Source organism: Ambystoma mexicanum, chromosome 12, assembly GCF_040938575.1.
Source record: "Ambystoma mexicanum isolate Mex_15411 chromosome 12, UKY_AmexF1_1, whole genome shotgun sequence".
NCBI lineage: Eukaryota > Metazoa > Chordata > Amphibia > Caudata > Ambystomatidae > Ambystoma > Ambystoma mexicanum.
Window position 1 is genome coordinate 614,868,038 of NC_090936.1, and position 72,089 is coordinate 614,940,126.

At 47.5% G+C, this 72,089-nt stretch overlaps 1 protein-coding gene across 1 annotated transcript; it reads right to left on the reverse strand.

Moving 5' to 3' along the window:
- Nucleotides 1–30,899: 30,899 nt before the first annotated feature.
- On the reverse strand, nt 30,900–60,464 carry GSTP1 (glutathione S-transferase pi 1). The gene is made up of 7 exons (XM_069629043.1): nt 60,209–60,464; nt 58,200–58,235; nt 56,320–56,426; nt 42,238–42,325; nt 39,718–39,821; nt 31,546–31,653; nt 30,900–31,466 (listed from the first exon to the last, which is right to left on the reverse strand). Coding segments are annotated over exons 1-7 (633 nt in total). The 5' UTR covers nt 60,210–60,464; the 3' UTR covers nt 30,900–31,277.
- Nucleotides 60,465–72,089: the final 11,625 nt, after the last annotated feature.

Sequence of the window (72,089 nt, forward strand, 5' to 3'; positions counted from 1 at the left end):
GAGCCTGCCTGCAGACCCACAAGACATGGATGGAGACCTCTGACTCCTCTGCTCTGCGCATGACAGGAACTGTTCCTGTGTGTGTGGAGCAAGGGGCCGAGGCCTGCCTGCAGAGTCCCTCAGAGTAAAGGATTTGCTCAAAAAACTTTGCAAATATATATATTTTGTAAATGTCTGTGCGTGTGTGCATGCAAGGGTGTGTGTATATGTATATTATGTAATGTATGTAAATGAGCGAGTGTATGATGTGTGGGTAGTTGGCTGGGCTTTAAGTGGGCCGCGGCCTGCCGGGGCTGGGCCCCGGGAGTCTCCGAAATTTCGTTTTGAGGCGGGGCCTTGCCGGGGCCCACTAATCTCCCCTGGCAGCCCCGGCCACTACACGAAAAGGCATTTTTTTCTACAGCCTGAAGCTCTCGCTCGTGTGCGAGCGCTTCAGGCTTCAGAAAAAATTTCCTTTCAGCCGTAATGGTGGCGCCGCACCTGCGAGGCATCCCTTTAATCAAGGGATGCACGTGGGCCAGCGCCACCATTATGGAGAAAACGTGAGGCTGCTGGAAGCAGAGGCCTTGCTTTCTAAATACTAAAGTTCCCGCGGATTCGCAGGAGTTTCAGTCTTTAAGAAAAAGGCCTCTGCTTCCAGTGGCCTCACCCTTTTAGCCTTAATGGTGACGCTGCCCCTCCCCAGCTGGCGAGGGGCAGCACCACCAATAAGGCTGAATAGGCGAGGCGCTGTCCCCTGCCAGGCCTATACAAAATAAATGCAGAGATTAGCACCCTCTCCCACACAGGGGAGAGGGTGCTAATCTGCAAAAGGCTGCCTGGCAGGGGTTCCACTAGCCCATTGAGCCGAGGCTCGTCAAGGGAGCGTGGCCTAACGGGCCAGCAGGACCCCTGCTGTTAGGCCACGCCCCCTCGATGAGCCCCGGCTCGATTTGTAGTAGAGCCACTTAAGGCACTGGTAGTTGGGTGGTTCTGACTCCTCTGCTCATGACAGGGACTATTCTGTCTGCCAGAAGCAAGGAGTCAAGGCCTGGCTGCAGAGTCCCTCTGTCGAAGGATTAGCTGAAAAAAGGTAGGAAATATTTATATTGTGTAAATGTCAGTCCGTGTGTGCATGTGTACATGTATATTATGTAATAATATATGTGAATGAGCGAGTGTTTGATGTATCAGTGGCTGGGTGTGTGTATGTGTGAGTGTATGGTGAATCGCTGCATGTGTAAAGGAGCGAGTGAATGGTGTGTGAATGTGTGTGCGCTTCTGTTCAATGCTGGAATGAGGGGCTGATTTTGGGGGTTGGCAGAGGGAGTGGACGTGTGGGGTAAATGTATATTGTAGGTAAATCTAATTCAAATCAAAGATGCAGATCAAGACACATGGCCTCATTACGACCCTGGCGGTAAGGGGTTAACGCCAGCGTTAGCTGCGCCGACCCCTTACCGCCAATTCCGAGTTCCCCTAGCGCCATGGAGGTTTTAACACCCGATTTTAGCGGGTGTTAAAATCCATGGCGCTAAGGGACCATGGAGTTAATTACGCCACCGTAATTTACGGTGGCGTAATTAACGCCTTCCCCACTCCCATTATGCCCTATGGGGCAAAAATGGGAATGGGGAAGGGTAAATGGGGATTGGGGACTTACCGCCCCACCAAGGTCGGAATGGGGCGGTAAGTCCGCCAACCACCATGGTGTAAACGTAGTTTACACCATGGTGGTAAAGTCACAGCCCAGGCGGTAACTTACCGCCTGGGTCGTAATGAGGCCCACAATGTTCAAAACAAACATGTAAACTGCGGCCTGCGCAAGCAGTTGAAAAACATATATCGAGCAAAATGTGTGATGTATGGCAGCCCCTAAAAATAAACATAGTGATCAGGCCCAAGATCAGCAATTCGAGAGACAAAGGAAGTGCTCGGCTCTTTCTGAGGTGAAAATCACCATATTGTAAAGTGACAGCGGAAGACTTCCATTTCCTGCTGCTTTTAGTTTTATTTTCCTTTACAGAAATGAGAGTCCAGATTAGCAAACCTACAGTGGTTAAATGGTGTCCCTTTGATCGGAGTGTGAAAATTAAATACAATGGTTAAACTGCCATGTGGGGTGAAAGGCTTAATAAAAGGGAACAGGGACATTTACAATTGGCAATTGGGAATGAGATCATATTCAAATGAAGCCAGGACTGAACACTGACATGTGATATTCTGTTAATGTCACCAGTCCCGCAGTAATACAAAAACAGGACTGATCTGCCTTGCCCTCTCAAGGAGTTGGAATTCGTCTGAAACGCAGCAATAAAGACAATGACAGTCTTTCGCACTAGGTCAGAGAGGCCAAATGTGCAATAAATTCTAAGAGGGTGTTTTTATGGGTTGTATCTGTGTGACCTTTAACAAAGAAATAGGATTTCAGCCGGGCCAGTGGATATCTTTTCTCCAATCTGTTATTCGATCTCTCAGACCATCCTGAAAGAAGGAAAAATTATACCTAACAAAGTGTTTATCTAGAATCTGCAAGACCTGGGAACTATTCCAATAGGGGCAGGAACGAGTGTCCTAAACACCCAGAAAACTTAAACCGTCAAAGAACCTTATGACTGCAGGCCTCTGGGTCATAAACACGATTATACATCTAGCTCTAAACTAACAGTTAAAGAACTAAAGTCACCAGATGCTCTGTAATTGACAAACCCAATTGCACATGCCATTTAATGTTTTGGAGTAAGAACAAATGTCATATGGGATTCATATTTTCAGTCATATCTGCCAAACGAAATGTCGTAGCAAGCAGCATTTTTCAAAGCGTTTAATTTAGAAATGTTTATTAGATGGACCAAAATAATTTTTTCAGGTGAATTTACATTTTGTCACATAGAAACGGCGCACGCCAGGGATATATATGTCCTAGCGTCCGCAGTGACAATCCCATTACTTTGAGATTGGAAAATAATTTGTATATCAATGTAGAAGTGAATTAAATGGAAAAATCTGTAAGCCAGTTACCTATCATGATGAAAATGGTGTTCTTTGATTTGTGCCCGTGGGAGAAATCCAGTTTGCCGATAAGTAAAGTAGTCATAAAGTGGTCATATCAATGGCCCACTTACTATTTCAGAATGTTGCAATGTTTAATGCAAGGAATCTTAAGATGACATTACATAAAATGGGAGGGAAGCTGGGCATAGAAGTTACTCCCAGTACACAGTACACTACACCCTTCAGTAATATGCCCAATGACCGACGAGGGGTATGTCTAATGTGATGTTATTTTTGTAAAACTCTCCAATCACATACATTGACCAATTCGATTGGGGAATTATGCACACATCAAATGGTGGAGATTTCGGTCTATAAAAGATTCAACACACTCTCACTAAGAGAAACGCACTTGCTCACTCACTGAATGATGGAGAGGAAGAAGAAGAATTGATAACAACAGGAAGAAGGAGGAATAGATTGCTCTCCTTTTGGACCCATTTTCATGTATTGCCAGAGCCATGCAAATGAGGCCTAGCAGGAGTTAAAGTCCCACGCGTTCTTCAGAGGGAAACACATCAGACAGGAGGTGGAGGAAGGCTGAAACCATCTTGCTGACTAATGGCCACCTGTTCCTAGACGGGGAGAATTGAACCAATCCATAAAATGGTTGCCACCTATTTGTGAGACAGCCAAAAGAATTTCATGTGTGAGTATAATATAAAGGGGAAATACTCCTGAGAAGAGTGGTGCTATAAAGGGAATTAGATTACATACTAACCTGTTATTTGTCAGTACTGAGGGGCAGGAGTATATAAATTGAGTGTGCATCCCGAGAAGTTAGGGAACGTTTCAAAAGTGTATATCCTTCTGGAAAAATAAACAATTTATAGACTATGGGCCTCATTACAAGTCTGCCGGTCCGGAAATAAGGGTGCTGGTAGCAATGTACCTACACCCTTTCCAGACCGGCAGACTACAACTATGCTTTGCAGGTGCCTCTGCACCCGGCAGGTCAGACGGCCCCAGAAAGCAGAGTTGTCACGGAGGTACCAGCACAGTTAGCAATGGTGCCGGTGCTTCTGAGTCCCCATTTCCGTAGAGTCCTATGGGACTTCATGGGAATGGGGACTAACATTTTCTGCTGTCTGACTTCCCAGGCCACCAGGACTTGTAATGTCTTGGTGGCACTAGGAAGTTAAGTGACAGAAATGGTGTTACGTGGTTGGCAGCAACCTCATAATGAGGCCTTATGTCCATGGTGTGTCTACAGTGAGATCCCTGCACTCTTTCTCTGTGCAATGATGTATAGTGTGGAAGACTTATTGGGGAGTTAAATGAACATCTCACTGTGTGTATAGCTAGAAAAATAATATAATGGAAGTAATTCTTGGGTATACATACCATCAAGCAGAATATTGTGGTTAATGCTAAGTTGTTCCAGACAAAAGTGAGAGGGAGATTATTCACTACCCATTTTTCCTTTTTTTTTTTCGCTGACCATTTAATTAAATAGAAACATCAGTGATGGGAATCTACCATAGATACATGTTGAACATACCGTTTCCTTTGTACAACCCATTTACATACATGAAGGTTCAGTATTTCGTTGCAACTGAGTTTTAGAATGCGTCTGAAATTCTTACATGCCTATTGAGTAAGGGGGTTGGCATCTATTTGCAATCAAGAGAATGTAGAGAGAATGTGATAGGTAGGGGTGTTTTAAATTCATTTGTTTTTTTTAACAAAGGAAAGTCAACAAATGAAAGTCTGATCCTGGCCCCTCATGCATTTTTAATAAATGGTGCATTCTGTGAAGGAATCGTGAAGTAAGACACAGACAACAGATTCACTTTTCTAAAATAGAGCTTTCATTTCTCAAATGTCAGGATGGAGTGAGGCCTAAATGCCCTATGCTAGTGTGGGATTTCCCTACCTAAAGAAACTTAGGATAGTCTCTGTCAGAAAGTAGAACTCAAAAGTCTGTCTGTGTCCAGAACCTTTTCTTGCCCTTATAACTAAATTTATACAATGTGTAGGGATGTCAGCAACCAAAGAAACAGTGTTCAAAGTAAAGTTCTGAGCTTCTCCAAGCTCCTGGCTTTTTTTGAGCTTCTTCTTCCTCAGGTTCAAAACAGTTCACCAAACAGATCTTGGAGCGCTCTACTCCAAGTTCAGCACAGTTCCAACCAACCTCGGGTTTCCCTTCCCCAAGTTCAACACAGTTCCAAACAACCTAGGTGTTCCCTTCCCCAAGTTTAACAGTTCAAAACAACTTTGGGGTTTCCTTCCCCGAAGTGCAACACAGTTCACAGTTAATTTCAACTTTGTGAGTTATTTTCCTTAGTTCACTCCAAGTAGGGGTTTCTCAGTCTAGGCACAGTTCTCGGACCACACGGTCTACCCATCACAGGTCATGCAACCAATAACCCATGGTACTATATAATGCTCTCGGATTCTCATTGGACTACTTTGCCACCATATGTTTCCTTTCTGCAATTGTGACATTAGTCCATTTGCACTAATGTTTCTTCTTGGCAGCCTCTTGACTCTGCCAACATGTGCCTTTCATACAGTTCCCTTTGTGGTGTTTATTCCATGTCACCATCTTACTTTCACATTAAACAATAGTGCTTCACATTTGCCTTTCACGTACTTCACCAATTCTCACTACTGGTTTTCACTTTGCGCTTTCATATTGTTAAAACACGCTTTTTCCTTATTTTTATTCCGTTCGTAAATACATATCACTTTCTTTCCACTCATGCAGCATTTTCCTCGATTGTGCAGAACTTTTCTTTAGTTCAGTATTCAATATATGTTTAAGTACTTGCCAACTTTCTCGATACTCAATAATGTCCACCTGGTCTCCATACACATTCCCTATGTGCCTTCATTTGCTCAGCAACTTCCTTAGCCCTTATTAAGCCTCTGGCGAGCCCCGATTCCTAATGCTCTCTCCCTGTCACTCACTGGTATGCAGCAGCTCCTCCGTGTGCTTGCGTGATCCTCTTTTGCTTTTACTCACATCAGGGGCACCGGTGAGCCGCACTCTCCACTTCCAGATATTATTGCTTCCTCCTGCAGCATAGTGGAGATTTCTGTGTCCCACAGGCCCAGCTGGGAACACACAGCTCAGAGCTCTGTGGGGCACTTGACTTTTGTGGCTCTCTTATGCCTTGGCGTCCTTCCCAGTCTCCTGCAGCTGCTAGCGTCCTTTTCAATGGCTCCTCCTCTCCAGCCTGCTTCACGGCATACTGGCTGCCCAGGAAGTCTCTCTATTGCTTGTGGGTCACTCCTTTTTATATGCAACCGTAGCCTCTAAAGGGGTTGCAGGTGCAAGTCCTTTGCCTGACTAAAATTACCTCTATCACTGGAACATGCCTGACCTTTGGAATGGTGTTCTACAGTCCTCTTCTTCGTCCCAGTAACAAAGTGGTGTTGACAGGTGGAAGTGTGCATTAATCCTAGTCACCTCTTTCTCGTCCCAGTCTTGAAGGGACCTTAATGGGATAAGGTGGGAATGTGTGACGATGGGGATGAATAGTGTGTTGATTATTTTTCATCATTGGCATTTCATGGATGTATTTGTTGATCTTAAATTAATCTAATTGATTCAATTATTTCTACTTGGTTAATAAATATACCTTATGTGCAACCCGGTGTGTTTCTTGTCCCTGAAAGAGGGGGAAGTCGGTAAGAAATCAATTGGGGGTCCCAGATTCATAAAAAGAACTTTATTAAATAAAGAAAAAATGTGTGCAACTGGTTTAGGAGGTTTGGAAAGATCCCCTAAATTAGATGTTGCCTGATTCAACTAAGCAAAAACAAAGAGGTGATGGCTGGAAGGTTTAGAATTAATCTTAACCACTGGCAATGCTCTGGGCAACCCTCCAGACCACCGTTCTTCGCCTGCCAAGCCATTACAGAAGGGGAAAGACCATATGCAAATCAGGCTTGGCCCCACCCCAAAAGGGGCAGTCCAGCCCAAACTGCTAGGCCACATCCCTTCTGCACGAGACCACAAGCATCCCATGGTTGGGGCTCATCAGTGAGGAGTAGCTTGGGTCTCTAGGCCCAGCAGGCACTGGACCCACGTCTGGGCATACCCGTCCCACTCGGGGTGACAAAGCAAAAACAAAGAGGTGATGGCTGGAAGGTTTAGAATTAATCTTAACCACTGGCAATGCTCTGGGCAACCCTCCAGACCACCGTTCTTCGCCTGCCAAGCCATTACAGAAGGGGAAAGACCATATGCAAATCAGGCTTGGCCCCACCCCAAAAGGGGCAGTCCAGCCAGATTCAACTAAACCTACAAAATTATGTAAAGTGTGTGAATGAATGAGTGTGTGATGTATGCGTTTGTGTGAGTGTATGATGAATGGGTGCATGTGCAAATAAGAGTGAATGGTGTGTGTGTGTGCTTTTAGTTCATGCTGGGCTGAGGAACTAATTTTGCGGTTTAGGGAGGGGTATGGAAAAGAAGAGGGGACATCTGGAGGGCGTATGTATATTATGTACTGTGTGTGACTGAGTGAGTGTATGGGTGGCTGGGTGTGCATGAAGTGTGTGTGCGTGTGCGTGTGCGTGTGCGTGTGTGTGTAAAATGCTGGTCTGACAAGCTAATTTTGGGGGTGAGGGAGGGAGAGGGGATGTGTGGGGCCGAGATGGGAGCGTGCTAAATTTAATTTTAATGGCAGCCACGATAAAGCCGGCATATATATTTATTTAATATACAGATAGCCAAGATGGCTTTGCATATACATTACAAACACCAATATATGAATACACAAAATATACAAACTTGTCCAATGCCAACACATCCCCACTCCAAGATCAAAGTTTCAATATACTACCTATGGTAAAAGATTTGTTTTTAAATGGGATTTACAGTTTAATTCTAAATAAAAACTTGAATATAATCAATTAATCTAAAATTCCTTTGGACAGGTCATATAATATTTCTGTACATTTAAGATAAAATGTTACCATAAAATATATACAACTTTGGTCTTGTTCTTCCATGAATCTGGACCATACAAATGGGCTGTCATCACAGTCAGTTGCATTGTTATATGCTTTCAAATTATTGGATCTATCTATATTGGTTTTTGTGTAGCGCTAAATCGCCAGAGGGCCTCAGAGCGCTGACAGGAACAAACAGAACAAAGATATAGAGAGCAGTCGGACGGAAAAACAGGAAACCAAAGCGCAGATAAAGAGGATTACTCAGTGCCATCGTCAAAAAACCAAGTCTGGTGCTGCTTTTTGAAAGTGCGAATGTATCCACAGTTTTTTATAGACAGAGGCAGTGAATTCCAGGTCTTAGGGGCCCAGAAGCTAAAATGTATTCTGCCAACTCTTTTTAGGAGTTGGCCAGGTTGAAGTAAATTCTGATTATTGTTGGATCACAGGTTTCTCCTAAGAGGTGCTTTCTGTATTTTATCCGAAAGATGTTTAGGTGCCGTACCAGATAGGCATTTAAAAACAATTACAGCACTTTGAAATTTGATTCTTTGACCGACAGGAAGCCAGTGAAGATTCCTCCTCTAAACCGAGATCTTCGAATGTTTGCTTAGGCCATTTACCGCTCTGATGGCTCCATTGTGGATGGTTTGCAACTTTCTTATGTTTGATTTAGAAGTGCCCATCATCAGACTGTTACAATAATTGAGTTTAAGGTTAACAATAGCACCAGCTATTATGGCCAAGTTGGTCTTAGTTAGATAAGGGCGAATTTGCCAAAGAAGATTGGAGAAGAAGGTACATGTAGATTTAAGATAGGAGGCGTGCCTTTTGATAGAAAGGTGAGAATCCATAAAAAACCCAAAAGTTTTTACATGGTCGGAGACCATACTACTGCTGTTATTAATTTTAAAACTTCAATATTTGTCTTCTAGATTTTTTAATCTCTGGGAGTGCCAATTATCATTAGCTCGGTTTTGGCTTCATTGAGAACTAACACATTTGATGGCATCCAGACTTGTATGGCTGAGAAAACCTCTCTTACTTTGTGTGCATCTTGTTCGTTCTCCTGATAAAGTGAACACCAACTGGGTGTCATTGTCGTAGTTTGTAAACCTGAAACCCATGGTTCATAACATATTGCATAGTAATTTGGAGAAGATGTTGAATAAGAGCGGCGACAGACATGAACGCTGTGGGACTCCACATAATAGTGGAATTATTAAGGAGGAGAAAATACCCTTTATGACCGCTGCAGATCTGGGGCCTAAGAAGGATTTAAACGAGTCTGCTGCAGACTGGGAGCATCTACCAACTGTAAAAAGTCTTTCGGCAAGAAGTTTGTGATTGATCAAATCAAATGCCGAGGAGAACTCTAACAAGAGAAGTAATGCAGGATTACTTTTTTCTATGATGGAGGTAATGTTATGCTGGAGATCCAGAAGAGCTGTCTCAGTGTGATGATTGGCACGAAAGCCAGATTGTTCCTCAGCAAGAATGTTATTGCTTTCAACACATTTTTGATATTGTTCATAAGCAATCTTATCTATGATCTTTAATAAAAACGGTACGTTGGTGATGGGTCTAAAGTTACCAGGTATTGAGGGATCAAGGTTGTCTTTCTTTAAGATAGGAGTGATTCAAGCCTCTTTGATGATATTAGGTACGTAAGATTAATCAAAAGATTGATTTACGAAATGCGTGACCCAAGGGGCCAAGGTAGCGGCAAAATCTTTAAAGAGTTTTGCTGGGAAGGCATCACCCTTACAGGATGAGGGCTTCAGTTTGGGAATAATATCAAGAATTTCCAGTTCTGATAATCTTTCAAAGAAGAAGGCTTCCAAGGGGGCTTTGGCACCTTGGTCCGACCTCTCTGTTGTCAAGATGAGATTGGGGATGGTTTGCAGTTGTTCTTTGATGGCCTGTTGGTGTTTCTCAGTTTTGCTATTAAAGTCATCAAGAATGGATTCTATCATTGAAATGATTAGCTTTGGCATAAAGAATTGTTTGTTTGTAACATTTCACAGCCTGTTTATAGCACACCATATTTTCGGCGGACGGGACTTTCCTTCAGCATCTTTCTGCTGTCCATTTGATTTGTCTAGCCATCAAGATGCCCTCCGAGAACCATTTGTTCTGGTTAGTAGATTTGTTGAATTAAGTCGGTTTAAGAGGGGCGAGCATGTCAAATACTGTGTTATTAGCTGACCTAAATAATTGGGAGAACTCATCAAGAGAGTGATGTTTCTGTAATGAGGGAAGACGTGAAACTACTAGCTCCTTAAAAGCTGTATGCGTCACATTTTTTTGGTTATGCCAAGTCTTCAAAGGATTGTTCTTATTAGGCATATGAGCTGCTGGTGCTTGGATCAAGCACTCAAAATTAATAAGATGGTGATCGGACCAGATACATTCCACAATGGTGGAGATATTAATTTGGAGGTTTTTCGTGGCAATCCTGTCCAGTATATTACCGCCCTTATGAGTGGCGCTGTGCACCTGTTGTTGAAACCCGATGGATTCCAAGGACAAAGTTAAATCCTGGGAGACTTCGTCGAGAGGGTTGTTGTACCAGTAATTAAGATCACCAAGGAAGACGTATCCTTTGACAGATTACCTATAATAGCCATTAGTTGTTCTTTGAAGAAAGAAGTAGTTCTAGGGGGTCGATATATTTCCTCCTTATTATAGGTATATCGACCTTTACTTTGGCCCCTCTTGGTGTTTTATATATATTTTACAACAACGCCCCTCTTTTTTCAATTTGCTGAATGCCACTGATTTTGGTTTTTACGGTGGTATTTTTAGCTTAACCGGGTCACGCAAAGTCAGCGCGGCCCCTAACTCATTTTTTCTGTCAAAAACTACTTCACCTAAGAAGGCAGCTCCCGTTGAGCCACAGAGTGTCCAGTAACCAATCTGGACCAGTGGCTGTCTCTCAGAGGCTCTCTGTTTAAATCCTTCTACGGATACGCGCTCGCCCTCGCTCCCGATATTCTTTGCAGTAACTACATTCGCCAGCAGGTAAGACTCTTTTCTGATGGCCCCTGGCACAGCTGCCCCATTCTAATTTAAGTTACAAGACATCACAATTACGTCGGTCTTCGCCCGTTCTGTAACCAGTTTATTATGCAATATAAAATTGGAAAGCATTCCCTGACGTGCTATGACTGTTTATATTTAATCAAGGCTAATTAATCACATTTGGCCGTATACATTTTTGTATGGAGACTTAGCTACTTAAAACTAAATGACAATAATTTAACCCCTTCTATTCTAGAATTTGCCGCAACCGCGAAACAGAGATAGATTTCCTCATTTTAAATGGTGCAATTTGTGATTTTAGAATCTCGGGAATCAGCCCTCTCATTAAACAGTGAATGTGTTATCCCAGTTTTTTTGCAGAACAGGCAATTCCTTGCCCTACCTCATTGGTCCTATGATTCCTAGATATAAGGTACAACAATTTGGCAAAATGGGTTTTGTTTTGGTCGCGTTAGTCAAATAATTCTGATATTAATGTGTTTTTTGTTCTTCTCATTTTTCACCCTTACCTTGTTTCTTTCAAATTTGAATTCTTACCTTTGTTTCATGTTTCTGACAAATGTGTTCTTGCAATGATATACCAAAAGTGTATCTTAATTTTTTATTCATTCTTATTGGCCATTTTGGCGTTCCACCCATTGTCTGATCCCGCTGTGTTGTTGACCATGTATACCATGGATACTTTCATTTGGGTAATTTGTATTTCACTTTGGATAAATTATTTTCCATTGGTTATTTAGGTGTTAGATCAGCCTCAGAAGAAGAGCTAGGAAAGCTCGAAACACATGTCAGGCTGTCTATATCTTCAAAATAAATACCATTTGGAATTCAACTTTTGCATCATTGTTGGCGCAGAATTACTGGGACCTCCATTTCTTAATTGTAGATTTGGAATCATCCAGGGTTAGGCTGCTTACCCACAATGTACAGGGAAATACTAACAAGCGCAGATTGGTTCTGCAAAGGCTTCATGACAAGAGTTGCTCTACCACCTTGCTATGATATGGCATTTGTAACGCGCCTATACACAAGTGTTTCAAGGCACGCCGAAGCAAGGAAGGGGAACAGAGGGAGGACAGATACAACAATCTTACTAGGCCAAGTGACATTGAGATGGCGCAAGGGGAGGGGAAGGGGAAAAGTCCCGGGAGGGGGCAGTGCTGTACATGGGATCAAAACAATAAGAAGTGCAGCCAGCAGGTGGCAGGTGGAAGGGTAAGTGCAGACAGCAGGTGTCCAAAAGTGCAGGGGAACTGTAGGGTTACAGATACAGAACCAAGTGCAAGGGTTCCCGGACAGCAGTGCAGGTGTAACTGGGCGTGCAGGGACCTGTGCCCGAAATCAGATGGTAGCCAGGTGAACAGTGCAGTATCAGACAGGAAATCAGCTGGGGAGAGGAAAAGAGAAGCCACCAGCAAAGAGGAAGGTCTTGAGGTGCTTCCGGAACCAGAGATGGTTCTCCTCAAGTTTCAGAGAGGCTGTTCCAGAGGGAGGCCCCAGTGGAAGAAAGAGATCTACCACCAACTTGTTGCTTGGAGAAGCGACTGACGCTGAGGGAGTTGGAGGTGGAGGAGCGAAGAGCTTCAATAGGAAGGCACTTACGAAGAGAGAGTTGGAGGTATTGAGAATCCAGGTCCCAGAAGGCCTTGTGGACAACGCAGGGGGTCTTGAACTTAATCCTTGCAGCTACTGGGAGCCAGTGCAGAGATTTCAGTGCTGGAGTTACGATCCCTTGGCTTGAGGCCAAGGACAAGTCTTGCAGTCCTGTTCTGGATGAGCTGCAGAGGACGGAAAGTAGAAGCAGGCATATTTAGAAAGAGGCTGTTGCAGTAGTCCAGCCTAGAATAAACCAGAGCTCTAGAGACAGTGAGCTTCTGGGGGAAAGAGAGGAAAGGAAGAATACATCTGAGGAGGTGCAGTTGGTAGTTTGACTTCTTAGAGGCATCAGATGTGAGGAGAAGAAGAGAGTGTGGAGTCGAAGATAACCCCAAAGTTCTTAGTCTCACAGGTAGGAGCAGAAAGAGGGCAAAGCGAGGACGGCCAGTGAGTGACAGGAAAGGAGGGTGCAGGTATGCCGATGAGGAGAATCTCGTCTTACTGGCATTAAGGCAGAGATCGTTGACAGCACACCACTCCTGGATAGCAGACAGACAGTCAGAAATGAGAGAAGGAGAAGAGTTGGCAGAGGGGAGCCGGAAAACAAGCTGAGTGTCATACGCATAGCACTGAAAGTTGGAGCAGAGAGCAGCAATGCGGTGGGCGAGAGGTGCAAGTTATTGGTTGAACAGCCAGGGAGAGAGGTTAGACCTCTGGGTAACACCACAGGTAGAGAGTGAGATACAGGAAAGGAAGCACCCAAGTTGGACCTGGGAGAGTATCATTGAGGAAAGAGGTCAGCCAGGCCAGTGCCTGATCTGTGATACCCAGGTTATCACAGAGGCGATTGAGCAGGATGGCATGGTTAACTGTGTCAATGGCAGACGAGAGATCGAGTAAGGGGAGGACAGAGGGGAGATTAGAATGAAGGTTAGAGAACAGGTCTTCACGGATGTTCAGGAGAGCAGTTTCCACGCTTCTGGCTGCTCTGAAGCCAGACTGATGGTCATGGAGACAACCAACAGATTCAATGTGAAGATTAAGCTGGGAGATGGCCAGCTTTTCCAGGAGATTGCCCAGGAAAGGAGTGATGGAGATCGGGTGATAGTTAGCCGGGCAGGAGGGGTCGGCTGAGGGTTTCTTGAAAAGAGGGTGCACAAGAGTTCTTCAGGGGGGATGGGAAGGCTCCAGTGGCAAAGGAGTGGTTGCAGAAGTCAGTAAGGGCAGGAGCAAGAATGCCAATGTGGTCCTTGATGGTTTTGTAAGAACAGGGAAGAACCTGCTTTGACGGGACTTTCATAGATGGAACTGGTCTAGAGACCTTGTCCGGGGAGAACAGAGGAAATGAAGAGAAAGAGGGAGGATAAGTGGCCACAGGGGGGCTGGAGGTAGAAGATAGAGTAAAGGGGGGCGGAGGAGAGGACGAGAGGGTGGACAGGAAGTCCTTGATTTTAGAGAATGAGAAGCTAGGACTGTGCAGAGGGCCTGGGAGGGGACAGGAGAGGTAGAGACTGCAGCAGGATTGCCCAGCTCCTTGCAGATTTTAAAGAGTTTGGCTGAGTTCCAAGAGATATCTTTGTCCTCCAGATGTTGGTAGGTTGCGAAACAGGCTTTCCCCTTTCAATATGTGACATCTAATGGCTCCAAGAGGAGTGGGACCGTTTGCCAAGGATATACTTATTGTGGAGCTGGAGGTCAAGCGTGATCAAGGGGGCCTGTTTGGACACCTGTTCTCCATAGTTTTTCTTTATGCTCCAAATGAAAAGCAGCATGTGTTCCTTATCGATTATATGTCTGAATGGGTTTACTTTATAGAACGGGAAGTGATTTTGGGGGTAATTTAAACTTGGTGCCTGATCCGGATCTAGACTAGTCCCACTCCCCTTCCTCAACTGACATTAGACCTGCCCTGCTTGTACAAAAGCTATTCAGGGAAATTGAACATGGTTGATCTTTGGAAGCTATTGAATGACAACAAGCGTGACTGGATACACTTTGCACATGGGACACTCAAGGATTATCTACTGGTCTCTCCCCATTGGTGCCCCACATCCCTGAGGTACAGATTAGCATCTGTATCCCATCGGACTATGCCCCAGAGGAACTTTTATTGATTGTGCATAGGCTTGTCCCCACACGCAGACCACCATGGAAACTGTATGATCCAGTCCTGGGGTACATGGCCCTGAGAAACAACATTGCAAATTAGATTATTGAATATTTTGCAGAAAATGCTTATGTTGGGGTCCATGAGGCAACAGTGTGGGACACCATGAAAGCAGTCATCATGGGGGCATTCATAGCTCACACTGCAGCATACATTAAGATGGATAGAACTCTCTAGGAGAATAGAGGAGGTGGTTTGTGATGCGGGTCGATCTATAAACGGCCTGGCTCTGTAAAAGCCAATTACATTTGGCAAGGAACAAACAATTGGGGAGGAAGGATAGCTCAGGGGCAACAAGTTTGTCTTGGAAGCAAGACAACACATTGCAACACAGGTTTGAACCCCAATCCCACACTTAGAAACCACTCACTAGTATTAAGCGCATTATAAAAGAACAATTTATAATTACAACAACAAGCTCGAGGCGCACCACCCAGGCACTTGGCAACACTAAATCTTATGCCATGGACAAACAAATACATGGTGGGCAAATTAAAGGCTGAGCAAGCTAGAAATACTATCATGGGGATGGGACTAGTCAGAGCAGGGCAAGGTGGGGAGTTGAAAGGAACGTCACAGCCGAAATCGCAGCAGAGTCTCCCACTCCCACGGTAGTACTCGTGACAATATCAGGTAGTTGCGGGACCCTATCAATATTGCAGGGGGAAGGGACAACCTGGGACAAAGGATAGTTGCATTGAATGCCACTAAGGAATTCAATAAGTGTCTTGGCTTTATCTTAGGGAGGTCTGCCAGGCCTTTGGGTTTGGCATTTCAACAGCTTGCTAATTATCATGCACCCTCAACAAGGGTTAAATCGGGAGTACAAAGCCCCCATTTCTGTCATCTGAGGAACCAGTCATGGGTTGCCCGTTTTTACCTTTGTTATTCACTCATTATGGAACTCTTCACCCAAAGAATCAGGGATAATTTGAAGTACAAGGAATAATAATGGGTGGGGCACCACATAGGATCTCCCTGTATGCTGCCGCTTTGTTCACGCCGACAGATCTCCCGGCCTCACGCAGGACTGATGTGGGGGAGTTGAAGATATCTGAGGAGTTTGCCAGAATCTTGGTTAATTATCAGAAATCCACAGCCCCAGGGGTGTCCGAATACCTAGCAAGATTATGGCAACAGTGCATGCTGTGTCCAGGGTGTGCGTATTCTCGTGTCTTCCCAGGGGGGGGTTTATCGGGTTAACTTCCCTGGCCTGTTTAAGGAGTTAGCGGATGATCTTCGACATTGGAGTAAGAAAGAAGTGTCTTTAATGGGGGTGAGTCACTATCGAACAGGCATTATCTCCATTCAAATTGACATCATTTGCCCTTTTCTGATCACACTTAACTCCCTGTCACTACTAGCTTATTGTCCTCGACACAGGTGGCTTCACTAAATTATTGCAAAGGAAATGCAGGTTGGGACCAAGAACCCTGGTTATGGGAAATACAGAGCTCACATCTGGATTCTCATGGCATAGTTTTTCAACATGGGCCAGAGCGGGTTTCCAAGAATTGTCCCAGGTGTATCAGGGGTAGGAGGGGGGACTGGGGGGGGGCAGAGGGGGGGTGGTTACTCCCCTGCCCTTCAAGGATTGTAAAGCCAGGACTTCTTTGGCATAGTGATTTAGGTATGCACAGATTCAGCATTGAATCACTAACCCTGTGGTAAAGACGGTGGCAACCAGAGATCCCATGGGACTGGAGTTTATGGTAGAGGTGGTATTTCACCTGTGTATAAGTTCCAAGGGGTCAATCTGTTGTAGGCTATACCATCATATGTCAAGTTGGGAAACTGCTGTGGTGCAAGCAATGAGGCCTGGGATCTAGGCCTGAAACCGCATAGCCTACAAATGCATTACGAACAGAGAACATACATATTATGCTATAGATGGAACTTAGCCCCACTCAGGCTACAGAATAAGAATCTGGACCGTAATCCAACCTGTTGACAGGCACGTGGCTTGAAGGGTAGTTATTTCCACATGTGGTGATATTGTCCTGCGATTCCTACTTTTTGGGTGTCTATACTATTACTTATTAAAGAAATCACTCGAACAGTCCTGCCGGTTGACCCGTTGGTCATGCTGCTGGAATGTCCTGTGGAGGGTGTCTATCCCAAATCAGGTTGTCTAGCACAGTTGGCGACACAGCTACGCCTGGCGGCCAGAATCAGAGGCTGGAAGAACTCAGAGGGGTCGATTTTGGCACAAAGGAGGCTTAAAGTCTGGTATATATTGGTTGCTGAAAGGATTACTGCATGTGTGGTACCAACTTTTTCTCCTGCAGAAATCAAGCACTTCATCCCAGAAAACTTCAGATCTGCTCTCCACGCCTTGGTGCTCTCCCACCTGGATGGTGCCAAAGCCCTCTTGGAAGGCCTTCCAGCGACTACACTCTGGTTACCCCGAGGTGTTCCTGCATGCTGCAGCAGAACTCAAGACTCTGCCAACTCAACCACGCCACCCCAACCATCATCAAACTGCACTGGCTCCCGTATCATTTTCAAATAGTGCTGCATCATCTGCAAGGCGGTCACCCTAAAGTCCACAAGCTACTGCACTGAGAAACACAGCATATCCAAAGACCCAAGATCCATCAGAACGACACATGCAGACTTCTCCACCAGTGCAGGAAAGGGAGGTGGGGGGAGAAAAAAAAAAGAAAAAAGATCCAACTCACTGCCTGGCTTCTACAGTCCAGGAAAGAGCTCAAGACCCTCCTCTTCAAGGAATGGCTCCTCCTAAACAACTAGGTCCATAGACCATCCACTCCCCACCATACCCGAGACTGTTTGCTCCATAGTTACTTGTAGACCTCATTGCTGACAATTACCCACCCTCCTGTTAGATATTCACGTCCTTGTTTCTCTGCTCCCTCACCTTGTTCTTCAACATACAATTGTGAAGTGCTCCGTTACTTCCCAAAGCTAGGTCTGCACTCAATAAATATATCAATGTGTGAATTATCAACTAACCACGTTGTGTCTGGATGCCAGTATCAGACCTTCCCATCCCTAACATGTAGGCCACCCTAGAGTTATTCCTCGATGCAAGTACAGGGGTGGACTCTTTCCATTGGGAGAATGAGCGACTATTCTATCACTTTAATAAACAGATGTGAAGCATGCATAGACATTTAAAGTGTTGAAATAAAATTGGACTTGGGCAAGAAGTGTAATAGACTCGGTGCAGGACACGGCTTTCAAAACCATGCTGCTCAGCACGGTCTTGCGTCGAAGACAGGCACATTGCCCACAAGCAATCTTGCCCACCCAATTAATCTATGTGTGCTATTAAGAAATGTGCCATCTTCTTATCCGTTATAAGTAGTATAACCAGGTGGCACATCATGCAGTTAGGTGGAGCAATTTGATTTAGGATTGGTTTTATTCTATTGAATCAGTTTCTTCCAAGTAAATCCAAATGGGTGCCTGCTGTACTCGCATGTACTTCTCATCGAGATGAGCAGAAATCCAGAATACATAGCAGGCGGGGGATTCCAGGCCTCACTTCTAGAAAAGTCTCCCATGACTGGAAAAAGAAAGCGAGTAAGCCGTGTTGAAAATCGAATACACGGTTGGAAGCTGAAAACGCGTTGCTTAAGGATGATAAAGCAGAAACAATGGCTAGTTCTTTTAGTGAGCATGTTCTATTTCAGCAGTGCAGCTACTCCTTAACCTTGCATCGTACCAGAACCCTTTCCCAATTTGACCTGTATCCTCCCCCTCATAGCCCAGGATATAAAAGCACCCAACCAGTCCCATAAGCCGGTTACACTTCTGTCCATCCAGACAGTCAACTCGGGGAGAGGCCCAAAGGTCTCTTTCCCTGAAGGTTTTCAACCTCACTGCTGAGCTTTGTGGTCTAGGAATGCGGACTTAAGAGGCACACTGGGCAGCTCCACTGGTCTGCACAACATTAGTCAGGTTGCCAGGGCTGCTGGGTTACTCTTATTTCTGTGCCACGCCACCCCCAACAGAGGGTGCACTGCATGGAATATGTGGATTGCAGACAGCCCTCAAAGAAGCCATAAGGGCAGAGAGAGCAGGAGAGAATGCGACTGCGGTCATGGTGCTCTCCATCTCGTGCACGAGACTCCGTGTATGGGGGTCTGTACCTATACACTGTATAGGCACATCATAAATACCAAATAAAGATGGTGCCACACTGGCCGATTAACGGACTAGGCTTTCACAGGTTCTGCTGCACTTCCCGGTCACATAGTGGTGGTATACCACATGGCAGCTCTAGACGGGCATAGGGGGGGGCGGGACGGGGGAGTGACCTTTGGGTCACTTCCTTCAGCACTGCAAGGCCGGTTGCCAGGGCTGCTGGAAACATTAACAGTCTTATTTCTGTGAAAAACGTTTGTAAAATTACATTGGAACAAAGAACAGGTCAATTTAGGTCATTGTCAGTTAGTATCTGCATAGCACAATGGTTAAAACATTGTACTATGACCCCCACATTTGGAAGTTCAGTACCCACCACCCAGGGCTGAACCTTATGAGTAGGCCTCCTACCCCTCTGAAGAAAAAATATCAATAATGTGTACCTATCATGAGGATTGATTGGATGAATGTCATTGCTGCAAGTCCACAGTCCCTCTGAAGTGGGGGCACACGTTAGGGTTCCAGCTGCTATCTGGCAGTATCTGCATTGCAAGGGAATGGGTACAGAGATAACTGGTCCGCACATTTGGACTGGTGGCACAGCACCAAGGCAGTTGGCGGGATAGTGCCCCTTGTTGGGTCCTGTATAGTCTTGTATGCAGACTGGTTCAGTGCAATATGGCCATAAGTATACCCTGTGTCCACAACACTCCTAACATTTATTGTCATGGCACTATAAACAAGCGTTTCCAGGTGCCACAAGACAAGATTGGGGAGCAGCATGCTGGGACACATGGGGGCAGAGGGACATTACAGGGGGAGGAGCCAGCTAAGGAATGGGATCTACCCCCCACTTTGCTTGGAGAAACATTTCAGAGGCAGAGGACCGAAGGACTACGGGGCCTCTTTACATCCAGCTTTCCCCCCCGAATACCTCCCGGCCAGACAGCTGTGTGGATGATCCAAAGGGTCTTGAATTTGATCCTTGCAGTCACCTGGAGCCAGTGGAGAGATTGTAAGCTAGACAGATGCAGTCCCTGGGCTTGAGGCCAAAAATAAATCAGTACATTTCTGGATTAGTTGAAGGGAGGAAAGTGGCAGATTGAGGAAGAGGCTGTTGCAGTAGTCTAGCCTAGAGAGAACCATGCCTGAACAGCAGTCAGTTACGAGGGAGGAGGTAGAGGATGGCAGCTTTAAAGAGCAGTGTTGTCTGCAGAACACAGGAAATTAGGGGAGAAAGTGGAGATCAGGTGGGCCAGGTAGATGTTGAAAAGGCAGTGATAGTATAGAGTCCTGATGGACACAACAGGTAGAGCGTGTGGTGGAGAGAAAAGGATCCATATGCACTTGGGAAGGTCTGTTTGAAAGGAAGGACATAAGCCACACCAGTGCCCCGTCCATGGCAGTTTAGGAGTATGAGTGGTTGACAAGAGTCCAGGTTAGAGTACGTCTTCACTGGTATTCAGGAGAGCAGTTGGTGCCTCTGGCTGCCCTGAAACTGGACTGGTGGTCATGGAGGCAGCAAGCTACTTGTGTGGAGGGTCAGTTACGAGATGACCAACTTCTCCATGGGTTTGCCCAAAACAGGGTGATCTCGATAGGGCAATAGCAGGCATGAAGGGTCAGCAGATGGTTTTTTCTTTAGGAAAGGGTGCACAAGAGTTCTTAATGGGGCTGAGGAAAGAAGCCAGTGGTGAATGGGTAGTTGCAGAGGTTAGCCAAGAGAGGTGATGTGGGCCTTGTTGGTTATGGAGGAATAGGGGAGCACCCATTTAACTTTCATAGAGCAGACAACGCTAGAGTTCTGGTACAATGGGGAGAAGGAGTAAAGTATGCATAGGAGGGGGCCAAGGTAGGAGAGGCAGCCATTTGGGGAGCAGATGAGGACAGGATAGAGGAAAGGTGGGTGGCCAGTACAACGCAAAGGGGCTGGGGGAGAGGAGACTACAGTAGGATTGGCAAGTTCTTGCAGATTTGAAAGAGTTGAGCCGTGTTATTGGTGGCTCCAGAGATACAGGGTTGGACACAAGCCCTCTTCTTGGAGCAGATGGAGAAGATATTGCCTTTGAACTATGCGGCAGGCCAGTTTTGTCAGAGGATGAGCTAGATGCCTGCCACTTGTGCTCTGATCTTGCATTTGGAGGCAGGATTTTTGCAGATCCTCATGACGGAGGGAAGGATGTCCTGTTCAGGGTATTGGAGAAAGAAAGGTGGAGGTACGCTAGGAGGAGTCAAAGAAAGGGGGTAGGGGGAGAACAAAGATGCAAATGCAGCCAATGACACGGTCAAATGACAGACAGTGCAGGCGGTGGCAGCATCAAGGGGGGCAGGGGAGGTCAAGGTGGGAAGAAGAGAAGATGATCAGACCAGGAGAGAAGGGTAATAAGAGGGGAATGCCAGTTGAGATGTGAGCATCCAAGTTGTCCAGCAGAGTGGGTTGTTGCCAGAGGGAAGGATAGTGAGGGGGAAAAGGTTTGCAGAGGTCACAAAATAAAATAGTGGCCACATCAGGAGAGTTGAGATGGATGTTTAAGTCCCCAAAGAAGAAACATTTGGGGGAGGAGGAAAGGGGACAGGTCGGCTCATTCTGAGGGGAAGAGGGAGGTCTGTCCGGGGGACCTGTAGATGGTAGAGAGTGTAAGAGAAGATGGACGAGATAGAAAGCCTGCAGACTAGGCTTTCAAAGGATTAGTACGATGATTGAGGCAGGAATCCACTCAGGGAAGATCAGAGCCACTCCACCACCAGATCTTGTAGTGTGTCAAGAGCAGCGAGAGCTGGCCTTGAACCACACCTCAGTGGCAGCAAGGAAGAGGCAACAAGAGTGTTTGATAGCTACCTTCAATTCTCGCACAGCTAAGTGAAGCTGGTTGCCCCCTTTAAAAGATTTGCAATGGGGCACATGGCTGGGGTGCCCCCACTGGGGGCAAAGGATGGAGGGGTGGCAGAATGAGGGTGTGAGGGATGAAGGGGTGGCAGAAAGGGGGGGTTGAAGAGATGGACAACACCTGTCACAAAGGAGGGGTTTGGGATGTGAGTACTGGTACATGATGGTGCCATTGTGATAGACATTAATGATGCTTTTGGAAGAAGTGATCCAAGAGTACTTTTTCCATCTGGTGCCTCCAGTAATGAATGAGGGGAAGGGGACAGACTATCGGGAATCTAAAACAAAGGAGGGAACAGCAAAACAAATCTCAGTGATAAGTCTGTCTGGAGGAAGCATTGATGTAGGTGTCTGCAATGGGCATACCAGGGATGAAAGCATTGATGTGGGTGTCTGCAATGGGCAGACCAGGGTTGGAACAAAGTGTTTTTGCAGACGAGAGGGAGGATAGGTGATGAGAAGCAGTTAGAAAAGATAGGAGACCAAGCACCATGGGGGCAGACGGAGGGGGAAATCAGGATAGCAGGGGGAAGGTCAGAAGCACTATGCAACAGTAGAATCTCACCAGGCAGCCATGTATGCTGGTTTGAACATGCAGGGCAATTATCTTGTTTTAGGTGAGACAAATCACCCTTTGAGTAGCCACCGGCCCCATTGTGTAGCTTGCGCACACTGCAAGACCCATTCCCTGACCGAAGCAGGTGCTGGGATTCTGCCTTCCGTTTGTCATCTGTCGCCAGGAATGGCACCTCAGTGATTTCTCGGGTATAGTTTTGCCTTGTTGGCTGGCAGCGCTAGATGGGATGATCCCTGGCATTGCTAGTTGGCATCCCATCGAGTGCTCTCTGGATCCTGCCTCTTGCCTTTCTTCAGTCTTGAGGGTATGTTCCTGCCTTCTGGTCTGGTGGCAACAGGTTTCAGTAATCCATACCTTCAACTCCCTCTTCCTAGATATCTTCCCTCGAGTTCTTCGCTCATCCGCCTCCAACTCCCTCAGGGTTAGCTGCTTCTCCAAGCAACGAGTTGGGGGTAGATCTCTCCGCACCTGGGGCCTCCCTCTGGAACAGCCTTCCTGCCTCCCTGAAACTTGAGAACAATCTCCGGTTCTGGAAACACCTCAAAACCTTCCTCTTTGCTTCTGCTTTCTCCCCCCCTCTCCCCTGCTAATTCCTGACTGAAATTGCACCGAATCTGCAACTTGCCTACTCTCACCGATCTCGGTCCTTGGCCCAGCCACTCTCCCCTTGCACTGCCTCCCTGGCAACCCCTGCACTGCGGGACTGTCTGTATCCCTACAGCCCCCCTTCCCAGCACTTGTCTGCACTTACCTTGCACTTGCCACCAGCTGGCCCTTATTTATCTTGTTATTCTACCACCCCTGTACTGCACTTTCCCCTCTCCCTTGCACTTTTCCCTTCCCCTCTACCCATGCACTTACACGATCTGAATGACACCTGGCCTAGTAGGATCGTTGTCCATCTTCCCTTTGTTCCCCCTCCCTGCCTCGTCGTACCTTGAAACACTTGTGTATAGGCATGTTACAAATATATCAAGTTGCCACCTGTCTGGATTACATTAGACTTCTGGCCTCAGACCGTCAAACAGGTGAGTTGTTCCTGCTGCAGGTGGCTCTCGGTGGGGTCAAATTTAGGACAGACCCTTAGGATTGGAATGAGGGGAATGCTCCTAGTTCCCCCAAACACATGACTGGATCCGTGTTCCCATCTTTGTGTCTCATGGACCATAGTTGAGTGGGTTCTCCCCTTCAGTCCTCCCACTCTGCTGCTAGTTGTGGTCTCAGCCATAGCCAATAGGATCTGCTGGGACATCATAAAAGGGCGTGTGGAAATCATTCTTTCCACTTTTGGCATCTCTTTCAGCCCACCTGAGCAGCAACTGTAAGGACTGCAGACTGGAGGGCAGGGCTGATGGTTGCGGTACAGACCCTCTCAGTTCAAGGACTACTCTTCCCTTATCAGTGTTCCATTGTTGGGGGAGGGATGTCAAGGTTTTAGGCGCTCCCGCCTGATTGCCATCTTCATCCTGGTGGGGGCTGCCCTGGTGCTCATTCGTCACCCTGGGACACAGGCAGGCTTTGTTGAAGCCCTTCAGTTATCCTTTTGCCAACGAATGAGCCGTTTCCACGCCTACACTGCACAGTAGTTGGGAGTGTAGGATCTTTGCTGGTTGCTCTTCCAGGTCTGTGCAGCAGTTAGCCTTCACTGCTGTGGGGAATGTTGGGCCATTGCCTCGCTCATTTCCTCTTCAGAGACCTAGAATTGCTTTCTTTTCTGGCTGTTCGCTGGTCTGTTTTATGGCAGTCCCTGGGGTTGGCAGATTTAGGGTTGGTACTATGTGTCTGCCTGAAGTAAGCAATTTGATCGGTCTAGTATTCTTGGTTTTTAGAACCGGTTTTATCCCTCCATTGACCGCCAAGGGGTGTCCTTCACACACCACTTTCTCTTTGAAAGGGCTGTGGATTACCCCAGAGTGCAGGGAGTGCAAGTCCAATCTTCTAGATGCTACTAAATATTGCCAGGAAGATGTGGCGCGAATGCTCAGATTTCTTAACAGTAGCCTTAATGACTTACCAGTAGCCTTCATTACATGTAGTCCTACTCTTCAAAGTCACAGTAATGCCAACCCACCTCCCTCCACAGTGGTGTGATCATCCTGGTTCTTTGTGGTATAATTATGGGGACTGGTCGGGTAGTTTAAATAACGGGGGTGGAAGGCAACTTGTGAAAAGGTGTCAGATTGCAGATCTTCTAAGAACTAGGAAGAGTAGGCATAAAATGTAGTAAGTTAATGTCAAACTGCAGTTCAGTGTCAATCCACGAAAATGGCACTGCTGGGGGAAGGGGGTGGAGAAAAAACCCTCTAGCAATATCCAGCACTGCTGATTGATAAGTGGTGCTTCTACACTGGGCAGTGGTATGCACAGCCTCTACATGATTAGCCAGTTAAAATGGGGCAGCCAGGCAGACAGGAAGGTCTGCTTCAAGACGCTGACTCTTGCAATGTGGAACAACTTTCTGAAAAGAATCACCTTGATACAATACACAGTAGAAGCACTAGCTTGACCCGAGTAGGTTTGTTGCTGCGGAGACCAGACATTTATTTATTTATTTTACATTTATAAAGCGCTCACACAGCCCGCAGGCATCGAGGCGCTGTTACAGGAATTGTTATTAGTTGTGTAATTGTGTGTTTTTCTTTGTCTTAGTTACGTATTTATAACGCGCTTAAACACTCGGAGGTTTCTAAGCGCGGACCCGGGGATCGAACCTGTTGTTGCTTTGTGTCGTCTTGCTTCCAAGACGCGCACGCTGCCGCTGTGCTATCCTCCCGGGACATGTTTTCATGTCATGGGTAGTGGCCGAGATGAGATGGTGTGTCGGGATGGGATCCAGGTGGTGCAGGGCTTTAAATGCACTGTTTTAGGAGGTCAGTGGCGGCTCTGTTTAGACAAAATAGCCACAAGGTATAGCAAGGGCCGTGTACGAGGCACGGAGAGGTGAGTGAACCCAGGAGATGGTAAGATTTCATCCATTTTATGGCTTGGAAAGTGAACCATAGGTTGGGTGGCCATGGCATGCTTCGTCGAAGGCATCAACTCTTGTAAAGCAGCTTATTTCATAGTCGGAACGAAAAACTACTACTCCCAGCTTTGCACAAACTGCAACCCTTTGTTGAAACTGCATGGCTATGGCCCTGGAGGCCCATGCATACCCAGGCTCCATCTGCACTCATGGCATTCATCTGTGTACAACTTTCTAAGTCTGTCCCAAGTCTCCTGCCTCAAGGGCCGCCCATTCAAATAATGTCAGGGCACGTCCGCTGGGGACCAGTAGGTAGGGAACCCGTAGTCCCAACTCATGCACCATACCCATTCCTAATGGGTCAAATGTCTGGCTTCCTCCAACCTTAACCTCATGCTTGCTACTTTGTATTACACAAGCTCCATACTAGTGTCCAGTCAGCATTCCTGCTCACAAGAGGCTCTCCCGCACTGCATATGCAGCACTAGGCCAGTCATTGTAGTGTGTGGTTAACTGGTGCCATCTGCTCTGAAGGACTGAGCAAATCTTACCTCATGCACTGGACACGTGTAGGGTCTAAGCAATGGGAAAGATGGAGACTCGGTGCACACAATGGCTGCCAACTCCACTACTTTAACCAAATAGTATCTAGTCACTTAAAGTGCCATCATTTCATAAAACCCATGGCATCCTTAATGTCTGCAGAAACGCACCCCCACCTTACCACAAACCCTTTAACACAAGTGCAAGGTATGCTAGGACAGTGGAATTAACTTCAGGATCAATATGTCCAGCCCACCCACCGTATAGCATTATCCAGTCCATGTCATCAAGTCCGTCTCTGCTGCAACATTGTTGCGTCCCCAGTGCAGGATCCATCCATTACAGCCAGGAAGCCAGTCAACCAGTCAACCAGTTGCAGACCTGAATCGAGGCAGTACCATTTCCTTCCTAAGAAAATGATTTCCCTTAATTTGTTAGCACCACCTTTTGCTGCACTAAAATATGTGGGCGTCAAAATCCATCCTTCCCTGGTGCTAGGAATGCAGCGCACCATTGAGCACAAGATGAAACGACATGACTGCTCCACCGGATATAGCCACCTGCATCAGTGCAGAAACATTTCTCATTTGCGGCAAACATTGTACCATACATAAGGCAATTAGAAGTGGGGAAGGCCACCAGCAGGCAGAGCGGCGATGTGCCCTGCAAGAGTGAGGGATGCTTATGTCGCATGCTTTTCTGTATGGTCATGTGAAGTAACTTGAACCCAGCTAAAGTGTTCCATGCCAGGCAGTTCTGTCTCTAGAGGGTGGGCCTACTGGTCTGGTTTACATCCTGAGCTAAATGAGTTACCTGTACTTGCACACTGGCCATCAGCACACTAGGTCAAGTAACTACTAACACGCATGATCACCTTACCATGAACCTATTGGCTAGGGTGGATGGCGTTTGAGGGACGCAGGTTAAGGCTGTACAAAGCACTGCCAATTCTCAATTGAAGATCCTTGCAAGTAGCCTTCTAGAAAGTACCTTAAACAAGGGTTTCAGAACTTCACATTTGGCCCAACCTAAAACGTTACAGGTTTCCACAATGTTAGCACTGCATTTGTAACCTGCCATATTAGAAAACCGTTGTGGCTACATGAAACATGACTAGACTTTCAGGAAGGGGGAAGCACACTGCAAAGAATTATACCCCGATCAGGACCCAAGTTAAGTCTCTGTAGGTGCCAACACACTCCAGACCTAAGATTAACCCCACACATTGAAAGGACCTGCAAACCATTGACTGCATCCATCCAAACTGGCACAACCACATTTCCATGCACTGCCGTCTCCCCAGACAAGTTACTTACAGTTCGCCAGCATGGGTCTGGCATGGATTCTCATGAACATTCCTTGGTATAAACTATCAAACTGATCTGGGTCATACTGCCCCCAACCAATGACTGCCCCTCTCAAACTCCTCCTCTGGCAGCCATCTTCAGATTTGGTAGCTTAAGAGGCAGTATGACCAAGAGCCAGAGGGGCAGGAGGGTTCACATGCAAATCCGGGAGGCTTGGCTCCTGCAGCATTGGGCGGCCCGATGCAAGCTTCCTGCAGAGGTCCTTGCCTTTGTGTTTGGTCTGCCCCACTGGAGGAAGAGACTTGATCCTGCCGTAGCTCCCACTCATGGCAAGAGTAGTTCCCCGTGGAAGGAGTCAGCAATTGTGTTCTTTACTCCCACCAGGTGGAAAGGACTGAGGAACATACCTGGGCGACAGCCCAGTGCCACATCTCTGGAGAGCACCAGGGACCTGGTGTCAACCTGCTTCAGGGTGTAGAACATTGCAGTGGTACTGTCCATGACGCCCTCACCACCTTGCCCTTTAGGGACAGGCAAAACGGGCCTAGACCACCACCTGCAGCTCCAGGACATTGATGTGGAGGTCCTGCTCCACTGGTAGCCACAGGCATCTGGCATGAGACATCAGTGAGCTCCTCAGCCCTCCAGTGAAGTCTGTGGCAATCATCTCCTGGTAAGGGGGGTTCTGGTAATCCATGGCCCCAGCGATGTTGGAACACACCCCACCACCTTTATCGCTCGATCAAACTCATTGTCAGCAAAGCTTCTTGACACTTGGATCCAACGAGCATCCAGGAACTCCTGAAGGGGCCACATCTGCAACCTTCAGCGTCTGATGTACAACCACATGCCAAGCAGCAACTTGGTCTCACTGTGGAGATCTTAAGTGCCAACAGCTGTTGCACCATGCCCAGAATGGATGCTTATATCTTCCAAGGGAGCTGCCAGGCAGGAGACTGGATCGCAAGAACAGCATCTTGCAATGGAATCCAGCAGGACTTCAGATGACTCTGGACTGAAAGTCCATGACCAAAGGGAAGCACAGGAACTTAGTGATGTGACGTGGATGTATGTATTATCTAGATCCAGCGACGACTGATGAAGTCGCACTCCTCCAATTGGCAGAGCATCCTGAATTTTTTAACCTGATGTAGTCGAGTCGTCGTAGATTGTGCCTTTCTTGCTAAGAAGTATCCAGAATAACTCGAGCACCAGAGCCACTTGAACCAACATGGCCCACACCTCCAGCCGCTGAGGGATGTGTTCCTGACAAGCCACCGATGGTATCCATGGACAGTGTGGGCAAGAGCGTCCAGCACCCATTGGTTGGTGGAGATGTCGATGAAGTTCCCCAGCCAGCCTCCACATGGGTGCAGGCCCAACATCTTGGCCAGTTCATTCCTGCTAGGCAGCCTGCGCACTGCCTTGCCATCAACAGCAACAAGCCTCATGGGTCATGTGATGGTTGGCGGTACAAGAACCCTCCACCAAAACCTGATCTGCTAGACTTTCCTCCAGAGAGGTGCAAGGTCAGATGGTGCAGTTATTGCACACCCAGGGCATGGCCTGTAGTGATCCGACAGCCTTTCTGAAACGGTTGTCCGTCGAACCCTTGTCTGAACTTCCTGCAGTTTGTGGCCTTCAGCCAGCCACGATGATTGAGGCAGACCCCACTCCATTTGGCAGAACCCTGTGTCCACAATGTCCAGGACCACAGTGATGGCATGGTCTGATGCCATCTCGCCCTCCTGAAGGATCTCCAGCAACATGACCAGTTTGTCCTCAGGGAAGAATGTAGATACCCACAGCACCCAACTTCTTCCCCTCACTGTCCGGGGAACAGAGGCGGAGGATGACAGGTTAGACAACTCGAGTAATGCGATTGCTGTGACCGCAGACACTTGGGTGCAGACTCCAGCACCCATTATTTCTTCTCCAGCCAGTCTCTTTGCTGAGGCAGGTTCTACAGCAGCACCAGGCCCTCATCCCAGACATCTTCCTTTTCGCCTCCTGGCATTGATAAAAACCCTCCTCTACTACGGCATGAGCTGGAAGAGTTCTGATGAGCGTGCATCCATGGAGTGCAATCAAACCACTTCGTCCGGTGCTTGGAGGAAGAGTTATGTCACCGTCGAGTCTGTCGTTGCTGTGTCCAAGAGGGGGAGGGAACGTGTGGCAGTTGGTGAGGAGGCGTGTGCCACTTTTCTTTGGCAGTGGTGGGCCCAGTGTAAATTGCATCCTCTTCTGAATCTGACACCAGTGTATGGAGTGTAAAGCATGTCCTGAAACACATCTCTTGGTAATGTTGGGGGAGCCGGCTTACTGGGCCTAGTGCTGCAGTCCTTGCTCCCTCCCGGGGAGAGGGGGGGCTTCCTCAGCATTCCCTTAATCCCAACATCTTCCTGGACTGTGTGGATGGAAACCAGGTCCTCTTTGTTGGAAGAGATGTGCTGTGAAGAAAATCCAACCCCGGTCTGTCTCGGGCTTAGGGGCACCATCCTTTTTTCTGGGGTCTTTTCCACTGGCTTGGCTGAAGCCTGCCTGGAAGGAAGAGCCACTCTGGCCACCATCGGGGCACCCTGGACTGGGTCAGCCCACCTTCTAAAGAGCAGCCACTACCCCGTTGAGGACTACCAACCTGCCGCGAAGACTCAGGTGGTCCAGGCTGACACCTTACCCTTCTCCCACAGCTTCCCAGGGGTAGCTGCCTTCCTCTTCAATGAAGAGGAAGAGTGATGGCTGTGATGGAGGCCGATGGAGAAGATTGTGCCCTGCTCGTCGGGGACCCGATTGTGCGCTTACCCCTACAGAAACAGACTTGTGGCGCTTGGCCTGGTCTTGGACCCCCCATGGATGGGGTACCCGAAAAGGACTTGGAAGGCCACTGACTGGCTGACATTCCCTGTGAACTAAACAGGGTAGAGGTCTTGGCATTGAGCCATGCCACCAATCTGCTGCGCTGATCCTTGATGTGCACTTGTTAAGCTGCGACAGATGTTGCAATCTGTGTGCATCGGGTGAAGACAATACTCAGAATGCTTGTCCTCCATGAATACAATCCTTAAACCGTAGATTGTGTGGAGCTTGAAGGGAACACCTGTCCTTTTCCTCCAACATGGTCCTGTGTGCCAGGCAGGCTAAATGGCCTTCTGCAATTGAACACTAGACAATTCTGCCTTTGAGGGGCATAGAGAGGTACCAACAAACAGATCCCCATCTGATGAAACAATCGAGCCCGTCTAGCGACCAGAAATAGGAATTTCCTAGCGAAAAAAAGCACAAAAAACATCGAGCAAAACAGGACCCCCAACACTTGGGAGGACGTGCAGTTAAAATCTGAAGAAGGCTGCCAGAGGCGGGGCTTAGGGAATGGGAAGTATGAACCAGAGTTCAGTGATTTGCTTATAGGAGAAACAGTTTGTAAGTTAAAGTGAAACTTTTTTTTTTTACAGAGGATTCCCAGCCTGACGGAGAATATTCATGAGCATGTGAATCCATGCCAGACCCCATGCTGGAGAAACTGGGAAACTTCAAATCCTACATCCTGGGGGGGGATAAAACAAATCTCCAGCCAGGATTTGTATGGTGTAAGTCACAGTAACCAGCTGTGTATTGCAGGCAAACGTTTTTTCCAGGTTTAAACAGATGTTGGCACCTCAAATGAAGTGCTACTGAAGAGAGACCCTTACAATACCTTTGCACTGGCAGTATTGCCAGTGAGTGAAGTGTACAGTTTCAAGAGAATTCATAAAAACAAGCAATTCATTGTAAAAATGTTTTAATTGACTGCGTGGTATTAATTGTCAAATGTTTCACATTTTTTTTCTTTGAGGACATGGATATTAGTGGTTTTAAGCTCTACGGTTCTTCAGCAAGTTGCCCTGTGATTTTAGAAAGTGCATTTAAACACTCCAGCTACCAAGAACATGTAAAACGCCACTCGACAAATATTAGTAAAGAAACGTACTGCCATTTTCTACGCTCAGTTCGCATCAGTGCACTTAGCTACAGTACATGTGGCCATCAGAGGTATTACTAATAAGGTCAAAGGCAGTGAAGACCATGCAACGCTTCAACAAACGGGGGTAGATTTGGGTCACCTCCACACCAAGTGATCAGCCTCTTCTGCAAACTGGGGATCACTGCTTGCCATTCCCATTGATGGGACGGTTCTTGTGGGCATCAGACTCAAGGAAGGCTTTTATATTGGGTCGTGCTGAAAGGCGCGCCACATAAGCGCTGAGAAGGGGAAAGTCTTTAAGGCATTCTGGAGCCAGGACCTGGTGAATGATCAAGATGTCCAGCAGACAATAGTCTGCCATTGAGATCTAGAAGAGAACAAAAATAAGTGTTAAACATGTCACAAAGTTCATAGTGCCAAATTCCCATAATACGACTAGCAGTTACCTTGTCTCCCACGATGAAGCCACTTCCACCATGGTTCTTAGAGAGGATGCACTCAAAGCTCTGGAGTTCCTTCGGTAGGTTTTCAATGTATGTGGCCTTTCCATCCTCCTGTGTACAAGAGGTTAAAGCAGTTTACAATCATTGACCTGGAACCTTAGATTGCACAGCATCCAAGCATGGTGCACTTTAAACTGCTCTAATCCCACTGTAATGTGTATAGGCTCAGTTTTAAAAACATTACAGGAATAAATGTGTAGACAGATAATCCAGTGCAAACACTATTTGGCAGCCTGCCAAGGTTATTTAAGCGACAATTCTGCAACTTGATTCACTTCTGAAACCTCCACGGGTGGGGGCAATATTGGAGCACTAACTCGCCCCATTTAGCTGCCAGGAGGAGTCTGAATTAAAGGTTACTCTTGTCACAGTCTACCCAATCAAAGCTTGCAATGTTCGTTTCAGCCACTTCTACACATGGCCCTGGTGCAAGGCGATGTGGATTAGCTGCATTGCAGAAAGCACCAGTTGAGGCCTGCTTTTCCCCCTGCATAAGCTAGAATAGCATTAGAACCCTTACTGACTGGCGTGCGCATGGTGGCATTTGCCCTCAATGGGTTTGGATAAGGGCCACCAACTTTGGTTGCGATCACCTACCACACAAAGGCCTCAGGCTGATGCTTAATAAGGACAATAGTAATTTCTCAGGATCAGCAATAGGTCACCACCAACACATCAAAAACAGTTTATAAGGAAGGGGTCTGCAACCTTTGGCTCGCCAGATGTTTTGGACTACAATACAATCATCCCTGGCCAACATAGTCAATGGTGAAGCATAATGGGAGTTGTAGTCCTTGGAGCAGCAAAGGTTGCCTCTTAGCCCAGTGTGCCACAAGACTAAAGATTGCCCCCTATGCCATCCACCTGGACACATGCCTCCCGTCCTCTAGGTCAGTCATTAGCTTCAGCCTTGCCATTGAAGACCCACCTACCCAAGGATCAAGATAACTGGAGGAAAGCTGGCATGATCTCAGAGCAGAGAAGTGACCAGGAGAAAGCTTGGCAATGGGAAATACCTCTTGGTTCTCCCAGTTAGCTGCCACAATTACTCCAAAAGTGGCATCAATGGCTGGAAGGACCTAGTTCACCAACTTGGGAACAAATGCAATACCCATTCAAGCCGGCTTTCTGACCCCATCCAGCATGTTGAATGTGCCATGCTGCCCCACCCCAAATACACCAGCCCCTGTACCTGGGATGGGAAGGATCTGGCCTTTGACTGCCCTTCACTCGGGTTGGGCTCCCTTCTCTGGAACCCTTAGCACCCAGTGACTAACCCCTTCCATCCTGGCCTGGGGAGCTTCACTCCTAGTTTGTCCCAACTAATAAGCAATCAACATTACAATAGTAAAAGCGATTATTGTGCATTTGTAAGGTTCTTATACATCAAGAAAATTGTGTTTCAAATCGCCCACAGGGCAACAGGGATGGAACATGGAATGAAAATCAAAAGAAAGATAGAAGTGGACCTACTAGGCCTTGAGCATTCAAGTGTAGAGAGAAGGGATGAGGGGTAAGTGCAAGGGGGTGAGCAGCTGTAAGTGCCTGGGTGAGTGCTCAGCTAGTAAATGCAGGCCTGTGGTGGCACAGGCCATGGGTGCCAAGGCAAGTGCTGAGAATGGGCAGAGGCTGAAGGTGATCGGGTGTGGGAGGACAACGCCCCATGTTACCAATCTCACCAACTGGGTTTTAGCAGAGGGAGGAGGAAGTCTTGAGGAGCTTCCAGAATTTGAGGATATCTGGTTCAAGATAAAGGGGGAGGCTGTTCCATAGGAGGTAGCCTACTGGGGAGAGATCACCCACCAGCTCCGTTTGGAGAAGCACTTGACAGTGCCGGAGGAATAAAGATATGGAGGGAGAGCAGTGGGCAAGTTGTAGATAGTGTGGAGCCCTGCAGTAGACAGGCTTATGGAAGATGCAGAGTAATATAATTTGATACCTGCAGCAACCGGGAGCCAGTGGAGAGTTTAGGGCTGCAGCGATGCAGTCCTTGGGCTTGAGGCTATTGCAGTAGTCTAGCCTGGAAAGAACCAGAGCTCTAGAGACCTTGAGCTTCTGGGGAAGTGAGTAAGGGGAGAATTCCTTTGAGGAGGTAGAGCTGAAAGTAAGCCTTCTTGGCATGGTCCTGAATGCAAGGAGAAGGGAAAGGAGTCGAAGAGGACTCCCAAGATTCTGGCTTCAGATGACATTGAAAACCTACTGAAGGAACTCTCAGCCGGCGACAAAGGAGTAGAACACAGTAACACCAGGGGCTCGTTTAAATGAACGACAGCACCTTGGGCATGAAGGAGGGGTACATCCATAGCACTACCCTAGTACATAAGGTGGTTTACAAGAGAGGGCCCGATCCCACTCGTCGTGCGGAGGGGAAGGCCACAAGAAAAGCTGTTATCCACGACAAAAATCAGTAGCACTGAATGCACAGGTTCAAATGAAGGACCCATGATCCTAGTAAGCACCACATTGAGCTCCCATGCCAGAGCCTTCACTGGCGGGAACCTGCGAAATAGTTTTGACCAACTGATGCAACCATAAGGATGATCGTCCTGGAGATCTGGTGTAGCGGGAGATAGCCGCCAGTGATGGAAGCATGGGCCAGACCTGCCTTGGCCAATGACACCAAATATGGAAGCACCTGCGGAGCATTGACTCGTAGGGGGTCGATCTGTACGGCACCAAACGGCAAACCTCTTCCACTTGTGCCTGTAGCATTTGAGAGTAGATGAAGCCCTGGCTTTGGCAAGCACCTCCTTACAACCCTCTTGGTGATTCTAGCCCCCAAACATTAGTGCTGCAGGAGCCAGGCCTTCAGGTTCAGCGATCCTGGGTTGTGGTGCAGAATCGTGCCTTCTTGCCTGGTGAGAAGATCTGCGACTACCAGGAGCTTGACCAGAGGGGACGCTGATGTCCAGAAGGTCTGGGTACAATATCTACCACGCTGGTGCGAGGATCATCCTGCACCGGGACCGTGATTGACTAGTCGAAGCAACGGCGGGAACATTCAGAAACAGGCCGTCCATGGGGAAGAGAATGTCCTCCATGCTCCCCGGCTGGGGAAACCCACTGGTGAATCTCAGCAGTTGGTGTTCGTCACCGCAAACACATCAATGTGGGGAGTGCCCCATCTGCAGAATAGGTGATCCACTTGGTCCTACCGATGTTCCACTCGTGGCAAGAGTGCAGCTCCCTGCTGAGAGGTCAGTGACGGTGTTCTTCACTCCTGCCCCAAGAAACGGGATGAGGCAGATCCTCTGGGCTATGGCCCAGTGCCATAGGTCCTGCACCTATTGGAGTGCTGGGGATCTGGTGCCCCCCCCCGCTTCCTGATGTAAAACATCATGCTAGTATGGTCCATGAAGACCCATACCACCTTGCCCTTGAGGGACAACAGGAAGGACTTGAGGGCCCAAAACACTGCTTGCAGTCCAGCACGTTGACGTGCAAAGTCTTCTCCTTCAGCACCCGAAGACTTCCGGCGTGCGCACCCCAACCTTCCAGTGAGGCATCCTTTGTGACCGTCTCCTGTGGAGTGTGGAAATCTGCACCTCAAGACAGATGTGAACAGACTCCCAACCACCGTATTGCTCGACGGAAGCCCTCGTCGAGCTTGATCTTGTCCTGGAAGCTTCCCGACACTTGGATCCAACATCTGTCGAGGAACTCCTGTAGTGGACGCATCCGCAGCCTGCATACTCGTATGAAGTAAATGCATGACGACCATGCAGAGCAGAGACTTGATGGATCTCACTGTGGCGACCTTAGGTGTCCAACAGCTGTTGCACCTTGCCCAAAATGGCAGCTATCCTTTCCTCCGGAGACCTCAAGCACGACACTGGAGTCGGGATCCCTGAAACACGTGTCCTGCAATGGAGTCAAGCAGGACTTTGAGGACGCTAGATCGGTCAGGAGTTGGGACGGTCAACGTTGTGTGTTCGACAGCGATGTCCTTTGAGCTTGCTCGGATGAGCCAGTCGTCCAGGTAAGGGTACATGTGGATCCCTCAGATGCAGCTGTGCTGCCACCTGCGCCAGGCACTTGGTGAAAACTCTTGGTGATGTTGCCCTTGAACCACGAAGCACAGGGACTTGCGGTGGCCCTTGTGAAGATGTGAAAATGGGCATCTTCCAAGTCCAGCTATGATAGACAATGCCCTGTTCTAGCTGTCAGAGAACGTGCTAAAGAGCCACCATCTGGAGCTAGTCTTTATGTACTTGTTCAGACAGCGGAGGTCTAGGATGGGCCTCCAACCGCCGGTCTTTTTGATGAGAATTAAGAAGAGTACACTTGGAGCTCCAGTTTTTGGCCCAAGCTTTGCCGCACCCTTCATGGCCTGCACCTCCAGCAGAAGCTGAGGGATATGGTTTTCTTGCCGGGCCACTGGAACTCCAGGGTGTTACCGTGGGCGAGAGCATCCAGCACCCAATGGTCGATGGAGATGGTCTTCCACATGCTGATGAAGTTCCCCAGCTGGCCTCCCACCGGGATGCATGGTTGGGGCTCCAATGCCACGGCTGGTTCAATCCCATTTTGATGTTGAAGCGCCACCTTGGGGATGACGTCCTCCAGATTTGGCACGGCCCCTGTAGGTCTCCTGGGTCGACGAGCAAGAGGGTTGACAGGATGAATCACCTCCACCGAATGCTTTGGAAGAAACTTGGGATTTTACGCTGGAAGTCCGAAAGGACGGCCGTTGCTGTTAAACGTGCCCAAGGCACGAGCCGTCTTCAGTGTCTGCCTTGATCGCCTGAAGATACTTGTCCACGGTCTTCCTGAACAAATTGTCCCTGATGGGCATGTCCACCACCTTCGACTGAACATTCTGGTGAAAATGCTTGGCCCTCAGCCAGCACCCCCGACAGTCAAAGGCTGTTGCCCATTTGGCAGAACCACACATCAGCGATGTCTGTGCCCACTGTAATGGTGTGGTCCAATGCCACCACCTTCCTGTAAAATCTCCAAAGCAACTTTCCACCCTCTTGTCGGGAAGTCCAGGATGGGTGCAATCTTGAACCAAAGCTCCCCGTCATAATGTGCCACAATGGCGAGGGCGGCCTTGATAAAATCGCTGCTGACATAACTTCGCCCCATGGCATTCAACTTCTTCCCCTCACTGTCCAGAGGAGGAGCGGGGGGACGGGAGTCCACCGAAGGAGCCTGAAGACTTCTTGGCGGCTGCTGCAGAAACCACAGAGTCCAGAGACGGTTGGGACTGCAAACACTTGGGCGCAGAGTCCGGCACCCTGTATTTCTTATAACTGTCCCTCTTCGCCGGGGCAGAGGAAGAGTTCTTCATGAGGGACAAACCCTCATCCCAAACGTCATCCAAGAGCGATAGCCGAAGTACAGTCTTCCTCTTCGCCTCTATAGGCAAGCCTCTTCTCAGGGACAAGCTGAAATAGCTCCGAGGCCCTGGAATCATGGCGTGGAACGAGCCTATCTCGTCAGGCGGTGAAGATACGGGAGGCGGAGACAGGAGATCCCCAATCCATCGTCCATGCCAGTGCCCATCATTGCCGTGTCAGGATCTGTCTCATCCCTCAGGGGGAGGCAAAGGGTGAAATCTTAGATGGTGGTTCCCCAATGGTACCAGCGGCATCCTCATCGTATCTCCGAGCATAGGGTATGGAGAGCAGCGGAAGCTCCACCGAGATATCTCCAGGTGGTGGCTGTGGCGATGGAGTAAGAGGCGTTTGCGGCTTAGGCTGGTCCTCCAAGCCCTCAATGCCCTGCTGCTCATCTGTCTCGTCGTCGCCATCACCCTCATCAGGATCCTTGCCGTAGGGCCGGCTCTCAACGCATCATTCCTCTTGAAGGTCTGGAGGTTGGTAAGATCCTGAGGAGATCCGTGCCCTGGAGGGCTACCTTGCGCCCCCCCCCCCCCCTTCTGCAACCAAGAGAGACTGAAATGATAGGCATCTTCTCCAGTGTTTCAATGGGCTGAAAAGAGGACTTCCTTCCGGCAGGCAGGGATACTCTTGCCTTTGGGGCTGTGCCCTGCGGATCCGCCACCACTCCTTTGATGGAAGGTTGGGCCTTCATCAGATGTACCTGGGCCTTCAGGGCCTTGTTCGAGCCGGTGGCCTTCACCTTACAGGGAGGGTCTGAGCCCTGCTGCCCCCTGGCCTTCTCTGGAGGGCCTGTCTGGGTCTTCTCCAACTGCTTGCCCGGATGGTCCGACTTCCACTTTGAAGATCCTGAGAGTTGGCTCATGGTCGAAGCTGCTGGAGACGCTGTACTCTCCCTGGCCACTGAGGAGAGTGTTGCAATGGCACTCCAGGGGACCGGAGATTCGTGGTGCTTATGTTGGTACCCCATGGGAGGGGCGTCCTCAAGGTCTTAGAAGACCTATCACCTTTCTTTTGGGAAAGGGAGGCATGCTGCCGGGACTCACCCAGAGCAGGGGCCTTGGCCTGCAGCCACGCGAGACGCCTGCACCAATCGCTCAAAGTGCAGGGCACCATATCCTGACAAAGACGCACAGTCATTCTCCAGGTGCGTCGGGTCTGACTGCAGGCAGTAGAGTCACAGGGAATGTCCGTCTGAAAGACGTTCCGCAGGCCGCAGCCTGGGCAAATCTTGAACAGGGGCACTGAGTCCTAATCTGCCATGTCCACACGACGTAGGCTTTGAAGAAGCTTGTTGAATCCTCCAAGAAGTAAACGAAATTCACCCTTGAGGGCTGCTGAAGGTAGATCAATTGAGCTTGAGCTCGATTGACTTAAAAAAAAAAAATAGTAAAAAGCTTGAGAGCTAAGCATGAGGACGCCCAACACTTGAATGTGCGGGAAAAATCTGAAGATGGCTGCCAGAGGGGCTTAGGTAGAGGGATGTCATTGGCTGTGGCAGTATGACCCAGAGACCAGTGATGGTTGAGAAAAAACTGAAACAGAATTTCTCTATCGAGGCTTCCCAGCCTGATGGGGAATTTTCATGAGCATGTGAATCCATGCCAGACCCGATGCTGGAGACCTACACCAAGACTGGATGGCAGATAGGCAGTCAGGAATGATGGGTGAGAAGAGTCATAGGAAGTTGAAGAGTTGTGCGTCATCTGCATAACACGAAGTTAAGAGAAAAAGTGGAAATTAAGTATGTAAGAGGAGCAAGGAATTTGAGCCCAGGGCACACTGCAGGTGGAGATGGAGGTGGTGGGGAGGAGAAAGCCCAGAGTAAGCTGGGACGGACAGTCGTTGAGGTCAGCCAATGCCCGCTCCAAGATACCTATGGTATCATGGAGCAGTATTCTGAGGATGGAATGGTTGACCATAAATGCAAAGGGGAGATCAAGAAGAATGAGAACAGCTGGAGAGTTGGAATCAAGAAATGCACGCAGTTCCTCACGGGTGTTCATAAAAGCAGTTTCAAGTTCAGTGTGCTTGGTGAAAGCCAAGCTTCTCCAGACGTTTCCCTCAAGGGGGTGATGATATGGAACGGTAGTTGGCTGGACAAGAGGGGTCTGCAGGTTTTCTCAAGAGGGGGCACACAAGTGAGTGCCTGAGGGAGGAGGTGAACGATCCAGTAGGAAAAGAGTGGTGGTTGCAGGAGAGCCAAGATTGTCTTTAATGGTTCTGGAGGTGCAGGGGAAACCTGGTTGAGGAGCCCATCATGAAGCGGACTTCTGGTGACCTTTTCTCTCCCATCACACCATATGAGGGTGGGAGGCAGGAGCTAAACCAAAACCTGGCCTCTAGCAAGAGTAATGGAAAGCCCTAATCTAGCAAACTGGGACAACACTTCATCCAGGTTTACCATGATAGTACAACGCCTGTATCTAGAATATATAAGGAGCAGAAATAAGTGTAGCCTGAAGATGTTAAAACCCCAGGGATATAAAAATGCTGGGCTCTTGTTCAGTAAGTGTGGTTTCAGAACTGGAGGCAGGATTTAGCAGGATCTGCCATCCACAGGAGGCCATTGTTCAATGTGGAGTTGAATCTACGTAAAGTCTGCCCTTAGTACCAAGTTGAACTCATACCATTTATCCAACATCGTCCAGTTGTGTACCACCATGCAGGAGAATAAAAAAGAAAAGCCAAGTGGAAGACAAGGCAGAGAAAGGGATATGTCAAACCGAAAACGTGGCAGGTGGTAGTGTGCCAAAGGGGCAAGACTTACATAGTTCTGGTAGATTAGTTTGGCATACTTCATGCGCAGATCCTCTACACCATCAGCCACCATGTCTATGTAGGCAGCCTCTTCATCATTCTTCCCATAGAGACCTGCAAGGTAAAAAGAAAGTCTGGAGAAGCTCTTCCACGTATACCCATCACCCACCATGTCTATTAAGGTGTGAATCCATGACAGGGGCTCCATTTATACTGAACACAAACCAATGTTCAGGAGGGGTCTGATAACCATGCGCTTTAGTTTATGGAGATGCAAGAGCCCACCGAGGGCTGCACTCATTACTACAGCAACTACTGTACATTTCCATAATGTATAGCTCCAAAACAGGTTCTTGAGTCAGTTAATATGGGGGATATGTTAATACAAAAATGCAGGCAGACACCACATGGCCAACGCATTTTGAACCAGCGGAGGTCCGAAAGGCGTCATCTGAGAAAACAAGTACAGTGACCTCGCTAGGAATAAGAGCACTACCAAAATGGGATAGAAAGAACCATAGTTACTATCCATAGCCTGTAGGTTTAACAAATCACAGCCACCATTAAACACATTCTGGACAAAAACGACCTGCAAAAGAGATGCTAGAACAAACCATGCTGTACAATAATGCTACTATAATTGAAAAAGCTACTGCAAGAGTTTAAAGCGGTCAAGAGCATAAAGTCCAGAGTTCAAACTAAATGGCTTAAAAAAGCTGTGTTCCTGCGCCCCGGACATAACCAAAACACTGCGTTAGCCAGACTGTAAAACACGATGAATCCAAACTAACCAAATCTGCAGCAAAATAAACTACTGAAATGCTCCCAACTCTTCTTATCCCACAGTTCCTGCAAACTAAACACCCCGCACCCGCAAGCTTGTTAAACTGGAAACCAACAGCAACGTTCGTGAAATCAAGTCACGCAAGTTACGTTCTGAGCACGTACAGGCAACGAAAAAAAAGGCATCAAACACTAGTATCAAAAGAGAAATGGGTTTAGAAAGCGGCTGGGGGAAGAATGGTCCACTGAATTAAAGTAGAAGACAAGGTACAATTAAACAATTGTAATGTGACGGGAGAGATTACCCGACAAGGTACAGAGCGATAAACCAATTAAAACAATGTACATGGCGCTATCCGTGTAGCGCCATCATGATGCTTAACAGGAGTACACAAACTGTCCATCATGCAGTGCCAATTAATTAAACGAACCCACTAAGCAAGACTGCCAATGACAGGTTCCAAGAAAAAGATTCAACCTACTTATAATGCATTTTAATTTATATAGATATTCGCCAACTAATGTAAACCAGGATGCCATCCCGTGTATAGAAAAAGGGTAGCATAGTAAAGAGGAAGTGAAGAAAAAAAGAGAAGTTCAAAGAAAGCGATGCTTGTTATTCTTCATTCGTCCTACCAGATACCAGAGAATCCAGAACCAGCACCGAAAGAGGCGGCCCTAGTCAGTCTTGTGAACATCAGAATCTGAAACCTCATCTGCACGACAGACGTGGAGTGTGTACATGCTTCATAATGTCTTCTCGTTGCTAGTGCGCATTCAATGTGTGCGCTCACTCCATGGAATTCGTGCGTTTCTTGCTGGGGCAGTACAGGCCACATACATCGCATGCAATGAATCCCACATTCCGTTTATTTTTGGCAGGTTGGGCGCTTTTATTAAACGCAAGCTATAGTAACCAGAGATCTTCTCCACGTGTGCATGGATGCTGCGAGGCCACTTGTTCTCTCATTATGCCATGAAGTATTTATTCTGGTCCAAAATGCGTTGGCCATGTGGTGTCTGCCGGCATTTTTGCAATAAAACCATTTCCACCATATGGTTTACTGATGCAATAGCTTATTAACACCATAGTTGCTGTAGAATTGGGTGCAACCATCACTGGGCTCACACGATTGCCATCTATACCTGGTGCTGAGGTGGGTGGCATGCACCATGCCATTTGCTTTGAGTTGGTTTATTTCACCCGTCCCAGCTCGTAGAAGTTTTGGTTTATGGAAATTCCAAACAGGACCTATAATCTAGACATCGGCAAGCTGCACGGAGCACTAGATCATATACCCCTGCATTATGTTATCATCCAAACATCTTGCAATGAGCCTCCCACCCAGTCCAAGGGCACAAGGGATCTACCATCTGCCTAGAGATGAGCATCTCCACACTCTGGGAGACCGCCTGCGCAATACATGTGGCTACTCACCCTTGCTGGAGTCGCATCACAAGCAGGATTCAGACTCTGGGAGCATTGCCCAGGCTGCCAGTGCTCTTCTGCAAAGGACCCCAGCATCTCATGCAGAGCTGCTGGCAGTGCCCCCACCTGCCCTCCCCCAGGCTGCCACCTTTTGGCAGGTGGGGCACTCAAGCTGAAGGAAGTTTGAATTGATGCAACTGATCCTCCAGCAGTGGCTGGCCTTTGTGAGATTTCCAGCCCCCAACCTTACCCAAATGTCCCCACAAACAGGTAATTTGCCCTTTAACACACCCACCATATTGCAAAGCTTTCACTCACTGTGGGTCCTGGCCAGGTGGCGTATGATGGCGTTGGACTGATACAGCTCGAAGTTTCCATCTTTAAATCCTGGCAGCTGCCCAAAAGCCTGAGTCAAGTGACAAAACAGTTAAATGGTGAGGCACGAGAAAAAGCCAACATGGGGAACAACAAACTGGAGGTTAGAGGGTTGAAAGCATAAACTGTTCTGGCTACAAGGGAACTCTTCCCTCCACATGGTGCATCCAACCACAAACACCAAGTGGCCTGCAAAACTCCACATTATCCAGTTAGTCTGCATCTGGAAGAACGGTTATGGGTTATTGGTGTGCTCCTAGGTTCCCTTATGTAATGTACTGAACCCAATCACGTTAACTAGAAGAAGCAACAAGGCAGAGTATGTTGATCTCCCTGAATTCAGACTGCAAAAAACTGCAGCCTTTCTGCAAGGTCAACTCTAGGTAGCAATGTTTTGCTACACCTCCTTCAGGCATCCATGTGAAATCTCAGAATTAATTTGTAGCCACTGGCATGCGTGGAGAATCCATTTTCAGATAACAGATTGAAAATGTGGAGAGCCATTTACCTCCCGCTTGTGACCTAGGAAAGCTTGGTTAGATGGACACCGCCAACTAGACATTGCACTCCCCAGACCCACTGACAACATGAACCCTAGCAATGCAGATCACCAAGCATTAGGATGGTTTGTAGTACAATGGCCCCCCCAAGACAACACAAATGCACAAAAGGTACCCTTATTGCCTTTTATTTTGGGTATAAGGTGCCCTAGCCTAAAGCAGCAGCTACAAGTAAGGTGGGCTGTGTTACACAAGCAACAGGTGTTTGGTTGGTCAGGGCAAAGTGACCAAAAGAGGAGCAGAGGAGGAGGGTGGGTGCAAGTAATAGTGGAGCCTTCAAAGCAGGAGGGCTTCCACCAAGGATGCCAGTCTTCCGGTTCTAACCTGGCCTCTTGATGAGTTAGTGACATTGCCCACCAAGTAGGATGGAGCTTTGAAAGGCACTAGCAGCTGGTCATGTTGGTATGCAAACCCTGCAAATTTGGTGAACTAATATTTCACACATGTTCCATGAATGTCCCCACATAGGTATGAAGTGTTAATTTACACCTCTATACAGTGACCACGCAATACTGTGGCGGAAAGTAGGCCAGGAGGTGGGAGCAGATTGTATGTCAAGTGTGATAAAGGGGTAGGGGGAAGCCGTCAATACAATTCCAGCAGCCTTGGTCCAGAGCGTGGTATGTGCTCTGCAGACAACAGAAAAAGTGGTTGTATACGAATTATTCGAACTACAATTGACCTTTGCGCAATTGACCGAATTGTGAAGGTCAATTGTTACATATATGCGGGGGGGGGGGGGACCCCAATCAAATTTATATATATATATCCATCTATGGTCAAATGTGCAAAGGTCAATTCGGGCAAACAATTGTGTTCGAATACCGAAAAAGTACAAGATGGCGAGTCAATGAACCCTCGTAAATCAAACCGCGAGTTAAGCAGGCTGCTAAGGAAAGTAAAGGGGCTTTGAATGCAGCAACAGAGCGTCTTTGGGTGCTTCAAAACCAACAGGCCAGACTAACTGCTGAGCTTGGCACATAATGACAGAACTGGATGGCACACGGTGCATATAACATATGCAGACTACTTGTATGAAACGCACGGGATGGCATTACTGTACCATGCAAGGCTGCCCCTCACTATGTTTATACATTTCTAGTCAGTAGGATGCTTTTGCCATTACAAGTCCGTAACTACAAGTTAATTGAATGCAATGTAAACCCAGGCCCGTCACGCGGGTTCTTTTCTTGTGGGAACTGCATGGCTTCTTGTGGGAACTGCATGGCTGTAGCAAGCATGACATCGTCCGAGTCACTGGAAGGAATCACTTATAACATGCGGGAAGGCACATTTTCCATACAGCTATTCCTTCAAGAAGCACTTCTCGAAAAACTGCAGCAGTTGCAGCTCGACTAAAAGGAAACTGGACAGTACATATGTTGCAAGAATCCTAGGAAATCGCAGGCAGTATCGAAAGGTCGGTGAATTTGCCTGCAAAGCCAGATAGAAATGGCTATAGCCTGCATACGCAGATGAATTCTGGACAGGTGCCCATAATGGCTGGCACCCAGAGTCTAGGGATCATGCGGCAAGTGAGCAACATGGAAGGCGAAATGTTCTGGCTATGCACGACAGTATGTTCGCACATTGTTAAGAGTTGCAAGAGGGCAGCCAGGCCAGAGCGGCCTGCCTCCGCAGAATTTGGTTTTGTCCTCAGGAGCACTGCGTGCTGCATTCAGGCCGGCAAGGTGCCAGGCTATACCACAGGGGTGGCGCCAATATTTGCCAAATTGGATCACAATTACCATTTTCTGTTTTGAGCTTGAAGAAAACCAGTAGCGCAGATTGTTTTACTGGGTAGATTTCCAACAGTCTGGATTCACCCCCCCCTCCTATAAAGTGATCACAATTGTATATTCAAGCACAAGTTCAAGTCTTCAGTAAATCATTCAGTGGGGATCTGATTCCACCATCAACATATAATGCAGAAAACGATAACAATGATCAATGTTTACCTTCGCATTAAAAGATAAACATGGAAGGCAAAATGCCTTCTTAGGTTAACCTATTATACAATACCAGCTCCAGTGGTAATTAGGCAGAATGCAGTAGTGCCAGCAGATGTGGCATTTCCGGAACAAAAATGCTCCCACTTTTAATAAGGCCACAAGACTAAATGCAGAGCTTTGCATCATCGCAGAGTACATTATATTTTACATGTGGTACATTACGGGGCAGTCTAGTAAAGCCACCATAGCACCCTAGTAAACTGTTGCATGAACTAACTTTATTGGGCACCGTAGTGCCATCTTCCAAGTCCATGATGCTTCGGGTATTCTGTTTATAAGGAATAATCAGCCACGAAGGTGGTCCAGCTGAAACCTGGTGTTCCAACGGCGGGCCTTGGCCTTCACAGGTCCATGAAGGATTGGATTATAAAAGAATGGAGTGCATTTACTGACCATTATAGCATGTCAAACATCTCCCCAGTAACTGATATCACCACGTATACCCTCTCGAACACTTCCTCCAATCGCCACTGCTCAATTGGGCAACACCCTTTGAAAGGAACGAGCATGGCCAGGGCCAACTTTGTGGGTTGGTGTAGGCATGGGACAGCTTGCCAGGTACAGCCACAGTGGTGTTAACTGGCCCTTAATGGTGGCGGGTGAAAAATGGTGCAAGTACCTGAGCATTTCTGGCAAATACTACACAGGTCAAAATGGTCGGCTTTGACAATGCTTGTTCTCAACAGGACTTCAGTGAAGAGTACTCAAGAGCGCTTAGAGTGGAGGTAACCCGGTTCAGGCATTTTTTTTATTACAAGAGCACTCAGGTCTGCTTTGAAAAGACACTGGTGGGCACACGAGTGCAAAGTTGGATGTTAAGGCTTGATTAAAGCGAGCTCAAAAAGTTCCCGTGGGGTGTTTTGGGCTGGAGGGTAAGAACTTATTAGCATGGGCAGTCAAAGGATGGAGAAATTATACAACACCTATAAACTGTGTCCCTCGTATGCCATTTCTCCCCAGCTGTAATCTAATGCAATAGTTTAGGGCTTCCAGTAATAGCCCAAACTAAAGGTGCAGTTCCCCGACTCAGCGTACGATGGACAATTCTAATGCTGTGTCGCCACCTAGTGGCATTTGCAGACTCGTGTGTGTATATATATATTTTTTAAAGATCAGGCGGCAATATTCCGAGTTTAAACTTTTCCTTCAAATGTACCATAAACAAGGCTCTTGGGTGCAAACACTGGAGCTGTCTAGGGACCAACAAGTGTGGACATAATGTGGCACATTTCAGTAAGTCTGATAAGGCAGGTTGATGTGTGGACACTTGTGCTAGAGGAGAGGTGGCTGGGCAAGCGAGTTTCCAACATCCCAATAAAATACAGCCTGTAGTGTGGATCAGGAGTCATTTGCAATAAAGTTGGATTTCAACAGAAACGTGTCAGTAGCAAAATACGGGTTCCCTTTGCTATGGGAGATGGAATGCCATGGAATGGGCGCATCGTGTCAGCAGCAGAGTCAAGCCCGCTGGGCACAGCAGACGGCCAGGTCTAGATGGGGAAATGCGTTAGACATTTGTGGGGTTGAATTTGGAGGTATGCAGTGGTCTCATTGCAAAATGTTTGGGATAGAACAGGACTTAGTGAAGTGGTTAGCAGGGAGGGTCCCAAGAGCTCTATGTTCAAGTTAAAGCCTGCAAGCATTATACACTTTCTCTGCTGAATTTAGCTTATTTCGAGTATAGGTTCAGTAGAATTTAGCGGTGCTTTGAATTAGTCTCATCAGTTAAATCTACAAAACCAAGAAACCAGCCAGGATGGGTACATATCGCTCCATGCTTATGGAAGATAATTGCATGCACCTACTTAAAACACTGCACAACTACCAAAATGCAGTGAACCCCAGAAATTCGGTCTAGAAGAACACAGGAGTCTCCTGCACTCGCATAGGACAAGACAAACCAGGTTACTAGTGACAGAGCATGCAAGTGTGGTAACGAGTGCAGGGGGGAATGAGGGTAGTGTGGGGTGGGAAGGTGCACTCAGCATTGCCTTGAAAGCTGCGTCAGGGCAGCACAGCTCTGGCTAAGTGCACGGAGGCAGGGGACTCGGTTACAGCCCACAGTACGAGACAGGCCCAGAGGCAGTGCAGAGGAGACCAATCAAGAGGAGCCAGGTACCCAGTGAGACTGAAGGGTGTAGGTAGGTCAGCAGGGGGAGGGAGAAGATATGGTTGAGCTTGCTTCTGGCACTTCAAGTGGTCCAGCTCAAGTTTGAGGTGCAGGGAGGCACCCCCCCACTCTTTGACAAGTGTGACCCTCCTAATGTGAGGCCGAGTTTAGGGCTCAAAAAATACGTTTTTAGGAAGTGTGTTGAGAATAGTGCGGACCCGGCCCCAGAAAGCCTTGAGGAAAATGCAGAGGGACTTGAACTTGATCCTTGCAGCCGGCCACTGGGAGCCTTGGAAGGAGCAATTGACAATAGTGGTTCCACAGTTGTGTCTGAAGACAGACACTCAGGGGTCCTCCACAATGTGTGGCACAGGATTTAGCTCATGAGGCTGCAGTTGGCTTGAGACTACTAGAGGAGAACGATTCATTCAAGAAAGGGTTGCAGTCACACTGGGGCGGAGCCAACTCAAGCAAAACCAGGATGCTAGATCAAGTGTTAAAGAGAACTGGCCATTGAGGCGATAACCGAGGTGACAGGCCGACTTTCAGTAGGGCCTGAGCGAACGAAGTGAGGATCCCTTCACGAGGGCTTACCAACCGAGTCTGCCACTGCCTCAGTTAATACCACCATTAGCACCCTTGTAGTTTCTCTACACGGGTGCACTTTTTTTTTTAAGAGAAGAATCTTGGTGCAGCTCAGCTCTAGCACTGCTACCCTCAGGGAGGTCCTTTTTCTGGAGCAGGTAAGTGCAGCACCAGGCCGAACAAAAGGTTACTTTTTTTTAATAAAAAGACCATTAGCACCCATGTGGGAAACTACATGGGTGCTAAATGGTGAAGGGGAGCAGAGCAGGGAAGTAGCAGTGCTCAGAACACTTTCCTCAGTGAATACCTCCCAGGGTGCTGCTAATAGTATGGAAGGTAGTCTGTCTTGACAAGGATAGGCATACCAGCAGGCAAAGGGGGGGGGGGGGGGTTTAAACAAGGGAGGACAGACAACGATCCTACTAGGCCATGTGTCATTCAGATCGCGCAAGTGCATGGGAAGGCGGGAAAAGGAAACGTGCACGGGGAAGGGAGAGGGGAAGTGGAATAAATAAGATCAAATAAGACAAATAAAACAGCCAATTAGTGGCAAGTGCAAAGAAGTGCAGACATAAGTGCTGGGTGGGTGTCTGAAGTGATACAGAGAAACAGTCCCCAAGTGCATGGGTTGCCAGGGAGGCAGTGCAGGCGGGCAATTGAAGGGGCCTGGGCCAGAGATCAGAAAAAGGTTGGCCAGGTAACCAGTGCCATTTCAGTCAGGAATTCAGCAAGGGAGGGAAGGACAGAAAGCAGAAGCAAAGAGGAAGGCTTTGAGGCGTTTCCTGAACCAGAGATTGTGGTTCTCGAGTTTCAGGGAGGCTGTTCCAGAGATGCCCCTGTCGAAGAGTGATCTGCCACCAACTTGTTGCTTGGAGAAGCGACAGACCCTGAGGGAGTTGGAGGAAGAGGAGCGAAGAGCTCGAGAAGGAAAATATTTAGGAAGAGAGCGTTGAAGGTATTGTGACCCCAGAAGGCCTTGTGTACAAGGCAGAGGGTTTTGAACTTCAACCTCGCAACTACTGGGAGCCAGTGCAGAGATTTCAGCCCTGGAGATACGATCCATGGGCTTGAGGCCAAGGACAAGTCTCAGTCCTGTTCTGGATAAGTTGCAGAGGGCGGAGAGTGGAGTCAGGCAGATAGAGGTTGTTACAAAGCTGAGAGAACCAGGGATCTGGAGACAGTGAGCTTCTGGGGGAAGGAGAGGAAAGGAAGAATGCCTCCAAGGAGGTGCAGCTGTTAATGTGACTTAAGAGATGTCAGATGTGAGGGGAGAAGGAGAATGCAGAGTCGAAGATGACTGAGGTTTTTAGCCTTGAGGGTGGGAGTGGGAGGAGGGCCAAGAGGCCGGCCAGAGAGCTGCAGGGAAGGAGGGAGTGGGTGTGCTGATGAGTAGAATCTCAGTCTTACTGGCATTAAGGCAGAGGTCATTGGCGGCACACCATTCCTGGATGGCAGACAGTCAGATGAGGAGAGGAGGCGGCTGAGGGTAGCCTGTGAGCCGGGCATCATCCGCATAGCACTGAAAGTTGGGACGGAGCAGCGATGCAGTGGGCAAGGAGTGCCAGGTATTGGTTGAACAGCCGGGGAGGGAGGTTAGATCCCTGGGGGACACCACAGGTAGAAAAAAAGATGGAAGGACCCAAGTTGGACCTGGGAGGGCCGGTCAGAGGAAAGAAGTCAGCCACGCCAGAGCCTGACCAGTGATACCAAGGTTACCATGGAGACGGTTGAGCAGGTTCACATGGTTGACAGTGTCAGGCAGAAGAGAGATCAAACAAGATAAGAACGCAAGGGGTGTTACGAGTCGAAGTTGGTGAGCAGGTCTTCATGGATGTTCAGGAGAGCAGTTTCCATGCTTCTGGCAGCTCTGAAGCCAACCAACAGATTCAGTGTGGAGATTGAGCTGGCCAGTTTCTCCAGGAGCTCGTCCAGGAAGGGAGTGATGGAGATTGGGCGACAGTTAGCTGGGCAGGAGGGGTCGGTAGAGGGTTTCTTAAGAAGAGGGTGAACAAGGGTGTGCTTCGGGGGGGGGGGAGGGGAGGGAAGACTCCAGTGGCGAAGGAGTGATTGCAGAAATCCGCCAGGGCAGGAGCCAGGGAGTCGATGTGGATTCAGTGAGGCAAAAAGGGTGCTGGTGCACAGCATGGGGTTTTTCAGGGCAGCAGGCCTACCAGGAATGCAGGAGCCCCAAAGGAAGACCTGGGAAGCGGGTATGGTATGCACCCCCACCTGCCACCCTCACCTAGTCAGAAGGCAGTAAATGAAAAGCACCCAATTCACCAAGGAAGACCAATTTAAGTAAAGCCACACTGTTCTAGATTGGCATCAAATTATGGCTGCCTACAGCTGAGTACTTGGATACATGCAAGGCCACACAAAGTGAACCGTCGGGTTTGTGAACTGGGGAAGGAAGTCGGTACCAGAGCAGTAAAATGGGATTTTAGATGAAAAGGCCTCCGGTCCAACATAAGGGGTACCTACTCTGGGATAAAACAAACCCGTCTTGGAAGCAGCTTTAAAAGCCAACTGTACTGCCTAAATAGGCAAATACTACTTAAAGTAGGATGAATGTGTATACATGGTAAAAATGTACATAAATCACAAGGCACAATGAAGTATGAACTATAAAATCTACTTCCAAAAGTAGGTTTATCCACCTCCCAAACATGGAAACTTGCTTCCTAAATATTTTACCCTCAACTACAAAAACAAGTTAGCAAACTAAGCCTCAAAGGCAAAGGGCCGTGCAGATACTGCATTTGGAAGATTTCTTGCTGGCAGAGAGGGAGGAGTGAAAGTTTGTTGCATGAATTACGTTGACCCGAAATGCCTCTAGGGCATGTGAAGATGGAAGGGCCACTTTGAAAAGTTGCATCCAGTGGGCCTGTGCCAAAAGCGGGGCACATACATCAGGACAAAGGGTGATGAGGCACGTTTTGTCATTAAGTTAGTGGGATGAGGTTGTCTCCAGTGACCACGCCATCCAGAGTGGTAACAAGCTGAGGGATGGTAAATTTACCAATGAAGGCTATGCAAGAGGCACCCAGAGATTAGCTTGTGTGTAGACCATGGTATCCAAACCTTGTAGACGCAGCTAGTCTGCCAGGATGTTTGAGAGCACCTAGTGTTTGAAATAAATAGTGGGCAGGTTATCTGTTTGACTATGACACTGGTCAAGTTATATGTGCGCAAGACCTATTGAGATGTCGCTAATGTACAAGTGCTTCCCAGGAATTTAGCACGATACGAGTGCAGACGTTAGATGGTACTTTCCTCACCACGACCGTTCCGGGATGCACTGAGGCAGACATCAGGAGGGATGAGTTTCAATGGCATGGACTTCGAAAAGAATTTGGCAGGCTTTACTTTTTCGGTGCGTTCGGCATGTGTGCAAATATGATATGTTGTTGGGCGAGGTGGACATCTATGCAGTACTGTGGTGGGCCCGTAAGATTTTAACTTCAGAGTTAAATCTTACTCACTTGTGACATCTTCTCCCATATACCTCAGTGAGTGGGACCCTTCTTCCACACAGATCCTTTTATACTCATGGGTGACTTTAGGACTCTCCCATAGTGTCCTTTAATGACATTTTGGGATATACCTTTAAATGGTGTTCCCCTTTACTTTCTCTGGCCAATCTTGTGAGAACTACAGTTCAAGAGTAGAAAAGATATTTCTATCCCTTCTAAATTCTTAGATGAAACCCAGCACACCCCATCTTAAGTGAAGTGCTGTGGAGATGCAATGTATCCCCCTCTCACTAGCAGTACAGGGACAAGCTTACCTTAAATGACTAGTGGCAAATGTGGTGCACCTTCAGGCTGTTCGCACAGCTGTGGTAAAAGGCACCCATTTTACTATAATTGCCGCTTTTTTGCCATGTTCGCGCTCCTTATTCCTTCTTGGTCTTTCCCCTGCCCTCCAGGACAGGAACTTCCTTGTGTGATTTTTATCTTCAGCGGGAGACCTCGGTCAAGCCAACCCAGGATCCAGTGTGTCTAAGCAGAAAGCAAGGAATGAGTCCAAAACTCTGCAACCCCTACCTGTGAGAATCCAGTTCGATCTGGGAAGCTGTTCAGGACAGCCAAGCCCCCCACAGACCCCCACTTGGATGGCATTCTAACTGAGTCCAGTCCATGTAGTGCCCTCACCAGAGTGCTGGACCCAATTAGAAAAGCCAATCCAAGAGATTCCTTTTGGCTTCTGAAAAGTGCTCCAAGACCACAGAGCCACATCTGCTGCAAGGAAACTTGCCTGGAGCCTTCTCCATTGATCCTTGCTTCAAAATAAAGTCCAGTCTTCGGTTGACAAAGTAATCCATTGACCAGTTTTTTTGGCTGCAGATTTAGAAGTCTCCCCGGCTGCAAATTCTTCAGTGCTGAGGTATTTGCATACCTTAAGTATTTGTGATTCCTGTGTAGCCTTAGTGTGTTCTTGTGATTGGGAGACTTCGCCCAGGCCCACTCTTAGAATCCTCCTAGGGTGTCTTCTCAAAGTCCCTGGACCCTTTCAACCTGTAAGTGTAATACTTACCAGTTTCCTGAAACGTCTGCTGGATATTGTAACCCCTAGTGGCCCCCTTCTGCCACTGAGAGCAAGCCCTCATGCTTCAATAAGGGAAAGACTAAGGAATGGGCCTATTGCCTAAAAAGAATTGAAGTGTACTTATAAATTAGTTGGTTGGTCACAGTAAGTTCTTACTTAACTTGCATTTGTGTTGTGCCACTCTGAACAGTATTTTGTAAGGTTATTTTATTCACCTGGGAATTGGTTGAGACTCTTCCCAAAAGTAATGCTGCTGGCTTCACTTTTTCTGCCAGAAGACTAGTGTGCAAGTTCACAAACCGTCTTGCTTTCCTCCGACATGCTTTATAGCATGTCAGAACAAAGTCTGCCGATCTTGAACAACAAAGGTTTAATTCTTAAAAGTTTAACATTGGGTTTAGCTTTCCCTGGTCCGTTATACAGATTCTAAATAGTCTGTCAGTTTATACCTACCTTGAAATTGCTTGTAGCTCCTTCATTATGCGTTAATAGTATTACAACATTAGGTTGTACCTGCCTAGAATAGCTGTTTGCAATAAAAAGGGTTCTGTAGGTATAGCTGCCCTTGATCTGCCTAGTGTAGAGTTCTGCTTACCTCAGTCTGTTCCACTGAGCAGAAAAGCAATTGTATAACTTTTCCTGAATATGGTTATATGTTTCTACTGTCCCACTATTCGGAAATGTATACTTGTAGGTTGGTTTACTAAGTGATTCCTAACTGTTGAAAGTAATCAGAATATAGGGGCTTCCTATACTAAACGTTTTGTGATAAGGTCCGACTTGCCTAGAAATGTTAGTATTCTGAAAAAGGGTTTATGCTTTGGTCTGTGTACCTTCAAGCATTGCGTTTTATAATGAGTTTCTGATTCTATGACCAAGTACTTAAGCCCCCCCTCCCAGATGTTATCTTAGCCCAACATGTATTTATAATAAACCTATACCACCTCTTGTGGTGTGTTTGTTGAACCCTTTAAACAGTTCTACGTTATTTTTCCGTGGGATTTTTCGTCACCTTTTTTTAATCGAAAAATTTTTTTTGGGGGTTACCCGCCCTTTTTTTGTAAATGATTCCCTTTCACCCACAAATATTTATTTCAATTTTAACCCCCCCCCAAAAAATGATGATTTGTTTCCGATAAAAAACAGCAATGAAGTCCTGCGGTGAAAAATCCCGTGGCAAAAGAACTGTATCCCTTTATACAAGCTCTTTGTACCTTCCTACAGCCCTCTCTGCCTCCTAAGATAAGCCTGGCTGCTCCGCCTATGCTACCATATAGCTACCTCAGGTGGTATATATATATATATATATATATATAGCCAAGAGTGGAGTCTTGCACGGTCTGTTAAATTGTTTTACCAAGCCCTTAGTAAAGGTCTCCCATGTCACTGGGTCGTTGAGCTCAATGGGGAAGTATTGTGGACTTTTGTATAACCTCGTGAAAATGCCCAGGAAACCAGGCTGAGGCAGCTTGGGTTCCTTTACTCATGAGGTAGTCTTGTAAACGGGGAATGAGGTCTAGTCAACAGTTGCCAATAGTAGATTGTGAGAAAAAGAAATGGCAGATAATACATCTGGCAGAGAAACAATTCAGGGGGGCTAGCGTTTAGATTAGTGTGACATTTGAAGGGTCTGGCTTGCTGCAAGGGTTGTTTGGACCAACTATTCTGTAGGAGTGGGTGGACGCAGCCATGAATAAGGTGAAGAGGTAAACCAATGTCTAGCTTATGTTGGTGTCTTCGGAGTATGTGAAACCCAAGTTATTTTAGGGAGTGGGGGCTGTAGGAAGCACTATTAGAGCTGTGTACTTTGAAATGACAAAAATTAATGTTTGTAAATATTGAAATTACTTCTAACTTGTTCATGTTTGGGGGAAGGAGACAGGATCGCTTGGTCCCGTGAAGTTACGAGAACCAAAAAACATTGACAAGTAAAATGTGTATGGGCCAATATATTCCACTAGGGCTGGGAAACTTAAATCAGCTAAAGACATTATGTTTTGAGGGGTAGAAATAACCAAGTAGCTAGATATAGTAGGGGCGTGTCTGAAGCAGGTATAGGTGGCATTAAGCAAACAGGTCTAGAATAAAACCTAAACACCTAGACATGTGCCATCCTTTGTTTTCATTGCATTTATAAACTTGTAATGCACAGGAGCCCGCAGGCATCAGGGTGCAAGAAAAAAAAAAAAGAGCAAGAAACACCACAGAAGAGTACAAGGCACAATTTCTTATAAACCCAACCGCAGTCGTTTAGGGAGTTCATTCCACCTCTTAGTAGCTTGCACAGCAAGAGCTCTGCCCAGGCCTCTTGCTCTTTTACACTGTGGCACCAGTAAGTACACCCTGTTGCTTGACCTTGTAGTTCGCCCCAAGAGTACGCAACTAGACCGGCTTTCCCTTCAGGTACTTTGGTGCATAACCATAAAGACATGTATGGGTCAGCGCTTTAAACTGAATGTGTGCTTTCACAGGCAGCCAGTGTAGACTTGTGTGCTGAAGTAGGCTCATGCCTAGGGACGTTCGAGGATCTGCAGAGTGTCATTTTGTAGCACCTGCCGGCGTCAGTCAGTTGGTGCTGGTTCCAAACATGAGTGCATTACAATCATCAAATCTAGGTGCTATGAGTGAGTGCATCAGTGTAACTGTTAACCTTGGAGAGACATATGGCTTAATCTCAGATGTTGGGTTTTATTGGAGACATTAGTAATGTGTGTGTGCAGATTTAAAGATGATTCATAAGTGAGTTTTAATGTGTCCACCTTGGTGAGATGTTCAATCAGAAAACCTTTATACTGACCATCCAGTTTAGCTCCGGCCCGAGGTGAGCCAAAGAGCATCAGCACGGTTTTACTAGCATTCTGGGACATGCCATTATTAGTCATCCAGTCTAGATTTTGGTTTATCTTCAGTCTTGTGTGAGCCACTCCGCTTGAACACAAGCAAAGTATGAGCATAATTGGTAAAGTGTACCACTAATCCTTCTAGATTAGAAAGAGGGCGGCAGAACACGTTAAAAAGAAGTAGTAGACAAGCATGCACCCTGTGGACTCAGATGAAGAAACATTTCCCCAAACGATCCGAGAGACTGTTAGATAAGTACGAGTTACTCTGGGCAATTGTCGTGGCCAACAAGGTCATGCTGACAAGTCCACAACATCAGCAGCCCCACCTTTCCAATGAGATTTCTAAAGACCAGACTCAATTTTGTAACAAAACAGCTGTGGAGATTAAAGTCTTCTGATCAATTACTGTGCCGTGACTGTGAAAGTATTAAAAAAACACTGCAGCCAGCTCTGGAATGCGGCCTGTGCTTCATGGTGACTGCCCCTGGTCCTCATGTCCACCATCAAGTTGCTGCATGTGTCGGGGCAGATTGCGTGGGGTAGGATTAGAGCATCTACACGGATCACCATCCTCTGCACACATGCTCTGAGCTAGCTTGGAAACTTGGCATTAATATCCCACCCTTCGTCTGTGTTAATAGACTGGCAGGATACTTGCTGCCACAGGAGATTGGCCTAGTGTAAAGCCCAGCAAGCCACCACAAGAGGCTTGTGGGTGACGGTGATAATGGTGCCCTGGGCAGCTGGCAGTTTTGACCAAGTTTACTGACAATGCGCTGTCAAATTGCTAAAAAGGGTGGCAAACAGTAGCCAATTGCGATTGTGCTGACTGGCACCAAGCCCATTAGCTCTCAGACTACGCTTCCAGCACATGTAAAGCTTCATTATCTGTTGCACCACGTTCAGCAGTCAACTTATGACGTGGTAGGCCCACATGATCATGTTACCATGGCAGCAGCCTTTGCATTATTGCACACCTGGTGCATGTCGTAATGAGAAGGGAATGCTTATTATACAGGTGACTTGGCCACACCAGACTAGAAGCAAAAGTGTGGAAGGAGCAAAGCATGGCAGCAACTGGGGAATTAAAACTCACCCACCCCCCCCCCAACCCAAACCGACTTCACCCCAATCCTGCAGAGCAAATTCATCAAAAGTATATCAGGCTGCAGTGTCATCCCAATTGATCATTTCCAACAGTGCTCCCCGACTCCTACTCCGGAGATGTCATTCCTGCCACCCGAGGTCTTGGCCATTAGTGGGTTGTTGAACTTATATCCGACTATGGACTCCAAACCCAAAGGTGATTCATACCATGGTACTCGGCACCAAACTTCGCCAGTTCACAAGTGCCACACTAAACTTACACATTTGCTTTTGAGGTCCCCTTGTGTCCATGTGTCGAAGGTGACAATCTCTTCCTTCCAGTCCTGCCCCTGGTCTGCCAGCAGAATGCGGGCTGTCTCACAACGGCCTGGAATAGAAACAAAAAGACATGAGACGCTACGAGATGTGGCAGTGCTGCAGGGGCTGATGACTCGATGGGAAATGGGACACTGGTACCATGCAGACACCATGGATCCATTCGGCAGCATGACATTGGAGATATCAGGACAAAAGTCCAATTTCCCTTTCAATAGATTAGGATTAAAGATCCTCTTTGGGGCAACAGAACAAATGCACCAACTAGCACTAAAATTGCCTAAACTTCTGATGGTTGCATTTTTCTTTTTTAATGTAGACACTTTATCTGAGCCTCTGCACAGTGCAAACTGAAATTTTAATTGTATGCTATTCCTCAAATGTTTCCATTAATTTCATTAAACTTAATTCCATCAATTTGACCCGTTTTCCCCAGATAACCTGGTTGATACTAGAGTAGTTTCTCTGGACTAGTCCGATATCTAGCTTTGAACCACGTAGGCCAGAATATGCAGCAACTGGTGCTGGGAACATGACGTTCAGTGCCAAGAACATGCTGGGTCTGGCAAGCAGCAATAGGCCGTGCAAAGCACTCCAAGAAACCTTTGGAGCCATAGAGAACCAAATGATGCCCTGAGGCAGGGGGCCCCGCAGACTGCTTCAGCTGAGGCAGGGGGCCCCGCAGACTGCTTCAGCTGAGGGCCATTATGGAAACATCACAAATCAAAGATGCATGACAAATGCAAGAATACTGGAGTGCAGGAGTTAAAAGTGTTATTGTGGCCTAGTAAAACGAACTTCAAGACGGGTGCAACAGCAGGACCGTTGTTCTCAATGAGGGACAGCTGAAGAAAGTGACCCATCTGACTCAGGGTAGCAAACTGGGCTTTTAGAGGCTCCAACACTAAGCAACCTACCCTGAGGGGGAGCCTAGGGCCAACATGAGGACCAGAAAACTGACTGGATATGAGGTAGGGACAAACTTGCCGTCCAGGACCCACATGGTATAAGGTAGCAGTGCAAGGACGATGCAAAATGCTCAACTGGCTAAAAAGACTAAATGCAATAACTAGGTCCTAATACCCAAAGACCACTACGAATGCCAGGGAATATACATAATACACTTGTTATTTCCATCAGTTTAGCAGGGTGCAATTTTCTAAGTGACCTCCATCCAGGACTTGTATGCCACGACGCATTCCTATCTGGCTTCCACAGGTGCCCACAGACTGGCAGATAGAAGGGCAGTTCTCAGGCAGGCCCTGACAACATGCTACGAGGCCCCCATAACACTGTGGCACCGCATGCATAAGGAAGGCGCCGGATGCACAGAACCAGGAGGACGGTTGCATCGCAGGAGGGACTCCTCCCCTCCAGAGGGAGGGGGGGGCAGATACGCGTTCTTTCTAAGAGGAATTCTCAGTGGACGTTACTGGAAATGAAACACGTGCAACTAGTTCCGCCACAAAGCAGTGCTGAAAGGCCCACTGGGATTGCAGACTGCGCAGGTCTAATGGGGTTACGCAGAGTTCGAAACGTTGCACGCGACAGACAGGACATCGCAGACCCAAGCAAGCATGCAGAGCAATCGTTCGTTTCACTTAGGTCTTGGGAGTACCGATACACATTGCATACCCCACAGTGGATTTATTTGAGGGCTTGCATCATTTTAGCTGTTATCCAACCTATGCCTTCACTTCAGTGGACGCTGGAGTTTGGCACTGTAGCCAATGTCCAGCATCCCATCAATGCACTGCGAGGACTGGGGGAGCCGGGTAAACAATGGGTGACGTGGCAAGAAAGGCTTTGGAGATCGAAGACTCACCTCGGACGTCAAAGTAGATGAAGATGTACTCAGGCACTGGAGGGGAAAGAAAAAAAAACCTTTAGTCACGACAATGAGGACGACCCCACTAGGTGTATGGGTGCAAGAATTAAAGAGCAGGCATGTCCCACAACCACCCTCCACCCATTTCAGGTACCGTAGCGATTAGCCCATTGACCGTACAAGAGTAACTGGCGTTCATGTTACTATAGCCTACTAAACACAAGCTGCCCGGCCACCCCTCCTGCACTAGAACTGTCGAAGTACCTTACTTTAGCTTCATAAGAGGTCAAAGGGACCGAGGAGGGATGTACGGGCAGTCGGGGCAAAAGATCTCCCTCCATCACCGCTGAGAACCTTCGAAGGAAAAAGCTGCTTCAGGCCTCGTGGAAGCTAAAACCATGTGAACCCTGTGCGTGCCCTCCCCGCTTCTAATTCGCCCACTTGATTATAATCTTTGATATCCTCAACAGCAAGCATGGACGGAGGGAACCATCCTTTTTGGGAGGAGGCGTACTGCGCAATTTAAAATGGCATTCGGCCATTTAAGTCCCTGGGAGTGAACTGCCAGCCCAAGCGACTCGAAGTACTTGAGTTCGCTGGAAATCCCACATTCCAGTGCGGCACTACATATGCGGCTGAGACCTTAAGCCCAGTACTGAAACCGGAAAAAACATCCTTTCGGCTTTTGAGTAGTGCTCATTGCTGTACTTCGGCTGCCTCGTTGCACCTGGCGCCTAGAATGCTCAGTGCAAACAGTTACTCTTTTCATGCACGCCCTATGCGAGAGTTGTTGCAGCAGCCCTCAACCCTGTGAGCAAGGTTAGGAAAGATGGCCTGGACTTTTCCCCACGGCACATGTGCATTTGGAATGTTGCCCCACGGCACGCACATGTGCCTTTGGAAGCGCAACGTAGCTTTTCGATCTGTGCTAGTTAACTGCAAGCTGTCAAAAGGAGCTTGGAACAGTTAACAGCAATATCGAATTGCCCTAAATAAAGTGGCAATTAGCCAGCTAATCGTGAATCATTTTCAGCCAAGTTTAAAAGTACCAAACAAGATTGCAAAAAGTAAATACACACACTATGACCGTTTAATACAACGTGCACGCATCACATTAGTTGGCGTAGCTAGTTTCCACTTTATACTCTGTTCGGCTCTTCACACGAAATTATTTTGACACAACACGTTAGATACCCGATACGGGGTCATACCACCTGACCCGCTTCATATACGTCTCCAGAGACCTGTGTGCACAACCTGGGCATTGCTTCCATCGTTCTTCTGCAACCGTAAGGGGGGACTGGACGGGGGCTAGTTCTAGCTTCAATTAATTGGAAAGGGAGTCCAAGGGCGACTCCCGGTCTGTCAGTGCCCCCTCCGGCGCTTCCCCCCACCCCAAAAGTACACCACAAATTTTAGCCAAGGCCTGGATGTGGGACGCCCCCTGTAGCGCTCCGGGATTCAGACGGGTATAGATTTATTTATACATAGCGCAGCCAGATATCACATACATGCCAACCCTACAGATTCAGGGGGTGCGGGGGAAGACCCCAGATTTTTCACCTGGAAAGATTTTTCCCTTTCTCCCGCCTAAAATAAATGTATCCCGATGTAGTCCTACGGGAAAACTCAGCTTTATGAAGCAAACTCCCAGGTGCATTAGAATATCGGCATGTCGAGTACACCCTCCCAAAAAGCACCCCGCAGAACATACCAATCTCCGCAAGAAATCGTAACAAACATTGCTTTTAGTGGCCACGAGCGCTCTTAGGGCAGCAATGGCTACAAATGGAGTGGCGGTGCCCTCAGCTCCCAGCCACGCGTAATCGCGCCCAGGCGAAGTGCACACGCTCCGGGAAAACGGCATCAGATGCACTGCGGCCGGTTTAACTACGGTAGCAGTCGTCTAGTTACACAGTGACGACGCATGCAGGCGACCACGCATATGAACAACAGGGCAACTTTGACAGACGGGAGTAAGCCGGGGGGGGGGGGGTGGCACTTACTGTTGCAGGTGGTCTTGGGGCTGCTGCTACCGGAGGCGAGAGTGGCTTCTGGTGTTGTACTCGGTGAAGGAACGAACAGAAGCGGCAAATTATCTCAGGGGCCTCCCCTTATAAGCTGCAGGCAGTCACCTGACCTGTGCTGAGTCATTCCTCAGCCCCATCCACTCTCAGCCCTTAAAGGGCGAGAGACCCGCCGCGGGATAACGCTGCAGCCAGGCAACGTCTTCCTCAACCCGCGCATCAAGCAACAGGTTCTGCACGTTCATTGGCTGAGAAAGATTTAAAAACCGGCACACTGGGCACACGGGAAACATTGGCGTTTGCGAACACGCTCTCACCGTACGACCATTATATAAACGTAAGTATTAGGGTTGATACTAGTTCCCATCCGAGAAACGGACCATCGGTTGTTAGGGCCATTTCTCAGATGGGAAATCGCTGCTTCAGTGTGAGTGGACTAGTTCCCATTAGAGAAATGGCCCTTTTTGCCTCTAGTAGTCCTGCATAATAATGGAAACTAGCCCACTCACACAGAGAAGGCTGCCAGGCCTATACTCGGCCACAGACGTTCCCATTAGAGAAATGGCCCTTTTGCCCCTAGAGGCCCAAGTCTTGCATAATAATGGGAACTAGCCCACTCAAACTGAGAAGGCTAGTTCCCATTAGAGAAATGGCTCTTTTGCCCAGGTCCTGCATAATAATGGGAACTAGCCCACTCAAACTGAGAAGGCTAGTTCCCATTAGAGAAATTGCCCTTTTGCCCCTAGTGGCCAAGTCCTGCATAATAATGGGAACTAGCCCACTCAAACTGAGAAGGCTAGTTCCCATTAGAGAAATGACCCTTTTTGCTCCCCTAGTGGCCAAGTCCTGCATAATAATGGGAACTAGCCCACTCACAATGAGAAGGCTAGTTCCCATTCGAGAAATGGCCCTTTTTGCCCCTAGTGGCCAAGTCCTGCTATTTCCCATTAGAGAAATTGCCCTTTTTGGCCCTAGTGGCCAAGTCCTGCATAATACTGGGAACTAGCCCACTCACACAGAGAAGGCTAGTTCCCATTAGAGAAATGGCCCTTTTTGCTCCTCTAGTGGCCAAGTCCTGCATAATAATGGGAACTAGCCTACTCACACTGAGAAGGCTAGTTCCCATTAGAGAAATGGCCCTTTTTGCTCCCCTAGTAGCCAAGTCTTGCATAATAATGGGAACTAGCCTACTCACACTGAGAAGGCTATTTCCCATTAGAGAAACGTCCCTCCAAGCTGCAAAGGCAAATAGGTCCTCTCGTCTAATGGGAACTAGCCCACTCACACTGAAGCAGCTATTTCCCATTAGAGAAATCGCCCTCCGACCTGGAAAGGCAAAAAGGTCCTCTCGTCTAATGGGAACTAGCCCACTCACACTGAAGCAGTATTTCCCATTAGAGAAGCGGCCCTCCGACCTGCAGAGGCAGAAAGGTCCTCTCGTCTAATGGGAACTAGCCCATTCACACTGAAGCAGCTATTTCCCATTAGAGAAACGGCCCTCCGACCTGCAGAGGCAGAAAGGTCCTCTCGTCTAATGGGAACTAGCCCATTCACACTGAAGCAGCTATTTCCCATTAGAGAAACGGCCCTCCGACCTGCAGAGACAGAAAGGTCCTCTCGTCTAATGGGAACTATCCCATTCACACTGAAGCAGCTATTTCCCATTAGAGAAACGGCCCTCCGACCTGGAAAGGCAGAAAGGTCCTCTCGTCTAATGGGAACTAGCCCATTCACACTGAAGCAGCTATTTCCCATTAGAGAAACGGCCCTCTGACCTGGAAAGGCAGAAAGGTCCTCTAGTCTAATGGGAACTAGCCCATTCACGCTGAAGCAGCTATTTCCCATTAGAGAAGCGGCCCTTCGACCTGCAGAGGCAGAAAGGTCCTCTCGTCTAATGGGAACTAGCCCACTCACACTGAAACAGCTATTTCCCATTAGAGAAATCGCCCTCTGACCTGGAAAGGCAAAAAGGTCCTCTCGTCTAATGGGAACTAGCCCATTCACACTGAATCAGCTATTTCCCATTAGAGAAACAGCCCTCCGACCTGGAAAGGCAGAAAGGTTCTCTCGTCTAATGGGAACTAGCCCACTGACGCTGAAGCAGTATTTCCCATTAGAGAAGCAGCCCTCCGACCTGCAGAGGCAGAAAGGTCCTCTCGTCTAATGGGAACTAGCCCATTCACGCTGAAGCAGCTATTTCCCATTAGAAAAACGGCCCTCCGACCTGCAGAGGCAGAAAGGTCCTCTCGTCTAATGGGAACTAGCCCATTCACACTGAAGCAGCTATTTCCCATTAGAGAAACGGCCCTCTGACCTGCAGAGACAGAAAGGTCCTCTCGTCTAATGGGAACTATCCCATTCACACTGAAGCAGCTATTTCCCATTAGAGAAACGGCCCTCCAACCTGGAAAGGCAGAAAGGTCCTCTCGTCTAATGGGAACTAGCCCATTCACACTGAAGCAGCTAGTTCCCATTAGAGAAACGTCCCTCCGACCTGGAAAGGCAAAAAGGTCCTCTCGTCTAATGGAAACTAGCCCACTCACACTGAAGCAGCTATTTCCCAATAGAGAAACAGCCATCCGAACAGGAAAGGCAGAAAAGTCCTCTCGTCTAATGGGAACTAGCCCACTCACACTGAAGCAGCTATTTCCCATTTGAGAAACGGCCCTCCGACCGGGAAAGGCAAAAAGGTCCTCTCGTCTAATGGGAACTAGCCCATTCACACCGAAGCAGTATTTCCCATTAGAAAAGCGGCCCTTCGACCTGGAAAGGCAGAAAGGTCCTCTCGTCTAATGGGAAGTAGCCCACTCACACTGAAGCAGCTATTTCCCATTAGAGAAACGGCCCTCCGACTTGGAAGGGCAGAAAGGTCCTCTCGTCTAATGGGAACTAGCCCATTCGCACTGAAGCAGCTATTTCCCATTAGAGAAGCGGCCCTCCAACCTGGAAAGGCAAAAAGGTCCACTCGTCTAATGGGAACTAGCCCATTCACACTGAAGCAGCTATTTCCCATTAGAGAAATGGCCCTCCGACCTTGAAAGGCAAAGAGGTCCTCTCATCTAATGGGAACTAGCCCATTCACACTGAAGCAGCTTTTTCCCATTAGAAACGGCCTCCAGCCCAACCTCGACAATGAAACAGTGCCTCTTTCTTTTTACTCAAATAATTAGGACCATATACTGGCAACATATACTTCTGGAATCTTTCTTTCCAATTAATAACCTAGGAATGACCCAGTGCCTGGTATATTTGCCATAATCTTTAAATTAGTTTCTGTTGCTTCCCTATTTTCGTGCTCTTGGTATTTGTCACCTTGTTCACAGGGACAAATGTCTATAATCTCCCTTTTAAGGTGCAATGAAAAAAACCCTTTCAGAGTAACAGCCAATTGTGCTTCTGCATTCTCCCTTCTTTATGTGTGCAGGTAATTCTTTCAGTCACTACACTGCATGTGGGACGGGCACAACACGGAGCACAGGGCATGCAGTGAAGGCCTTCAGCTTGTCACATAGCTAAGCAACTCCTTATCATGTCTAAAATTACCAGGTAACAACTTGCAACACCGGACAATGCGTCCTTGGATCACGTGTTCTGTCGTGTACATGCACGGCTATGCTGCTAGGGTGCTTCCTGTGTTCTCAGAGGCTCACGCACAGCCCAGATACACACCAATACATGCCTGAAGATTGAACCACTATTTGACTGTGCAACTAACCCTGTACATGCTCAGCCAGGGCAACCACAATCTATGGCAAGTGCAGGCTCTTTGTCATTGCTGCAACTCATAACCAGTTAAGGAAGTGAACCAGAACACAGCCAGTATGTGTGACTTAATTTCTTTTAAGTTCATCTTTATGCTGTAACAACTCTCTCTGTCCTCACCTTTACACCAACCAGCGTACAACTTGCCTTGCATTCTCTACTAGTGTTCTCTGCTCGCATTCCACACCCATAACATTCCCCCTGCTGACATTCCTAACACCGTAAGGAGTCCCCCTTTCTTCTAGAGGACTTTATTCCCATGGCCACTTTCCATTTTCTAATATTACTCAACTAGTGTTGTATTGCCAAGTGTGAATAGTGCAGTTAGTCCCCCTCTAGTGCTCTATATGAGCACGGGTTGACCCTCCTAGGATTGATGACACATTGGTCCTATTAGGCATGAAGATTTGTTTGCTCTCCCTGCCAGAAAGACCATTTGTCTGTCCTGGGCTTGAAGACAAAGATAGGCCCTTCCAGGGGCCAGAAACTGATGGTGTGATGCATTGGCAGGGCCAGAACCCGAAGAGAGGCCCACTCAGCTTGGTGTTGAGAGTTAAGTTGGTTTACCCAGGGTACTGCACTCATCCCAGTCTTTCCACTACCCCTCTCTACTTTTGATGGGCTAGTTATTAGGTTAAGATGCACAACCGGGCGCCAGCCAGCATACCTCTTAATGGACACAGGCCTTCTTCCACAGTATTTACCGTATTTTCAGGGTCCACCTTCTGCACTTCTTCCTTCCTCCACCTTCCTTTTCTTCCTCAGTACCTCTCCCAAAATTTTCCTCTATTGGTGGCCCTCATCTTCCTACACCGATTTTGTCTGCACCTTTTAAACTGTTCTCCAAGTAATTTCCTCCTTTCCCTTGTGTCTCATCTTTCATCTCTCCTTTTCCCCCTTGCTAGTTTTCCCTTCACACTGCTCTCCCCTTTCCCCTCATTTGACGCATCTTCACCATCCTCTCCCATCCACCTCAAATCTTACTCTCCTTCCACCCCCTTCGCCTTCCTTCTTTCTCTTTTACTCCGCTCTTTACTGCAACACTTGTTTGCAAACTCCCATACTAGGCCTTCTACCAAAGCCTCCCTGTATAGTCCTGCCCCTTTTGATACTGGAAAAGGAAGCGTGTTAATGAATGTGCCCAAGTCCTTGTGTGTACGTGACAAAGTGATTGGCTTTCTGAGTAACTCACCATCTTCAGATCTAGCGATTTGTATCAGTTATAAATTGTCAGCTGCCAACTTGAAGTCAAGCAGCGCTGTCATGGTAGCTGCCTGACCACCACCATGGTGCCTCCTGCAGGCAGCTGCACAATAACTCTGCCAACCTTGAACCTCATCTGCCAACCTCATTGCATACCCAAGCTCAAGTAGGTCTTTTCCACAATCCATCCTGCAAAGTGTATTCAAATGTACTCTTTTAGTGGGATCAAAGACAATACCCTCAGATCTTTTGGCCTTCTAATGCAGAGTTGTTCATTCTTCAAAACTCTACCAGGTCTTGAATTACAGATTGGTACATGGCAAAGGATAAAGTGGGTTGGGTAGACACCTCGTATGCTGGCTATTATCTTTCTGAAGGTACAGCCCCCCCCCCATGGTCTCGTAGCTCCATTCCTATGTGTCCACCTAGAAACATGGTCAAAGTTCTCTCCTTTTTTTATGCCGTCACTCAGCTCATTGTTGTACTCAATATGTAATTATTTTCATCGACAGTTTCATATTTTCAGTCATGTATATTCCATGAAAGTATTTATATTGTTAAAGTAGGCCTTATTTTCATTTATTATATTACTAGAGTTATCAGTTCATGGTTTAAGATTGATTATAGCCATTCAATTGGACCAAAGTGATCATAGCCGTTGGCATAATTATGGATCTATGTGTTCAAATTGAACCTGAATTAGTTGAATTTTTTCCACGAAGTTTATTTAATGTCAGATTTTGGGGTAGGTCGCCCCGCCACCATCTTACACAATCCAATATGGCCTGACCCCAACCCACCATCTACCTTTGGTGGTTTAAAAAATGTAAAGAAAATGAGGGGAAGGGGCAGGGGATTTCCAACCAGTTGGCAGACGGCGTTGGGGACAGTCGACCAAAATCCATAAACATATAATTATACGGTTAAATTGTGTTATGGTCACTAATAGTCTTAATAAAAATCGGCCCCTAGGAAGGGGCAAATGTGTTTTTACTGGGGTGTGAGGGTCACTAGACCAGTAGGGATGGCTTGAAAGCGGGCGGTGATCAGAGCGTGATAGTTATGATTTGTTTTTGCTGGGCTGAACATAGGTAATGAATGTTTTTTGTTTTGTTTGCAGGTTTCGTTACGCAAGGAGCTCCAACGTTATGCAAGTAGTTTTTTTATTCTACGGGATTGGGCAGTCTGGGAGGTATTTTGGTGGGCTGGGACACAAATGCAGGGTCAGGCCACAAATTCCCACCATGCCAGCAAAACATTGGTGTTTCCCTGGGAACCCATGTGGGTTGACTGTCTGCAAGCCCAGGCTGCACCTCTAGCTGTGCTGCGTTATAGACTTCGCCTCCGGGGAGGAATGGAGGCCCTGCCAGAGCTCCCCAGAACTATAGCTGGACTTGGGGACAGTCAACCCACATGGGAGACAGCCACCCAAGGCCAGGGGCATCACCCCCAACGTCCTGGAGCTCTGGCTGGCCTGCATTACAGCTTCTCCCTCCGGGAAAGGAAAGGGACCCTGCCAGGGCTCCCTGGTACAGCCGCTGTGCTCAAGGACGGTAGACCCACATGGGAAACGAATGCCTAAGGCCAGGGACAGCACCATAGCTCTCAACCTGACAGTAGAGAGCCAATCATAATCTCATCCCTTATACATAGTATACTTAGATGTTCCCCTTGAATGTATCACAATCCCTCATAGGTTTTTCATATTTGCCCCATAGTATGATGTCACGTCTAATGTATTTCTTGCATATAAGGATGTTTTATGAGAAATGCACTGAGCTCGAGCGAACGTCCTTTGATGTCTGTTGTAACTCTATGTTTTAGATAATTGTTAATAAAACATCACCTTTTCCATCTTCCTGAGTTGGATCGATTATTTGGTGTTGGAGTTATTCTGCATCCCCATCCATTGCATGCATGATACCCAGAGGAACATATGCTCAGGTACCTGCAGCCAGGCACAGTCCCATTATTTCTATGCTAGATTAAAGATTTAAGGTTTGATTAAAAACCTATATATATATATATATATATATATATATATATATATATATATATATATATATATATATATATATATATATATATAATATATATATATATATATATTTCACTTAATGCCGTGCATGTGTATTATGCATAATTGGTGGTGTAAGCAAGATTGGCATGTGGCGGGAGCTGTCATTTGTTGCTGAGCTTGGGGGCACTTCAGCATGGCTTGCAGGGGAGTGTAAGAAACCTGAAGGTGTCTCCCTAACTAGTCCCCGGGGATCTGTCATCCAGGTGGCCAGGACATGGCCATCTTTATTAGATCCAGTTCCTGGGGGTGGACCAGTGAGGGAGGATCACCTGGATGGGGGTCCTCAGGGAGTGGAAGTGGGACACCTATGGGTGAGATGCAGTATTCCCCTTCTTCCAACACCTTTTCCCCATCCTACCACATTGGATATTCCAAAACACTGCCCCCCCTTTTCCATACAAACACTTGCGCACACCACAAAAGACAGCGGACTAACACCAGAGCTGTTTATCTGACATGTCCAAATACAAGTGTCAGGCAAAGTCGGGCAATTGACCAGAATCACACACACACACCTGACAGCCCTTTCCCTTCCACACAGGGATACAAGGTGTAACACGAGAGAACAGTACGAGCAAGGCAGACTGCACAACGACTGAGCTATCCAAGTACGGCTGTTCAAGAGCAGGAGAAAGGTGGCGAGAACCGAAAGGGTGACAAGGAGAGAAGCGACTTCGCCCTTTCTCACACAAGCCCGCTAAGCCTCCGTGGAAGTAATCGTAGACGGCGAACAATAGCCATGTTGCATGTTGTGTGTTGCAGCAGATGTCAATGGTACACATGGCCCTACACCCTTGATAACCAAGCCAGGGAGAGACGCTTGCCACTGTGGTACTGTCCTTGATTCCAGAGACAAGAAAAGCCAAGCGGTTCATCACAGCTGGTCAGTCAAAGGGAGAGCCGATTAAGAAACCGAACTGTGTCGAATAAAATTAGCAAATGGCTAATTGAAGAAAAGTACAAAGAACAGTTAATGCGAGAGGGGAATACCAGCTGTAGAGGAGTCCGGCACCACGTGGGTGCTACTCGAGAAACTCTGGGCAATTACCCTATTGTTGAAACTTCTGTTACCAGAAGACCTTGGGAACGGGACGAGAAAGGGGTCAAAGTGGTCATACGCGGTCTAGCTAAATCCTCTGTACAGTTGAAAGTCTTTGACCGGCAGAAAAGTGTAAAGCAAGGAAGTGAATCCTGCATGATTAGAAAGTAGAAGAAAGTGTGTGCAATTGGCAAGAGTGAACCCGACGGAGGGATACCGATGGAAAGGGGTGAACTCTAAAGTCCTCATGAACATTGTGTTGACACGAGTGAACCAGACAGAGCTAAGTCCACAGTGAGCTGTTCTAAACGAAATTAAGACTCGTGAATGTAAGGCCATAGTGAACCCGACGGAGGGGTCTGAGCCCGAAAGAGGGGGATCCAGGGGTGAAAAGCCATCACCCAATGTCCATTTAAAAAAAAACTTTGATTTGTTATTTTGAATATGTCAGGTCCTCGAAGGCAAGAGACGTTGAAGAGAAAAAGACACTAGACCATCGACGGTCCTTTATAGCTAAGAAGGGAACTGTCGTCTTGTGCTGGGAAAGCTTGAGAGTGTACTCAGGAGTCCCATCTTTTCCCATGCTCAAAAAATGGGGAAGGGAGAAAACCTTATTTTTCATTTGATGGTCGTAGCTTGCTCCTATCTAAGGTTTAGGTTTAGATTAGGCATTTTTCCAACCTGCATATCCAGTTTTATAAACACTGTTGGACTGTAATCACTTGTGTCTGTCTTTACTGTTGTCACCATGAGTTCCTTACAGGAGCCCCCTGATTTTGTCTTATACCACTGGAAAGAGGGATGTGGTAATGCAAGGAATTATTTGTTTATTTATATATTGTTCACTCTTACTAACAGCGCCCTATAGAAATCCTTTATGTTTATCTGTAGAAAAGACAGAGGCATGTGGGCACAGGAGAGTAAACACCGCCATATTTTACCCTACCTCCCATCCTTATCTGGCCTGCTCTTTCAAAACCGGCCTATGTGTTTTATTCATAGTTTAAATCCTGGAACTGTCGCAGTAAACCTGATACGTCTGTTCAACACACATACAAGATGGTGCCAGGCTTGAACAGGTCTCTTACTTCCGGGTGCAGGCAGGTGGTGTGCACCAAGCTTAAAAACATACCCAACATGAAACCTTCCTGGGCGTACCAGCTGGGAAGCAGAATTTCCCACACCTTCTATGGTGTATCTGCTTTCAAGGCAGCTCTTTGTTGGTCGGGTTTTTTTCACAATTGAATGCTGGTGACATCATTAAACTCCATGAGAAACCGTGTTCTTGAATTTCAGTGAGGTGCACGCTGGCTGCGCGAGCAGTTAATTGTGATGAGAATGGTGAAAGCTTCCCATTTAGGCAGCCCCTCGTCCATGCCCAGAAAACAGAACATGCCATGTACGCACACAATCACATTCAAGCCATAAACTACTGAACATACAGACACATAAGTAAGTAGAACTTGGCGTGAGGTTAAAATGGATGCGAGCAGCTCGTCATTATGAATGCAAAGGGTCAAATGTGTAGGGGGAAATTCTACTTTGGAGAGAGCACCTGCTGGTGTTCAAAATGGTGGCACGCCCTTACGCAGGCCCTGGGGCTTTCTCATCAGGTGCAAGGTGACCAGCCTTTTACCGGTCATTAACGAGTACCACATCTTCTTCCCTATCCTGCCTAATCCTGTTCTGCATTCTATATTTACTGCATGCCACCAAAAATCTCTGTGCATGACCTTGCTAATGAGCAAAATGCCCCAATGACTAGCCCAGTGACGTTGGTGTGCTGCCAGCAGCAGCTTAGCCATGACCTGTAGGCACAACTCAAAAAACCGACTACCTTGGATTAATTCCAAGAATAAAGTAATAATTGAATAAATATGACTCAGATTTAAGTGTGATACAATATTAGGGGAGATTCGAGGTCCCGACTCCCAACCTGGGTTCTAGCTATGTGGATACCTTAGTACAGGCACAACATGATTCGGCGTGCAGAGCAAGCGGACCACTTTGTGGCTCCGACTCTTGAAAGGGAAGGAGGTCTTCACCAGAGCAAGAGGATTCCCTTGCCCATACAATGTGCCACATTCTTCAACACAGAGACATCATCCTCCACCTCTTGGCATTCTTCCCTAGTCATACACCCACCGAGGCAATGGCATCAAAACCAACGGCCATGGAAGACGGGACAGACAGTCTGGTGTGGCATTGCTCCCCTCCCTCGGGCTTATATTCTAGCTCATGGTTAGAGGATCATCTGGCTAGCCTGGGAGACACTCTGCCATCGCAGGCCACAGTGAGGACTTGAGGAAGGGCGCTGTGGTCCTCTAGAGGCACTGTCATAAATTATGCACTGCCCAGACACAAGCGAGTGCTCCCCTTTCAATTTCATTTTTTAGGGGGTTTCAATGGCCCAGGAAGGAATGAGCAAAGCCCAGCCCCTTGTTACGGGCATTCACTGCAAGGATGGTGCAGTCGAATGAAGGCCCTGGAGGTGCCTGCAGGTTAAGCTGATTCTGCAAAGTAAAAACGTCTTGTTCTGCACCTCCCCCAAATTAAATGGCAGCACTCCATGCTCAGCAAGCAGAGTGATTGCACGACATTTGTGAGGTCGTTGACAACCTTTTTTGTAGAGTTCACATAGTCCAAGAAACTAAACCAACTCGTCCTGGAAAGTAGGTGCAGGAGCATATCTGATGGAGTGGACCAAGTCCAACGTAGGTTTGACCCCACTGTCATTTGTTCATGTACCAATTACTAGCTTTGAGGGTAAGGCAAATGTTGTGCACAATATGCAGTATGCAGCGCACCGCTTCCACCTGTTTGGCCTTGGAGCGAGTGAAGATGAGCAGATCATTCTGGATGTAGACCACCGGATTGATACCCGTGTACTCACATCCATCATGTGTTGGAATACCAATGCAGACGACACGACCCAAAGGGCATTCTCCTGCACTAGCTCAGGGGCAACGTGCTTGCCTTGGAAGCAAAACGACACAGCACCACAGGTTCGATCCTGGGTCCATGCTTAGAAACCTCTGGGTATAAAGCGTGTTATAAATAACCTATCATATCACTGGTGATCCCCAAATGGAGTCATAATGGCAGTGTTCTCTTAGGAGGCCTCTGTAAGCTTTATTTGATGGCAAGCTGACCTCAGGTCTAAAGTGAAGAAGACTGATACATTGCTTATTCTGCTTACCACTTCACTTATGTTAGGTAAAGGGGGCAAGTACCTCCTGATACTGCAATTAAGGTTATGCAGGTCTAACCACATTCGGATATCCCTGTGCAAGCCTTTTATCTGAACGCTAAGACTTTTGGGGCAAGCCAGCCTGTGGCCTGCAGGCTGTCAATTACACTTGATTTAGTCATGTCCTTTTTTAATTTTTTTATTTAATTTTATCGGTTTAACACAAACCTTTAAAATATTTACAAAAAAACACAAAACGCAACACATCAACGTATCCCAGTCCTTTAAGAAGACCCCTCCCATTTTCTCTTCCGAGGGTCGAATCAAAATCCTCATTGCTCGTCAACCGACACTGAATCCAAACGATTTTCAATTATCGTTAGAAAACGAGTCAATGGTAGTATCAATTTCATGTCCGTTCCTTGGAACATATTGGCCCACCAATCTTCGGCACAAAGGGAGGGGTGATTTAGGCTCCAAGGGCCCAGGTGATATGTCCTTTCTGATCGAAGTGCCGTGCAAAATATCACCAAATGCTTAAGGGTTTCCTTGTCCTTAGTGCATAGTCTACACGTTAGATTGGAGA

Bases quoted from the DNA above. Each gene is read 5' to 3' on its own strand.
- GSTP1 (XM_069629043.1), bottom strand. The intron at 56,427-58,199 runs GTGAGTCTTCGA...TTTCTATTCCAG, and splicing joins CATCTACTTTGACGTCCGAG to GCCGTTGTGAGACAGCCCGC. The intron at 31,467-31,545 runs GTAACTGCTAGT...GTTCTCTTCTAG, and splicing joins GCTTCATCGTGGGAGACAAG to ATCTCAATGGCAGACTATTG.